The sequence below is a fragment of the Pseudophryne corroboree genome, chromosome 5, assembly GCF_028390025.1.
Source record: "Pseudophryne corroboree isolate aPseCor3 chromosome 5, aPseCor3.hap2, whole genome shotgun sequence".
Lineage (NCBI taxonomy): Eukaryota > Metazoa > Chordata > Amphibia > Anura > Myobatrachidae > Pseudophryne > Pseudophryne corroboree.
The window spans coordinates 440,143,790-440,215,878 of NC_086448.1; the positions used below are offsets into that span (position 1 = coordinate 440,143,790).

The 72,089-nt window shown below is 46.6% G+C and overlaps 1 long non-coding RNA gene and 1 other non-coding gene across 2 annotated transcripts; both read right to left on the reverse strand.

The window, feature by feature from the left end:
* Positions 1–28,489: 28,489 nt before the first annotated feature.
* Positions 28,490–28,623, reverse strand: LOC134931351 (U8 small nucleolar RNA). The gene has a single exon (XR_010179105.1). It is a non-coding gene; the product is annotated as a U8 small nucleolar RNA (small nucleolar RNA).
* A 25,598-nt stretch (positions 28,624–54,221) lies between these two features.
* LOC134929113 (uncharacterized) lies at positions 54,222–57,414 on the reverse strand. The gene is made up of 3 exons (XR_010178291.1): positions 57,335–57,414; positions 55,470–56,042; positions 54,222–54,340 (listed from the first exon to the last, which is right to left on the reverse strand). It is a non-coding gene; the product is annotated as an uncharacterized LOC134929113 (long non-coding RNA).
* Between the last annotated feature and the right edge of the window lie 14,675 nt (positions 57,415–72,089).

Here is a 72,089-nt window from a genome sequence, read left to right on the forward strand (position 1 = left end):
AATTATAAGCTGTGTGAGCTGAGCAGTCAGACAGATATATAATATATATAGATGATGCAGCACACTGGCCTGAGCCTGAGCAGTGCACACAGATATGGTATGTGACTGACTGAGTCACTGTGTGTATCGCTTTTTTCAGGCAGAGAACGGATATATTAAATAAACTGCACTGTGTGTCTGGTGGTCACTCACTATATAATATATTATGTACTCCTGGCTCCTGCTATAACCTATAACTGGCACTGCAGTAGTGCTCCCCAGTCTCCCCCACAATTATAAGCTGTGTGAGCTGAGCAGTCAGACAGATAATCAGATATATATAATATTATATATAGATAATAGATGATGCAGCACACTGGCCTGAGCCTGAGCAGTGCACACAGATATGGTATGTGACTGAGTCACTGTGTGCTGTGTATCGCTTTTTTCAGGCAGAGAACGGATTATAAATAAAACTGGTGGTCACTATCAGCAAAACTCTGCACTGTACTGAGTACTCCTAATGCTCCCCAAAATTAGTAAATCAAGTGTCTCTCTAATCTATTCTAAACGGAGAGGACGCCAGCCACGTCCTCTCCCTATCAATCTCAATGCACGTGTGAAAATGGCGGCGACGCGCGGCTCCTTATATAGAATCCGAGTCTCGCGATAGAATCCGAGCCTCGCGAGAATCCGACAGCGTCATGATGACGTTCGGGCGCGCTCGGGTTAACCGAGCAAGGCGGGAAGATCCGAGTCGCTCGGACCCGTGAAAAAAAACATGAAGTTCGTGCGGGTTCGGATTCAGAGAAACCGAACCCGCTCATCTCTAGTCAAAATACAAAAAAAATCAGCTCTTCGGTGTGGAATTATTTCAACACAAATGCGGACAACAGGTGTCAAGCCGTGTGTTGCCTTTGTCAAACTGTAATAAGTAGGGGTAAGGACGTTAACCACCTCGGAACATCCTCCCTTATATGTCACCTGCAGCGCATTCATCATAAGTCAGTGACAAGTTCAAAAACTTTGGATGACAGCGGAAGCAGTCCACTGACCACTAAATCCCTTCCTCTTGTAACCAAGCTCCTGCAAACCACACCACCAACTCCCTCAGTGTCAATTTCCTCCTTACCCAGGAAAGCCAATAGTCCTGCAGGCCATGTCACTGGCAAGTCTGACGAGTCCTCTCCTGCCTGGGATTCCTCCGAAGCATCCTTGAGTGTAACGCCTACTGCTGCTGGCGCTGCTGTTGTTGCTGCTGGGAGTCGATAGTCATCCCAGAGGGGAAGTCGGAAGACCACTTGTACTACTTCCAGTAAGCAATTGACTGTCCAACAGTCCTTTGCGAGGAAGATGAAATATCACAGCAGTCATCCTGCTGCAAAGCAGATAACTCAGGCCTTGGCAGCCTGGGTGGTGAGAAACGTGGTTCCGGTATCCGCCGTTAATTCAGAGGCAACTAGAGACTTGATTGAGGTACTGTGTCCCCGGTACCAAATACCATCTAGGTTCCATTTCTCTAGGCAGGCGATACCGAAAATGTACACAGACCTCAGAAAAAGAGTCACCAGTGTCCTAAAAAATGCAGTTGTACTCAATGTCCACTTAACCACGGACATGTGGACAAGTGGAGCAGGGCAGACTCAGGACTATATGACTGTGACAGCCCACTGGGTAGATGTATTGCCTCCCGCAGCAAGAACAGCAGCGGCGGCACCAGTAGCAGCATCTCGCAAACGCCAACTCGTTCCTAGGCAGGCTACGCTTTGTATCACCGCTTTCCAGAAGAGGCACACAGCTGACAACCTCTTACGGAAACTGAGGAAGATCATCGCAGAATGGCTTACCCCAATTGGACTCTCCTGGGGATTTGTGACATCGGACAACGCCAGCAATATTGTGCGTGCATTACATCTGTTCAAATTCCAGCACGTCCCATGTTTTGCACATACATTGAATTTGGTGGTGCAGAATTATTTAAAAAACGACAGGGGCGTGCAAGAGATGCTGTCGGTGGCCCGAAGAATTGCGGGCCACTTTCGGCATTCAGCCACCGCGTGCCGAAGACTGGAGCACCACCAAACATTCCTGAACCTGCCCTGCCATCATCTGAAGCAAGAGGTGGTAACGAGGTGGAATTCAACCCTCTATATGCTTCAGAGGATGGAGGAGCAGCAAAAGGCCATTCAAGCCTATACATCTGCCCACGATATAGGCAAAGGAGGGGGAATGCACCTGACTCAAGCGCAGTGGAGAATGATTTCAACGTTGTGCAAGGTTCTGCAACACTTTGAACTTGCCACACGTGAAGTCAGTTCAGACAGTGCCAGCCTGAGTCAGGTCATTCCCCTCATCAGGCTTTTGCAGAAGAAGCTGGAGACATTGAAGGAGGAGCTAAAACAGAGCGATTCCGCTAGGCATGTGGGACTTGTGGATGGAGCCCTTAATTCGCTTAACCAGGATTCACGGGTGGTCAATCTGTTGAAATCAGAGCACTGCATTTTGGCCACCGTGCTCGATCCTAGATTTAAAACCTACGTTGTATCTCTCTTTCCGGCAGACACAAGTCTGCAGAGGTTCAAAGACCTGCTGGTGAGAAAATTGTCAAGTCAAGCGGAACGTGACCCGTCAACATCTCCTCCTTCACATTCTCCCACAGCTGGGGGTGCGAGGAAAAGGCTAAGAATTCCGAGCCCACCTGCTGGCGGTGATGCAGGGCAGTCTGGAGCGAGTGCTGACATCTGGTCCGGACTGAATGACCTGCCAACGATTACTGACATGTCGTCTACTGTCACTATATATGATTCTCTCACCATTGAAAGAATGGTGGAGGATTATATGAGTGACCGCATCCAAGTAGGCATGTCAGACAGTCCGTACGTATACTGGCAGGAAAAAGAGGCAATTTGGAGGCCCTTGCTCAAACTGGCTTTATTCTACCTAAGTTGCCCTCCCTCTAGTGTGTACTCCGAAAGAGTGTTTAGTGCAGCCGCTCACCTTGTCAGCAATCGGCGTACGAGGTTACTTCCAGAAAATGTGGAGAAGAAGATGTTCATCAAAATGAATTATAATCAATTCCTCCGTGGAGACATTCACCAGCAGCAATTGCCTCCAGTAAGTACACAGGGACCTGAGATGGTGGATTCCAGTGGGGACGAATTAATAATCTGTGAGGAGGGGGATGTACACAGTGAAAGGGGTGAGGAATCGGAGGATGATGATGAGGTGGACATCTTGCCTCTGTAGAGCCAGTTTGTGCAAGGAGAGATTGATTGCTTCTTTTTTTGGTGGGGGCCTAAACCAACCAGTCGTTGCAGTCACAGTCGTGTGGCAGTTCCTGTCACTGAAATGATGGGTTCGTTAAAGTGTGCATGTCCTGTTTATACAACATAAGGGTGGGTGGGAGGGCCCAAGGACAATTCCATCTTGCACCTCTTTTTTCTTTCATTTTTCTTTGCATCATGTGCTGTTTGGGGACAATTTTTTTGAAGTGCCATCCTGCCTGACACTGCAGTGCCACTCCTAGATGGGCCAGGTGTTTGTGTCGGCCACTTGTGTCGCTTAGCTTAGTCACACAGCGACCTTGGTGCGCCTCTTTTTTTCTTTGCATCATGTGCTGTTTGGGGACAATTTTTTTGAAGTGCCATCCTGCCTGACACTGCAGTGCCACTCCTAGATGGGCCAGGTGTTTGTGTCGGCCACTTGTGTCGCTTAGCTTAGTTACACAGCGACCTTGGTGCGCCTCTTTTTTTCTTTGCACCATGTGCTGTTTGGGGACAATTTTTTTAATCTGCCATCCTGTCTGACACTGCAGTGCCACTCCTAGATGGGCCAGGTGTTTGTGTCGGACACTTGGGTCGCTTAGCTTAGTCACACAGCGACCTTGATGCGCCTCTTTTTTTCTTTGCATCATGTGCAGTTTGGGGACAATTTTTTTGAAGTGCCATCCTGCCTGACACTGCAGTGCCACTCCTAGATGGGCCAGGTGTTTGTGTCGGCCACTTGTGTCGCTTAGCTTAGTTACACAGCTACCTCATTGCGCCTCTTTTTTTCTTTGCATCATGTGCTGTTTGGGGACAATTTTTTTAATCTGCCATCCTGTCTGACACTGCAGTGCCACTCCTAGATGGGCCAGGTGTTTGTGTCGGCCACTTGGGTCGCTTAGCTTAGTCACACAGCGACCTTGGTGCGCCTCTTTTTTTCTTTGCATCATGTGCAGTTTGGGGACAATTTTTTTGAAGTGCCATCCTGCCTGACACTGCAGTGCCACTCCTAGATGGGCCAGGTGTTTGTGTCGGCCACTTGGGTCGCTTAGCTTAGTCACACAGCTACCTCATTGCGCCTCTTTTTTTCTTTGCATCATGTGCTGTTTGGGGACAATTTTTTTAATCTGCCATCCTGTCTGACACTGCAGTGCCACTCCTAGATGGGCCAGGTGTTTGTGTCGGACACTTGTGTTGCTTAGCTTAGTCACACAGCGACCTTGGTGCGCCTCTTTTTTTTCTTTGCATCATGTGCTGTTTGGGGACAATTTTTTTGAAGTGCCATCCTGCCTGACACTGCAGTGCCACTCCTAGATGGGCCAGGTGTTTGTGTCGGCCACTTGTGTCGCTTAGCTTAGCCATCCAGCGACCTCGGTGCAAATTTTAGGACTAAAAATAATATTGTGAGGTGTGAGGTGTTCAGAATAGACTGAAAATGAGTGTAAATTATGGTTATTGAGGTTAATAATACTATAGGATCAAAATTACCCCCAAATTCTATGATTTAAGCTGTTTTTTAGGGTTTTTTGTAAAAAAAAACTGAATCCAAAACACACCCGAATCCGACAAAATTTTTTCAGGGAGGTTTTTCCAAAACGCGTCCGAATCCAAAACACGGCCGCGGAACCGAATCCAAAACCAAAACACAAAACCCGAAAAATGTCCGGTGCACATCACTAATTACTACCCTTTCCCCCTTGTAACATTCACAGCACACCATTTCCCAATTCATCATTTAACCCTCCCACATCAAATATTTAGGAATTTTAATTACCTGTGATCCATGTAAAATCTACAAGACACTTCACTACACTACTCTCTAAAATTATTACTCAGCTAGACTATTGAAACAAGCTCCTCTTCTCTCTTCTTGGTAGGTGTCACGATCCGGGTGACTAAACACGCTTACCTACCATCCAAGTGCCTTCTGAGACTGTCCCTGCGCTCCAAGCCTGGATTCCATCTGCATTGTCTGCGTGTAACACGCTGCACAGCATCTCCACAGTCTCTCCTCAGCGATCCCGGCAGCGCTGCCATGACAGGTACTCAGCATGTTCCTTCTGTTCCAGCAGATGGCGTCTCCTGTTCTCCGTGGCCTCCGCCGTCATTATAAGTTTCCAAATGCTGTTTACAAACTGACTTTTCCTTCCAGAACCAAACATGGGAGCAGCCATGTTTGGCCTAGCCACATGAATCTCTACAGCCAATCCATTGTACACAGAATCCTCTCTCATTGCTCAGCCAATACATGCTTCCTAGTAGGTATAAATATCCTGGACCAAGGCCCCCTGTTGTCAGTGCTATGGTTGTCTAACCCAGTGTTGGATGTCTCTGCATTCCGTGGTTCTTCCTGCTTGCTGTCTCCAGGTATTCCAGCTCCTATGACCTTGCTCCACTTAAAGAGACCTGCACCAGTTTCCATCCTGCGGTGCTGCCTGACTCCAGCAGTGTTTCCACATTGCCTTCTGTTACCAGCAGTGTTCCATCACCATCTCTCAGCGGTGTGCTCACATCGTTTCCAGCTATCATTGGTGCTTCCACATTGAATTCGGTTACCAGCAGTGTTTCTACACCATCTCCAGTCGTCAGCGGGGTTCCTACATCGCTTCCACTTGCCTGCGGTGTTCCTACATCACTTCCATTCGTCAGCGGTGTACCACATCGAACCCCAGTTCACCATCGGTGCTCCAACATTGAACTTTATCACCGTTGGTGAGTTCCACTGCACCCTCCCTATCTGTGCCTGTTCTAACCAGCATCCTTGGCAGTCCTCCAGTTCTCAGCTTACCTTGGTGCTCCGTCACTGACTCCAGCTTCCAGCGAGTCATCTTCTGATCAGTATCAGTTCATCTCGTCAGTACAGTGGTTAGTTAGCTGTTATCTCTATGCACTTACCATCTGAGGAACTGTGCTGCTAGACTTATACTGTGAATACCAATTGCTGAACATTGATTCTTGCATCTGACTGCCGTTGTGATTAAGTGAACTGTGTGCTTAATAAAGAATGTAACTTTTACTACATTGTCGTCTTGGTCACGCCTTCAGGCGCCGGTACTAGGGTTCTCTGCAAGTCCAGGAATCCCATACTGCCACCCAGGTTTACGTACACACCAGCCCCTATGCCTGAGGCCTCCCAGGTCAGTCTCAGCCCTCAGGTGTGACAGAAGGTCTACAGTGCTGAAAGCATTATACAGGTTGAGTATCCCATATCCAAATATTCCGAAATACGGAATATTCCGAAATACGGATTTTTTTGAGTGAGAGTGAGATTGTGAAACCTTTGTTTTTTGATGGCTCAATGTACACAAACTTTGTTTAATACACAAAGTTATTAAAAATATTGTATTAAATGACCTTCAGGCTGTGTGTAAAAGGTGTATATGAAACATAAATGAATTGTGTGAATGTAGACACACTTTGTGTAATACACAAAGTTATAAAAAATATTGGCTAAAATGAGCTCCAGGCTGTGTGTATAAGGTGTATATGTAACATAAATGCATTCTGTGCTTAGATTTAGGTCCCATCACCATGATATCTCATTATGGTATGCAATTATTCCAAAATACGGAAAAATCCCATATCCAAAATACCTCTGGTCCCAAGCATTTTGGATAAGGGAGACTCAACCTGTATTACCAAAACTGTTTTACTGTTTACAAATGCTACCTTGTTCCATACATAGATCGGATCTCATGACTATGAAAAAAATTACGTCTTCCTTCCTATGGAATGGAAAAAGCCCATGATGGCCCTCTCAAATTGGTTAGATCAAAACCTAAGGGTGGTCTACGTATCCCTGATTTTGGTTTATAAGCATGGACGATTGATTTTTGATATATCTCAGATTGGTTGCTGGATCTATCTACTTAACACAGATTTGGCTCTAGATAAAAATGACATTTTAGTTTTTACACCATATTCCCTATGCGCACTTCTAAATACTCCCCTGAGCTTTATCCCTCCTTACATTACTAGAACATATCCTTTTTCGGGCAACATATGATGCATGACTCAAATTAACACAAAATTAGATAGTGACTACAAGACTACTCCATTCATCCCTATCTGGGGTAACCCTAACTTTCCTCCCTCATACACAACTCTACCTTCTTGACGTGGCGCCATAGGGGACTGGATCTGGCTACGAAACTTTTCGATCCAGGTGGATTAATATTCTCCTTTTCAGAGTTAAAAACCAGATATCATCTTACAAATAGTCACTTATTTATGTACTGTATTTACATGTCCGTCACTACCCTTATGAAATCAATAATCTCGCCTATCTCCCTTTTTATGGCTAAACTTTTTATAACTCACCATTACTTTCCCTCACTCACTCCTGGAATTTAGGCATCCAAGATGTCACGGACATGAACACTTTGTTAGGGCATTTCATATCTACCATGAAGATACTTCAGTCAGTTTATTTACAGGAGATTCACTTTAAATTACATGTCAAAATACTGACATGATAGGTCCACATGGACACCCTCGCATGGCTTGCTTGCTTTGGGCATGGTGCCTCGATGCACTCTGCACACTGGGGGTCATTCCGAGTTGATCGCAGCCGTGCTAAATTTTGCACAGCTACAATCATCTTCCCTGACATGTGGGGGGACGCCAAGCACAGGGCTAGTCCAGCCCGCATGTCAGTCCGCCCCCCCCCCCCTCGCACAAGTACAAAAGCATTGCACAGTGGCAATGCTTTTGTACTTGTGGAGTAAGTTGCGGCCAGCGCAGCTCCTGTGGCTGGCCGGGAGTTGATCGTCACTGCCCCTGGTCGCAGCGGCTGCATGTGACGTCGCATGGTCCGGCCACGCCTGCGTTGGCCAGACCGCGCCCCCATAACGGCGGCCAAACGCCACCATGCTGCCCCCTCCCGCCTCTGCCAGTAAATCAGGCAGAGGTGATCGTAGTGCAGCGCCGGCCTTCGCCCGTCTGGCATGCGCCGGCGCAGTGGCGCCAGCGCATGCGCAGTTCTGACCCGATCGCACCGCTGCGATAAACGGCAGCATGCGATCGGGTCAGAATGACCCCCTATGTCGGCATTGTGAACATGTCGGCATAATGAATGTCGGTATTTTGACCGTGTTGGTATTTTGACTGTCGGTCAATGGCTGTTGGGATTATGACAGTCGGTATTGTGTCCATTGGTAAATCAGCTGCTACCTGCTGAAACGCTAATAATACCCCTTAGTATGGAGTATTCATTTAGCAAGTCCGAAATGCCTATGTTAGAAATTTGCTGTATATGCATAGATACATGTACACATACATACATGTATACTTACCCCCTAGTATAATGGACTCGTGCCACCTTAGTCTCCACCCCCAGCATGGGACTGCTCTCTCCTTTGCTGTAGCATGGCGTGGTTTGGTGGCTGAAGTCAACATCTTCACTGTCTAGAACAGCGGTGGCCAACCCGTGGCTTCCAGTACCTGCTGCCCGACACAGTGTTTCTAACAGCACTGACCCGTGAGCCAATCAGAGCTCGCGGACCTGCAGCTAAGGCTCATGATTGGCTCACGGACCGGCGCCTAATTGAAGATAGACACCCACACCGCCACTGAAGGTTGAGGGACAGGAGAGGCACCACATGCAGTGCTCTCCTCCCTGCCCTCACACACAGCAGCAGCACAGTGAGCAGCACTGGGGGGGGGGGGGGCACTGTGGGGACATGTGTATCAGGCACTGGGGGCATATCTGGCACTGTGGGGACATGTGTATCTGGCACTGGGGGCAAATTTGGCATGTGGGGACATGTGTATCTGGCACTGGGGGCATATCTGGCACTGTGGGAACATGTGTATCTGGCACTGGGGCATATCTGGCACTGTGGGAACATGTGTGTCTGGCACTGAGGCATATCTGGCACTGTGGAGGCATTTGTATCTGGCACTGGGGCGGCATTTGTATCTGGCACTGGGGCATATCTGACACTGTGGAGGCATTTGTATCTGGCACTGTGGGGACATGTGTACTGGCACTGGGGCATATCTGGCACTGTGGAGACATGTGTATCAGGCACTGGGAGCATATCTGGTACTGTGGGGACATGTGTATCTGGCACTGGGGCATATCTGGCACTGTGAGGACATGTGTATCTGGCACTGGGGGGGATATATGTATCTGACACTGTGTGCACATGTGTATCTGGCACTGGGGGCATATATGTATTTGACACTGTGGGGCATATATGTACCTGGCACTGTGGGGCATATATATAGCTGGCATTGTGGGGACATGTGTATATGGCATTGGTGGGGAAATATATGTATTTGGCACTAAAGGGCATATATGTATTTGGCACTGTGGGGTATATATGTATTTGGCACTGCGGAGCATATATGTATCTGGCACTATGGGGACATGTGTATCTGGCACTGGGGACATATATGTATATGGCACTGTGGGGACATGTGTATCTGGAACTGGGGGTATATATGTATCTGGCACTGTGGGGGCATGTGTATCTGCCACTGTGGGGGCATGTGTATCTGGCAATGTGGGGGGCATGTGTATATGGCACTGTGGGCATATATGTATCTGGCACTGTGGGGACATATGTGTATCTGGCACGTGGGGGCATATATGTATCTGGTACTGTGGAGGCACCCATTTTTTGGCATTTTTATATGTATGTGGCACTGTACTGTGGCATTATATGTATTTGACACTGTACAACATGACTAAAAACGGCGTTATTACACAAGGTCATACTCCTACAAACGTCATACCAAAAGGTGTGCGCACAAAAATGGGGTGTGGCTTTGTGACAACTAGGCCATGCCCCCATTTTTGCACGCGCACCTTCAGCGCACGCATGATAGTGGCTCTTACCCTTGACTACAGATCTTTTCTGGCTCTTTGCCTCTGACTGGTTGGCCACCCCTGGTCTAGAAGGATGAAGCTGTCACTTGCCGTGGTGGGAAAATTGCGTTGGTACCAGTACAGTGGGGCAGATGTATTAACCTGGAGACAGCATAAGGAAGTGATAAACCAGGGATAAGTGCAAGGTAAATGCACCAGCCAATTAGCTCCTAACTGTTAATTTACATATTGGAGCTGATTGGCTGGTGCGTTTATCGCCTTGCACTTATCACTGGTTTATCACTTCCTTATGCCATCTGCAGGTTACTACATCTGCTCCATTGTTTGCAGCAAAGTGGGATTGATTTGGAAGCCTCCTAACATTGTTATTGCTGCAAGATACAACTTGTCGATTCTCAGCAAAGTGCTAAAACCATGCTAGAACCATGATCAGTGTCACAATAATAGGATTTTAAATACCTACCGGTAAATCCTTTTCTTGTAGTCCATAAGGGATATTGGGGACAGAATTAGTACGATGGGGATAGACGGGTCTAAAGGAGCCAGTGCACTTTAAATTTCTTCCACTGGGTGTGCTGGCTCCTCCTCTCCAAGCCTCCTCCTACAGCTCAGTTATAGGTAAAACAGTGCCCGAAGGAGAATGACATACTTGAGACAGAGAAGTATTCTTGAGACAGAGGAGTATTCTTGACACTTCTCGCATGCAGGCCCTGCTTTTTGTCCCTCCTTGTCGATTGATGTACGCCACCGCCATGGTGTTGTCCGACTGCACCTGGATCGCCTGATCCCATAGTAGAGGAGACGCCTGAAGCAGAGCATTGTGGATAGCCCATAGTTCCAGAATGTTGTTCGGAAGTAGGGCCTCTTGGGCAGACCACCTGCCCTGGAACTGTGCCCCTTGGATGACAGCTCCCCATCCTCTTAGACTTGCATCCGTCGTGAGGAGGATCCAATCCTGAATTCCAAAGCGTCGTACTTCCAGCAGGTTGGAAGACAGTAGCCACCACAGGAAAGAAATCCTGACCTGGGGTGACAACCGAATCATCTGGTATGAAACCTTCCGAATTGTATCGCCTAGTATGAGACCACCATCTTTCCCAACAATCGTATGCAAAGATAAATGGAGACTCGAGACGGTCGGAGCACCAAGCGAACCATTTTTTGAAGTGTTCTTACTTTTCCCTCTGGGAGAAACACTTTTTGTGCTACAGTATCCAGTATCTCAGAAACAGGAGTCGCTGAGCCAGTTCCAGGTGGGACTTCTGTAGATTGAGGATCCACCCGTGGTGAGACATAAGTTGGATAGTGCAATCAATAGGGAGCAAGAGAAGCTCCCTGGAGTTCGCTTTTATCAGGAGATCGTCCAGGTATGGAATCACATTGACTCCCTGGACCCTGAGTTGAAAATAGGATTTTAATACCTACCGGTAAATCCTTTTCTCTTAGTCCGTAGAGGATGCTGGGGTTCCAAAAGGACCATGGGGTATAGATGGGATCCGCAGGAGACATGGGCACACTATAAGACTTTGAATGGGTGTGAACTGGCTCCTCCCTCTATGCCCCTCCTCCAGACTTCAGTTAGAAAACTGTGCCCAGAGAGACGGACATTTAGAGGAAAGAATTTATTGTTTAAACACAGTGAGTGTCATACCAGCTCACACCTCGCACATGCCGCAGAACGTGGCATTCAATAGAACACCAGTTGACGGCATGGAAAAACCATACAGCAAAATGCTGACCAAAAACGTAACACAACTTGTGTGTATCATGACCGATAATCACATATCGCATGTCATGGCACGAATAACCGCAGCAACAGACTTGACTGCAAAGAAACACCACATGAGTGTAACGACAACCAAAAGCTGCAGATACAGTACGCACTGGGACGGGCGCCCAGCATCCTCTACGGACTAAGAGAAAAGGATTTACCGGTAGGTATTAAAATCCTATTTTCTCCTATGTCCTAGAGGATGCAGGGGTTCCAAAAGGACCATGGGGTTTATACCAAAGCTCCAGACCGGGCAGGAGAGTGCGGACAACTCTGCAGCACCGATTGAGCAAACCTGAGGTCCTCATCAGCCAGGGTATCAAACTTGTAGAACTTAGGAAAAGTGTTTGAACCCGACCAAGTAGCTGCTCGGCAAATTGAACCGCCGAGACTCCATGGGCATCCGCCCAAGAAGAGCGCACCTTCCCGGTAGAATGGGCCTTCACCAACTTCGGTAACGGCAATCCAGACGTAGAATGAGCCTGCCGAATCGTATCACAGATCCAGCGTGCAATAGTCTGCTTAGAAGCAGGAGCTTCAATCTTGTTGGGAGCATACAGGATAAACAGAGCCTCTGTTTCCCCAATCTGAGCCGTTCTGGCGACTCAAATATTCAAAGCTCTGACTGCCACAAGAGACTTCGAATCATGCAAGGCTTAAGTAGCTCCAGGCACCACAATAGGTTGGTTCCTGTAAAAATGCAGAAACCACTTTAGGCAGACATTGTTGCCAATTTCTCAATTCCGCTCTATCCACAAGGAAGATCAAAGAGGGCTCTTGTGAGGCAAAGCCGCCAATTCCGACACCCGCCTTGCGGACACCAATGCCAATAGCATGACCACTTTTCAAGAGAGAAATATTTACCTTACATAAAGGTTCCCAACCAGTGTGACATAAGAAACTGCTACACCACATTAAGGTCCCATGGGGCACAAATGGAGGTTGGAAGTGCAGCACTCCTTTCACGAAAGTCCGAACTTCTGTAAAGGTGGCCCATTCTTATTTTAAAAGAAAATTGATAAGGCCGAAACCTGCACTTTAATGGAGCCTAACCCTAGGCCTGCATTCACACCTGCATGTAAACAATTGAGAACACGACCCAGACGAAATTCTTTCGTAGGAGCCTTCTTGGATTCACACCAAGACACATACTTCCTCCAAATATGGTGGTAAATCTTCGCCGTTACTCCTTTACTAGCCTGAATCAATGTGGAAATGATTTCACCGGCAATACCCTTTCGGGCTAGGATATGGCGTTCAACCGCCAAGCTGTCAAACGCAGCCCCGGTAAATCTTGGTACACGCCCTGTCCTTGCTGTAACAGGACCACTCTTAGAGGAAGAGGCCAGGGATCTTCTCTGAGTAAGTCTTGAAGATCTGGATACCAAGCCCTCCTTGGCTAGACCGGAACAATGAGGATCGCCTGAATCTTTGTTTTTCTTATGGTTATCACTTTCGGAAAGAGTGAAAGTGGAGGGAACACATAGACCGACTGAAACACCCAAGGTGTCACGAGGGGGTCCACTGCTATAGCTTGAGTGTCCCTTGACCTGGAACAACATCCCCGAAGTTTCCTGTTGAGGCGAAAACGCCCTCACGTCTAATCGAGGAATTTCCCCAAAGACTTGTCATTTCTGTGAACTTCTTGATGAAGACCCCACTCTCCTGGATGAAGATCGTGCTGAGGAAGTTTATTTCTCCGTTGTCTTCACCCGGAACGACGACCTCTAATAGAGCGTTTACCTGCCTTTCCGCTCATCGGAAACTTTTGTGGCTTCCACCATTTCCGCTCTGCTCCTCATTCCGCCCTAGTGGCTTACTTACGCCACTGCTGTTTAGTCGTCCGACAGAATTAAGACGAGCAGAACACGAAGAAGATGTTCCGTTGTAAATAGCTCTTAATCCAAGAATGCTTATTGCAGGCAAGCTTTTCGGCTTGACCTTTCCCCTTGGAAATTCTTCCCTTGGAAAAACTGCTCCCCAGCCTCAGAGACTTGTATCCATGGACACCAGGATCTAATCCTGGATCCCGAACCATCGTCCCTGTAGGAGGTGAGAACTGTGACGCCACCACAGGAGAGATATCCTGGTCCTGTAACATAGGAATATTTACCGGTGCATGTGCAGGTAAGACCAGGACCATATGTCCAACTGGTCCCGCAAAACAACTCTGGCCTTTAACCTGCACACCGAATGGCCTTGTAGGCCGCAACCATCTTCCGCATCAATGAAAGGTATCGACGGGTTTACACTGTTGCAAACTTGATCCGACTCTGGATCATCAGATCTCTTTCCACAGGAAAACACAAACTCTTAACCGATCAGTATCTAAACTTATTCCCAACTCCGATCTCAGCGTCGTTGGGATCTACAGCGATTCTTTGTGACGACGATCTGTCAGAGAGAAACAACGAATTGTACCATTTGTTTCTTGACCTCGCCGCAGTCAGGAGAGCGTCCCAGGACAGAAAAATAATGGCTCTTACTATAAAAGGAAACCATCATACCACCATCACTCTGGTGAAATGGCAATGACAATCCTGAATAGCAAAAATAGGTAAGTTTAATGCGGATGACACCGCACTTAAAACCTCTTACTTCTTTTACAGGTCGGAAATCCCTGCCCTGAGAGATTCCAACTTGTAGTTCAACTTCTTAAGAAGAAATTTTTTTTTTTTGTGGATTGTTCTGACCGAGCTGTCCAGTCTCAGAAGCACGAAAAAACCTGAACAACAGCTTATTCCCCCTTTTTTTTTTTGACAGGGACAGCAGGACAGTGTCCTGATCCTGAACCAAGCCTTGCATGGCGTCGCCTACTACCTCCCCGTCCATAGGAGAATCGGTAAGATCTATTTTAAAAATCAGCGAGGGGAATCATCTGGAAACTCGAGTATGTCCCCCTATGGACTGTATTCTTAACTCACTGTCGCTCGTCCATCCATAATTGTATACCACCTACCTGTGGTGGTTTTTTTTTTCTATCTTCTTGATACTACTAGTAGCTTACTTTAGGAGTCTGCAGTGCTGCTGACAGTGTCCAGCAGGTCCGTCATTATATAATATATACCTGTCCGGCTGCAGTAGTGATATATATATATTTTTTATATCATTATCATGCAGTCTATATTAGCAGCAGACGCAGTACGGTAGTCCACGGCTGTAGCTACCTCTGTGTCGGCAGTCGCTCGTCCATCCATAAGTATACTAGTATCCATCCATCTCCATTGTTTACCTGAGGTGCCTTTTAGTTGTGCCTATTAAAATATGGAGAACAAAAATGTTGAGGTTCCAAAAATAGGGAAAGATCAAGATCGACTTCCACCTCGTGCTGAAGCTGCTGCCACTAGTCATGGCCAAGACGATGAAATGCCAGCAACGTCGTCTGCCAAGGCCGATGCCCAATGTCATAGTACAGAGCATGTAAAATCCAAAACACCAAATATCAGTAAAAAAAGGACTCAAAAATCTAAAATAAAATTGTCAGAGGAGAAGCGTAAACTTGCCAATATGCCATTTACCACACGGAGTGGCAAGGAACGGCTGAGGCCCTGGCCTATGTTCATGGCTAGTGGTTCAGCTTTACATGAGGATGGAAGCACTCAGCCTCTCGCTAGAAAAATGAAAAGACTCAAGCTGGCAAAAGCACAGCAAAGAACTGTGCGTTCTTCGAAATCACAAATCCACAAGGAGAGTCCAATTGTGTCGTTTGCGATGCCTGACCTTCCCAACACTGGACGTGAAGAGCATGCGCCTTCCACCATTTGCACGCCCCCTGCAAGTGCTGGAAGGAGCACCCGCAGTCCAGTTCCTGATAGTCAGATTGAAGATGTCAGTGTTGAAGTACACCAGGATGAGGAGGATATGGGTGTTGCTGGCGCTGGGGAGGAAATTGACCAGGGGGATTCTGATGGTGAGGTGGTTTGTTTAAGTCAGGCACCCGGGGAGACACCTGTTGTCCGTGGGAGGAATAGGGCCATTGACATGCCTGGTGAAAATACCAAAAAAATCAGCTCTTCGGTGTGGAAGTATTTCAACAGAAATGCAGACAACATTTGTCAAGCCGTGTGTTGCAAGAACAGCAGCGGCGGCACCAGTAGCAGCATCTCGCAAACGCCAACTCTGTCCTAGGCAGGCTACGCTTTGTATCACCGCTTTCCAGAATACGCACACAGCTAAAAACCTCTTACGGCAACTGAGGAAGATCATTGCAGAATGGCTTACCCCAATTGGACTCTCCTGTGGATTTGTGGCATCGGACAACGCCAGCAATATTGTGTGTGCATTAAATATGGGCAAATTCCAGCACGTCCCATGTTTTGCACATACCTTGAATTTGGTGGTGCAGAATTATTTAAAAAACGAGAGGGGCGTGCAAGAGATGCTGTCGGTGGCCAGAAGAATTGCGGGACACTTTCGGCGTACAGGCACCACGTACAGAAGACTGGAGCACCACCAAAAACGCCTGAACCTGCCCTGCCATCATCTGAAGCAAGAAGTGGTAACGAGGTGGAATTCAACCCTCTATATGCTTCAGAGGTTGGAGGAGCAGCAAAAGGCCATTCAAGCCTATACAACTGAGCACGATATAGGAGGTGGAATGCACCTGTCTCAAGCGCAGTGGAGAATGATTTCAACGTTGTGCAAGGTTCTGCAACCTTTTGAACTTGACACACGTGAAGTCAGTTCAGACACTGCCAGCCTGAGTCAGGTCATTCCCCTCATCAGGCTTTTGCAGAAGAAGCTGGAGACATTGAAGGAGGAGCTAACACAGAGCGATTCCGCTAGGCATGTGGGACTTGTGGATGGAGCCCTTATTTCGCTTAACAAGGATTCACGGGTGGTCAATCTGTTGAAATCAGAGCACTACATTTTGGCCACCGTGCTCGATCCTAGATTTAAAACCTACCTTGGATCTCTCTTTCCGGCAGACACAAGTCTGCTGGGGTTCAAAGAACTGCTGGTGACAAAATTGTCAAGTCAAGCGGAACGCGACCTGTCAACATCTCCTCCTTCACATTCTCCCGCAACTGTGGGTGCGAGGAAAAGGCTCAGAATTCCGAGCCCACCCGCTGGCGGTGATGCAGGGCAGTCTGGAGCGACTGCTGATGCTGACATCTGGTCCGGACTGAAGGACCTGACAACGATTACGACATGTCGTCTACTGTCACTGCATATGATTCTCTCCCCATTGAAAGAATGGTGGAGGATTATATGAGTGACCGCATCCAAGTAGGCACGTCAGACAGTCCGTACTTATACTGGCAGGAAAAAGAGGCAATTTGGAGGCCCTTGCACAAACTGGCTTTATTCTACCTAAGTTGCCCTCCCACAAGTGTGTACTCCGAAAGAGTGTTTAGTGCCGCCGCTCACCTTGTCAGCAATCGGCGTACGAGGTTACATCCAGAAAATGTGGAGAAGATGATGTTCATTAAAATGAATTATAATCAATTCCCCCGTGGAGACATTGACCAGCAGCAATTGCCTCCACAAAGTACACAGGGAGCTGAGATGGTGGATTCCAGTGGGGACAAATTGATAATCTGTGAGGAGGGGGATGTACACGGTGATATATCGGAGGATGATGATGAGGTGGACATCTTGCCTCTGTAGAGCCAGTTTGTGCAAGGAGAGATTAATTGCTTCTTTTTTGGTGGGGGTCCAAACCAACCCGTCATTTCAGTCACAGTCGTGTGGCAGACCCTGTCACTGAAATGATGGGTTGGTTAAAGTGTGCATGTCCTGTTTATACAACATAAGGGTGGGTGGGAGGGCCCAAGGACAATTCCATCTTGCACCTCTTTTTTCTTTCATTTTTCTTTGCGTCATGTGCTGTTTGGGGGGTGTTTTTGGAAGGGCCATCCTGCGTGACACTGCAGTGCCACTCCTAGATGGGCCAGGTGTTTGTGTCGGCCACTAGGGTCGCTTAGCTTACTCACACAGCTACCTCATTGCGCCTCTTTTTTTCTTTGCGTCATGTGCTGTTTGGGGAGTGTTTTTTGGAAGGGCCATCCTGCGTGACACTGCAGTGCCACTCCTAGATGGGCCAGGTGTTTGTGTCGACCACTAGGGTCGCTTAGCTTACTCACACAGCTACCTCATTGCGCCTCTTTTTTTCTTTGCGTCATGTGCTGTTTGGGGAGTGTTTTTTGGAAGGGCCATCCTGCGTGACACTGCAGTGACACTCCTAGATGGGCCAGGTGTTTGTGTCGGCCACTAGGGTCGCTTAGCTTACTCACACAGCTACCTCATTGCGCCTCTTTTTTTTCTTCTTTGCGTCATGTGCTGCTGTTTGGGGAGTGTTTTTTGGAAGGGCCATCCTGCGTGACACTGCAGTGCCACTCCTAGATGGGCCAGGTGTTTGTGTCGGCCACTAGGGTCGCTTAGCTTACTCACACAGCTACCTCATTGCGCCTCTTTTTTTCTTTGCGTCATGTGCTGTTTGGGGGGTGTTTTTTGGAAGGGCCATCCTGCGTGACACTGCAGTGCCACTCCTAGATGGGCCAGGTGTTTGTGTCGGCCACTTGGGTCGCTTAGCTTAGCCATCCAGCGACCTCGGTGCAAATTTTAGGACTAAAAATAATATTGTGAGGTGTGAGGTGTTCAGAATAGACTGAAAATGAGTGGAAATTATGGTTATTGAGGTTAATAATACTTTGGGATCAAAATGAACACCAAATTCTATGATTTAAGCTGTTTTTTAGGGTTTTTTGAAAAAAACACCCGAATCCAAAACACACCCGAATCCGACAAAAAAAATTCGGTGAGGTTTTGCCAAAACGCGTTCGAACCCAAAACACGGCCGCGGAACCGAACCCAAAACCAAAACACAAAACCCGAAAAATTTCCGGTGCTCATCACTAATATATACACCTACAGGTATAGGTTTTTTATATATATTTTTACACACAGTCATCATAGTTGGTGCCAACAGGGTCACCCACATACTTCTGTGTTCCCCAGACAGTGCTTACTTTGGCAAAGCTTACCACTACTGACATGCTGACACTTAATCTCATGAATCAAGTACCAGAGGGATACCCATATCTGTTTGCGGTAGATCACTCACACATGTCGACACACGTGTACTAAACACCCACCAGCATTGCTAACATGGGCAGATTTCTGACAGGGAAACCACAGAAAACTCTAACCAACTCTGTGTACACACGCACATTATATACATATATCTATAGTGCCTCATGGTGAACCTATAATTGCACTACATAACTGTGCGCCCCCCCTCATTTTACACTTTTAGGTGTTTTGGCGGGCTCAGCATCTCTGTGAGGAGAAAATGGCACTGTACAGAGTTGTGAGGGCTAAGCCACGCCCCCTTCTCGGCACGCTTCAGCCCCGCTATCTTTTTACAGTTTTATACTGGCGGGGGTCCGTATACAGTGCCTATGCACTGTATACATCTTTGCCAGGGTTAAACTGTGAGGTATATTGCTGCCCAGGGCGCCCCCCCTGCGCCCTGCACCCTTATAGTGGCGCTGGTGTGTGGGAGCAATGGCGCGCAGCGCGACCGCTGTGCGTTACCTCCGAGACTCTGAAGTCTTCTGTTCTTCTAATACTCACCCGGCTTCTTTCTTCTGGCTTTGTGAGGGGGGTGACGGTGCGGCTCCGGGAATGAGCAGCTAGGCAAACCAAGTGATCAGACCCTTTGGAGCTAATGGTGTCCAGTAGCCTAAGAAGCAGAGCCCTTGAACTCAGAAGAAGTAGGTCTGCTTCTCTCCCCTCACTCCCACGATGCAGGGAGCCTGTAGCCAGCAGGTCTCCCTGAAAATAAGAAACCTAACATAAAGTCTTTTCTGAGAAACTCAGGAGAGCTCCCCTAGTGTGTGTCCAGTCTCCTCTGGGCACAGAGTCTAACTGAAGTCTGGAGAAGGGGCATAGAGGGAGGAGCCAGTTCACACCCACTCAAAGTCTTATAGTGTGCCCATGTCTCCTGTGGATCCCGTCTATACCCCATGGTCCTTTTGGAACCCCAACATCCTCTAGGATGTAGGAGAAATATAATTTCTGCCATCACCTTTGTGTACATCCTCGGAGCTGTAGGCAGGCAGAAGGGTAACGCCTGAAACTGGTAGTGATCGTTCAGTAGGGCAAACCTCAGATAGGCCTGATGAGGAGGCCAAATTGAGATATGGAGGTATCCTTGATATCCAGGGACACTAGAAATTCCTGTTGTTCCAGGCCTGCGATTACCACTCTCAAAGATTCCATCTTAAATTTGAAAACCTTCAGGTGAACATTCAAGGACTTCAGGTTCAGAATGGGTCTCACAGACCCATCTACAAACAGACTGGAGTAGTAAACCTGTCCTGGTTGTAGCAGGGGCACCGGAACAATGACCTGGGACTGGACCAATTTGTCTATGGCCAGTAGCAGCATACCACGCATACTTAAGCCTGATTTGAAAAATCGTTGGGGAGGAGTACCGTCGAACTCCAGCTTGTAACCCTGAGAGATAAGGTCCCTTACCCAAGCATCTTGGCAGGAACTGTCCCAGATGTGGCTGAAGTGACGCAACCGAGCTCCCACCACGAGGTCCCCTCGGGGTGGGTGGGCACCGTCATGCTGAAGTCTTTGCAGAAGCCGAACGAGAGTTCAGGTCCTGAGATCCGGTGACAGCTGGTTTCTCAGATTTTCCCCAGGAGCCTCTAGCCGCGTTAGAGGCACCTCTGGCCGTAAATTGAAATCTGGGGGACCAAAAGGACTGAGTAGATGGTCCTTGGTATGAACGTCTAACAGGTGGAGCCCCTGAAGGGAGAAACGTGGATTTTCCAGCAGTAGCTTTGGAAATCCATGTGTCCAGTTCACCACCAAAGAGCCATTCACCTTTGAAGGGAAGAGATTCCACATTATGTTTCGTTTCAGCATCAGCAATCCACTGACACAACCATATGGCTCTGCGTGCAGACACAGTCATAGCCGTGGTTCTAGCATTGATATTGCCAATCTCTTTAAGGGAGTCACATAGAACCTTTGCCATGTCCTGAATATGATTCAGGAAGGTAACAGTATTATCCAAGGTCATATCACCCTAGAGACCTTCTTTAATCTGATAAGCCCAGGAATGAATTGCATGTGCCATCCAGCAACCTGCAATGACCGGCCTTTGAGGTACACTAGCAGCAGTGTAAATAGATTTCAGAGTTGTCTCAATTTTTTCATCTGCTGGGTCCTTTACCGTAAAGGAGCCTGGAGTAGGGAGTACCGCCTTTTTAGAAAGGCGAGAGACTGACACGTCTACTGCAGGAGACTCTTCCCAGAATTATCTGCCATCAGGGGATAAAGGGAATGTATGCAAAAAAACGTTTCGACACCTGATATTTTTTATCTGGATTCTTCCAGGCTATTTTAAATAAGTCATCCAATTTCTTGGAATCAGGAAATGTGACTGTCATTTTGTCTTGTGGGAGGAAAAATTACTGTCGAGTAGTAGCATCCTCCAGGGGGAGCTTTAACACATCCCTAATAGCCAATATGAGGGGTTCAATAACGGGTGGGGGTGGTATCCCCACTTACGGGGTCCACATCATCCCCATCATCCTGTATATCATTATCAGAATCTGATAGTAGTGCGGGTAAAGCACATTTATCTGCCCCCTTATTAGACAGGGGGGATGATTGGCAGTTAGACTAGCCACTGCTTGTTGCAGTTCCTGAGTCTTATTGGCATTTAAAGTGAGCTGAGATGACATATAAGACATCATAGTTTTGATAGCCCCCAATCAAGAGGGCTCTGGACTCTCTTCCACATTGATATCAGCATTCTGAGATGGCTGACTACACTGCTAACATGATATTGAGCTGGATGAACTAGGAGAGAATCTGGCATTACATACACTGCATAACTTCTGTTTTACCATTGTGATCAGAAAAACAGGTATAATACATATACAACACAGCCTAATAATATATATTACAAGCCTGCCCTATTGCATGTGAGGAGACACTGGAGAGAGGACCCTAGCACACCCAGCGCTGCACAGCCCCAGTGAGGCTGTCAGTGTTTTCTTTATGTGTAAACACAGTAAGACTGTTACTGATAAAATCCCTCAAGAGGATGTTATTGTGCACAAGAATAGCGGCTCCCCCCCCCCCCCCCCCTTCCCTACACCCGGTACCAGCGACCCAGGGACAGTTTGGAGGAGCTGTGGAGGTGGCTGCAGCTCTGCTATGCAGAGGAAGGCGCCAAAATGCAGCTGAACCCACTCTCATGTAGCTCCGCCCCCACCATGGCGCCGGAGCTACTTCTGTATAATTATACTGGCATGTCTCCCAATGTGTAAAAACCTCATATAAATGCTTGGTTTACCTTATATTAGCCAGTCGCACGCGGAGGCCATAGCGGGTCCCCCCCAGAAGAGATCCGCCAGCCACACCTGCGCTGTCAGCCGCACAGTAAAACGGAGGACCCCCCTAGCAGGGCCCCTGGTTGGTGCTCACCACGACAATCACCTTCAAGCAGCATTAGTGATGTGCGGCATACTGCAGCTGCGACAGCCAAGGCGCCATGCCCCGCTGAACAAACAGCCCCTCAGGACAGTGATCCTGCAGCGAGGAAGTGGCTCTGCACCTCAAGAGGCCAGTGACCGTCCTCCCCCTAACTCGCATGGAGCAGGTATGCTGTTGCCCAGACAGCATACCAAAATAAATACAAATTTTAAAGAAAATGAAGAAAAACTCTGGAGCTAGCAGAGTGTGCATCCTCTCCTGAAGGCACTTTTTTCTAAACTGAGCTGTAGGAGGAGGCATAGAGGGGAGGAGCCAGCACACCCAGTGGAAAAAATTTAAAGTGTACTGGCTCCTTTGGACCCGTCTATATCCATCCTACTAATTCTGTCCCCAATATCCTTTATGGATGCTAGAGAAATTCTATTGGTTCATACAGTATGTGAACATCAGACATGCTTAATCCGCAGCACATGCATTTAGGTGTGGTGTTCTAATGCTATCAAGTAACCCTACATACTGTATAGACCCAGCAACTTTGCTTTTGTCTGTCTATCTATCTATCTATCTATCTATCTATCTATCTATCTATCTATCTATCTATCTATCATCCCACACAGAGGCAAGATAAATGTTGGTGCCCCCTCCACCCAGATAGATATATAGATCGATATTCTCTGATCGAAATTAAGTTACCAAACAAATGTGACATAATTTTGATCACTCATTGTGTCGCATGGCAATCCTAATGTGCATGTCCTGGCTATCACTGCGTGCACTGTGTGTGTGTATGCACATATATATATATATATATATACACACACACACACATACACGTGTATATCTATATATACAGTATAAAAGACAAATACCCCTGACTCATCACAAAATCTTCTGAACCATAAGGACTAGGAACTTGAAATTTGAACAGTAGCTTGCTTTTGTGGCATAGGCACCCACAAAAGGGATTTTTCAATATTCCACCCACAAACGGACTAAAAGAGGTGAGATGATTATTGGGAATTCCCCCTCACAGAGGAGAGTTAAGACAGCCCACACAGTCGGGGCTATAAGGAATGAATGGTGCCGGCGATACCAAGTCGCGGAAGAGGGAGGACACAGTGCTCCGTTCTTGGACTTCCTTGCCAGTGGCAGTTGCAGAGCGGTCAATTATTCAAATAGGGGAGCCACATCAACTGCCACCTCTAAACACTGTTAAACTGTTACCGTTGCTAAGCGACCAGGATGCTGCACTTCCTCCATCAGATGGCGCTTCCGGGGCCCGCCCTGCGCCTAGCAACACTATCGAAGGGGGGACTGGGAGCCGCTGAGCGCCTAGCAACTGGGACGCCAGACGCAGGCAGCATTCCCGGTTGCTGGGTAACTAGTTGGGCTGTGTCTTGTGGACGTGCAGCAGAACAGCTGCCGTCCTTTCAGTAATATCTAATTACTGGGTTCTGATTGGTGCAGCACCATTTATATTCCCTTACTGGCCTCTCCCAAATCACTGGTGATAGTTCCTGCTTCAGTGTGAACCTGTCAGCTCGTAGGATATCCTGTCTGTCTGTGTTGTGCAGGTGACCTGGAGACCTTGCTCGATTCATTAGCTGACCAGATCCAGCCAGCCTTGTGTTCAGGTTTTTGTGGAGTTTCCACACAAACATTGCTTTGCCTGCATTTCTGTAGATAACATCTTTGAGCATTGTTGCTTTCACAGTTTATAAAGTTACTTATAACGTCTTTGAGCATTGTTGCTCAGTTTATTTAGTTGCTTATAACATCTTATGCATTCACAATCACTCGTATATTTAGTGTCATTGCTTTCAACACTGTGCAATTTGATACGTGTAATTTGTTTGTGTTTAGAACTGTCTTCTCAGTCTGTGCCTTGGTTCCTATGTTGGGATTTCACCGTCCGCGCCTACATAATCTGTTAATTCTCCTTCTGTATTCTCTCCCAATTGGTAGTCTCGCAGGTTTTAGTTAGCTTTCCCCTTACTTATTTGCAGTCTCGGTTGGTGTCTTGTTACCTCGTAAGACCTGAGAGCATCAGAGTCTAGGTCAGTGTTTACCAACCTCAGTCCTCAAGGCACACTAACAGTCCTGGTTTTAGTGAAATCCAGGCTTGAACACAGGTGACTAATTTGTACCTCAGTTATTTTGATTTAACCATCTGTGCTAAAGTCTGGATATCACTAAAACCTGCACTGTTGGTGTGCCTTGAGGACCGCGGTTGGGAATGCCTGGTCTAGGTGGACCTAATTCGCTCATTCAAAAGCGGCTGCTATAGAAGAAGACTAGCTCTGCAGGCACCAACTGACCACTGGGAGGAGTAACAGAGTCAGGGGTAGAGTAGGAGTTACTGCGATCATTCATACTAGCCGCAGCTTTACTCGTGAGTACTGGAACTCCCCAGTTGCCACCAACTCCTCTGAGTTCCAGGTGCTCAGTTTATAACAGTATCACCAGCCACAAACCGTAGCTCCGTGAGTCGTTTGTCTCTGGATAGATCTAGCACAAAATCCGGACCAGATTCTGGCGGGTCAGATCCAGGGTTTGACGCAGCAGCTACGGGATCTTACTCTTTGTGTGGACACTCAGGAGGAAACTTGTAGGACCCAGACTGTCTCGTAATCCTCTCCCAGGGAGTCTAAACTAAACCTCCCAGATAGGTTTTCTGGGGACCGTAAACAGTTTGTGAACTTCCTGGAAAGTTGCAAGCTGTATTTCAAGCTCAGGCCTTACTGTTCGGGTACAGAGACCCAGCGAGTAGGAATCATAATTTCCCTGTTACACGGTGACCCACAGTCTTGGGCCTTTGGCCTTTCAGCAGATCACCCTAGTCTGCTTTCCGTGGATTCCTTCTTTAAAGCCTTGGGTGTTCTCTATGATGACCCAAATCGGGCAGCATCCGCAGAGGCCCATTTTCGTTCTCTTAAGCAAGGGAGGGATCTCTGCTGAGGTGTATGGCACCGAATTTCGCCGATGGGCCAATGACTGTGGCTGGAATGACCCAGCACTTCGGAGTCAGTACCGGTTGGGATTAACAGAACAAATTGAGGATTTTCTCGTCCAATATCATTCCCCGGCCACCCCGGATGCACTCATGGGGGTATATTTACTAAGCTACTGATTTTGACCGATTTGGTGTTTTTTGTTCAAAGTGTCATCTCGGGAATTTACTAAACTCAAATCTCGGCAGTGATGAGGGCATTCGTATTTTTTTTACGGCTGTGTAGTAAAAATACGAATGAATACACCATCGGTCAAACGCGGCTGTTTAGGTATAGAACTCGGTCATTTACTATGCATTCGTATTTGAAATCTCTACCGTGAAAATGCATTTGCGGCCGTGAAAAAATACAAATCGAAAAAAAAAAGGCTAAAAAAAGTAGACCTGCTTTTGAGAAGCGTGTTTACATGTGTTTCCAATTATACATTACTCACACCTGAATTTTTTGGCCTTTAAAAGGGACCCCAGCACATTTTTAACAACTCTCACTCTGAAATGGCTGCTGCCGTGTGTAGTACTGATTTCTTGTTTGCTAGGGGATACCTGAGACTGCTCCATGAGGCTACAGTAAACCAGGGCCAGGAAACTGAACATGGTCAGCAGGTTGTACAGGTGCCGCGTAGGCTGCGCAGGCCTCGTTTTTTTAGGGGGCGTTTAAACTTGAACGCATTGGCCGATGACCTGGTTATACAGATGTTCCGGCTAAATAGAAACAACATTTTCCGCCTGTATGACCTTGTCAAACTGGACCTAGACCCTGAGACAGCACGCTCTCGCTCTGTCTCAGGCCTTCACAAACTCCTGGCTGTGTTGCACTTTATGGCTACTGGCAGCTTCCAGGCTGTGACTGGCGATGTAATTGGTATCTCACAGCCCACCTTTTCAAAATATTTAATTCAGGTGAGTTAAAACATACATACACGTCTATGTCTAAGTGGTGCTTCTGTTATGTAATATAACACAGTATTGTATTGATTACAGGTCATGACACTCACCTTATATTTTGTAATGTCCACTCAGGTTTTGGATGTCTTGGATCCCCACATAGATGCCTCTATCTGCTTTCCTACCCAGGAGTCGCAGTGGCATGCAGTCAGGGTAGCTTTCTATGAGCTTGCTGGCATGCCCAATGTGCTGGGTGCCATAGATTGCACACACGTTGAGCTGAGACCACCTAGGGGCAGGCAATATATTTATACCAATAGACATCTGGGCCAACCCACTAATGTCCAGGTGGTTTGTGATGCAAATCTAAAAATTATATGAGTGTTGTTGCGGGTTACCCTGGCGGCTGCCATGACTCCTTCATCCTCAGTCAGTCACCCCTCTTTGATAAGTTTGAGGGCGGACAAATGCCTGATGGCTGGCTGCTGGGTATGTTCCAAGTGTGTTGTGTGCATGTGTGGTAACTTCAACCTCCTCATTTTTTTATGTTATTTCATATAAACCACATGTCCTAATGTTGCCTATATCTGTCTTTCAGGTGATGGTGGTTATGGCTGCTACTCTTGGCTCCTTACTCCATTGTCCCAACCTGATTCTCCTGCTGAACACAATTATAATAATGCACATAAGTCCACGCGGAATGTGATAGAAAGATGTTTTGGGGTGCTGAAATCTAGGTTTCGGTGTCTGGATAAGTCTGCAAGGCTTTTGTTGTATAGTCCCTCAAAGGTGACTAGGATTGTGTTCTGCTGCTGTTTTCTTCATAACATGTGTTTGCGGCAACAACTGCCACATGTTGTTGATGAAGAAAACAGCAAGTAGGTGAGTTAGAAACATCTGGCGACAGTGTGAGTACAGATGTAGTGAGGCAGGTAAGGCAAGAAGTGATTCTGCGTTATTTTAACGGTAAGTATTATTTAATCATAAATAACCTTGCCTAACCACTATTATAAAATGTTTTATAGGTCTGAATTCTGTTTGTGTTGCGTTATTGTTTGTTATTTCTCATGTTGTTTACAGTTAGTCAATAAAATGTATAACTTACACTGTCACTCATTAGCAAATGAAACAATACACATATTGCGTGTGATTAATTTATTACCTTAAACACAGGCATTTTTAGTGAATCAATTAGAAAAATCAGGATTTTGGTACTTACCGATAAATCCCTTTCTCCGATTCCACAGGGGCCACTGGAGCGTAGTTACAATGCACTGAGACAGCAGCGGCCACCAAGAACTAGGAGGGCGGAGCTAACTCCCGCTCTGTTCGGCGGGCTTTCTCCGCTCCCCGGCCGATGCATGACGTGGCCGGGGAGCGGTGTGCGGCCGGGGAGCGGAGAGCCTGAGCCCGCCGAAAAGAGCGGGAGTTAGCTCCGCCCCCTCGTTCTTGATGGCCGCTGCTGTGCTTTCTCCCTGCATCCCCCGGCCGCCTGTATGCTGCAGCCGGGGAGCGGTTTCACTTATCAAATTAAAAACCACATTATCCCCCGGCTGCCTGTAAGTGTGTATGCTGCAGCCGGGGAGTGTAAATGTATCACCCGGCTGCCTGTATGCTGCAGCCGGGGAGTGAAGAGCGTTGAGCCCGCTTACAGAGCGGGCTGAAGCTCCGCCCCCCACATAATGGCGCCAATTTCAAATCAGTAAGTGCGCCTTTTGTGCACTCCAGCCTGGCTATGACTGGAGAGTATCGGAGAGCCTTGTATTAAAACACTGAATAATGTAAAAACATACATCAGTCTGGGGAGATTGTACTCACCGCTTCCTTCTGTCAGGCGTTTCGACCCAGCGGCCCCAACACGCGCCGCACGCAGCGGTGTCCGGCCGGAATCTTCTGTGGTGGAGCGGCCCCGACACGCGCCGCACGCAGCGGTGTCCGGCCACTGATACTCACCACTGCCATGCTGCCGGAATCTTCTGCTGGATGGAGTGGCCCCGACACGCGCCGCACGCAGCGGTGTCCGGCCAACTCAGGAGAGCTCAGTGTCTCCCTCAGCCGGGGCCCATCCCGAGCCGCACGCAGCTGCGATGGGACCCCGCCGGCAGCTCCTGTAACAATATTTCTGCAGCACACTGCACAGAAAAGCTACAAACCCCAGAGACAGGTGTGTTGCCTAGAGACAATGAGAGCTGGGAGCTGCCGCCGGGGGGAATAAGCTTCACCCCCCTTCCCCCCTCATATGGGGACTGTGGTGTTTTTAGTGATCATCAGTGAGCGATGGTATCAGAATGACACACACCCCGGTTGTCGGTCAGGGTGGTGCAGGGGAACTGTATAATCACATACTCAGCCTCCCCCATTCATCATGTCTGTTTCCCCATAAGGAGGAACAGGTAAGGATCAACCTCACTGATGATCTCGTCATGCAGCGGCCGGGGAGCGGAGAAAGCCCGCCGAACAGAGCGGGAGTTAGCTCCGCCCTCCTAGTTCTTGGTGGCCGCTGCTGTCTCAGTGCATTGTAACTACGCTCCAGTGGCCCCTAGTGGATGAAGGAGAAATATTATTTTTAAAGTAACATATTGTAGTTGTTGCTGCAGCCTTCATCATTTCTTTGTTTTTTGTTTGCTGGGTGCAGAGGATTGGGATGGTTCATTGGTCCTGGTTCTGCTGGATCGTCTAACTGGGGAGGTAACTGGGGTCTAGCTTGGTGTGGTTGTTCCTGAGCTTGAGCTTAGTTGGTGGGATGCCAACACATTTAGGCTTTGGCTCAGGTTGTTTAGGCTTGCAGTGAGTTGTGTATTTGCAGCAGTGTTGTTGGCAATGATTCGGGAGAGGTTTTCGTTTATTAGTTGGTTGTGTTAGATAATTTGTATGAGGGCTTGTTGCTGCCGCTGTTGGTCATCCATGATTCGTTGTAAATTTGCTTGCATTTGGCTGTTGTCTGCCCTCATCTGCTCTATAGAATTTGCAACTCTGCCAACTTGAACTATCAGTCTGCCTGAGTTCCGACTGAGTCTAGGAAGATGATGGGGCAGACTGGCAAGGTATTGGATGTGGGTGTTCAGACAGGCATAGTGTTGCGCCTGTTGTGTGGCCCAACTGGACCAAAACTCTGGGGCCATTTGTGGCTGGGGTGGTGTTGGGCTCAATTGGGGGCTGTGGGATGTTTGGGGTGGTTGGGTTATGTCCTGCGGCGTGGTTGGCTGATTTGGATCTATCGCTTGCAGGTGTAGTGTGTACGAATCCTGCAAGTCAGTTTCCTGCTGGGCATCCTCGGGCATGATGGGTGGTTCTGTATGGGGTTGAAGACAGCCACTATTTAGTCAATATTTTGCATTGGTCTTTTTATAGCTTTACGTCAACATGCATTACTTCTTAATATTCATGTTGGAAATGATAAATAGATTGTGGCCTAAACTTAACAATTTAGCTCACCTTTTTGTAGAAATATGTGGCTTCTAACGTTTCCCAACTCAGTTGAAAAATGTTTCAGGGAATTGTTGGACTCTGAGCCATAATTAATGTGCTAACACGAAGAACTCTAACAAATATAAATTACTACATTTACATATTGTGTATGAAGCTTCCTTTTGTAAAACACACACAATACAATAAATGTGTTGAGCAATACACTCATACATTGTTCAAGGCAGTCAGTGGTCTGGCCAAAACTTTAACAAATATAGTGCAAATAAATGAAATTTAATAATATGGTTGAAAATGTCTTAAGGTGGCCTATGTTTAGAACTGGTGATATTGGGCATGCAAAACAATTGGATTAGACTTAAATTTATGTAGCTGTTTCTAGCAAAAAAAAAAAAAATTGGTTGCTATGGCCAACATCACATCTGAAAATTCAATAAAATAACTAAAGTTACCCCCATGTGCTTGCTGTTGGTGATTATTACAAGGATGACTGTTTATTTGTAACACATTTTTTTCGGCTGTGCACAAACAGTGGGGCAGATGTATTAACCTGGAGAAGGCATAAGGAAGTGATAAACCAGTGATATGTGCAAGGTGATAAAGGCACCAGCCAAACAGCTCCAATATGTAAATTAACAGTTAGGATCTGTTTGGCTGGTGCCTTTATCACTTTGCACATATCACTGGTTTATCACTTCCTTATGCCTTCTCCAGGTTAATACATCTACCCCACTGTTTTTTAACGTTTTTACAATAAATTGTTATGTTTACTCACCAGACAGCTGAGGGGATTGTGGTTCCTCGCTTTGTGGACTGGCCAAAATGGCTTGTGGTGGCAGAGACGACACTGTAGAGATGCGCCGTTGTGGTGGTGAGGATGCTGCTGGAGATTCAGCCTCAAGCCGGCGTTTCTTGGTACCCATCTTATGGAGACTATCCGAGCCCTGTGATGGTCGTCTTAGTGGAGGGGTGTTTGATGAAGAAGAACCTATGTGATAAGATAAACATTAACATTCTGCTTTTCTATGTGTTTTCCGAATATGTGTATACACTAAATTCTTACCTGCATCGCCAGCATCTGCATCTCTTGGCAGTGTGGGTTGTGGCCTGGCTGTGCTGCGTCTCTTTCGTACTGTAGAAATATGAAGATTGTCCTTATGAACATTCTATTATGTTTATATGTTTATGCAAAATCCTTATTGTGATGTAAACATATGAGGAACCTGATGAGAAGTAAACAAAACTATGCTTATGCTTTTCTGCCTGACTTCATTGGGTGTATATACTTAAATTATGAAACAATTACACCAACCAATCCATACACAAAGGTGCAGAATTCACAATATTATACTACTTAAAACCCAACTGTGGTAGCTTAACACAACCAGAATATTGCTCTGTATTTCACATTTGTTTGCTGCTAACAACCAAACAGTACCCCCAAATATATGTGCAAAATTGTAAGCATCAAATTAAAATATGCATGAAAAAAACACATCAACCACACAAAGGACAACCCAGAAAACACACAATAACCATAAGTCCATTTAAAAAATACAAAAAAAATAAATTATGCAAAACACATGACTCACACTTCATTTAAAGACACCAACAACAATTTACTTTTTTTATAAAAAAAAAAACAGAAAAAGCCCAAGGCCACCTGCTAAATTGACAATACAAAGGATAAAAACATAACTATTTGTGATTAAAACTACATCACCAACACATTAGAAGAATGAACCAACTTACAATCACAATTAGCTAGAAGACATTTCAGAATATTAAGGACGAAGCACAGATGTTTTAATTATAAATAAACAAAAATTTTAAACTCACCATCCTGCCTTGGGCGATCCGAATCCCGGACATGAGTCGCACCAACCACTTCTGGCGGAATAAGAGTACGCACAGGCTCCTCCCAATCCCGATATGACGCTCGGAAGGGGTGGCCACCACCTGTTTGGCGTGCTGATTAAGCCTCCTTAGACATCTTAGCCTTGACACGGCGCTTGATGTCGTAGAATCGCTTACGACACGTGTCCTCGGTCCTCCTCACCACACCCTCACTATTAACTGCCGCAACGACCTTCCCCCACAGAACACTCTTCCTGCGTGAAGAAACCTTTGCAGCATCATGGCCAAACAGCTGTCGATGATGCCTCATCAGCTCCCGCACCAATGCCATATTCTCTGCGTAGCTGAATTTGACATTGCGGCCTGTCTTTGTAGTGGTGCGTGGCTGCGGAGCCACAGCACCATCACTGTCACTATCACTCGAGGCCGCAGCAGCAACCTCCCCCTCCACCTCACTAACCTCATCCACCTCACTCACCTCCTCCCTCTCACTCACCTCCTCCACCTCACTCACCTCCTCCCTCTCACTCACCTCCTCCACCACACTCACCTCTGACTGGGACATATTCAGGACAAACAACAAATAACACTGAGAAAAAAAAACAGTAAACACACTCCTCCACTACCACTACACACCACACACACATACACACTCACTCACAAACAATGACAATAGACGTTAAATAAAAAACAATGACAAAAAAGAAACAAACTTTTAAATAACTACACAACAAGTATGACAAGACTACTTACACACACAGTACAGCACTCAACACTCGCAAAGAACTTCCTCAAAACCGCCAAAAACTCCTATCAACTCCCCAACTCCAAACACACCTTCCTCTCACCTCTCCACTAGCTAAACCCACGAGGTGCGGACGGTTTGGGGCGGTTTTATAGTAATGAGCACAGACACTCCTCCATCACGAATCAAACCAATCACGGACGAGTGACAAAAACGAAACTTAGAAAAAAAACGCGGCCGGGAACGGAAAAACACTGCCGTAACCGAAAAATGACGCAGTCGGGAAAAAAAGAGAACACGGTCGCAAATCCACAAAATCGGCCGCATTCTACCTTGGAAAAACACGAATGACATCGACATCGAAAAATGGAAATAATCAAAACACGACAGCATAGTAAATGAGGCGTAATAAATTTAAAAAGTTGCAAAGTCACACATTCGATGTCATTCGTGTTTAAACTTTAATCTCATTCTGAAAAATACGAATTTTAGTAAATATACCCCATGGAGTTAGCCATCAAAGTAGATAGGCGGATTCGGGAACGAAGAATGGAGAAAGAGATTCCCACACCTACGTCTCGTTGGACGGTGTCAGAGGTTGTAGGGAATACAGAGGAACCCATGCAAACACACACAGTACAGCACTCAACAATCGCAAAGAACTTCCTCAAAACCGCCAAAAACTCCTATCAACTCACCAACTCCAAACACACCTTCCTCTCACCTCTCCACTAGCTAAACCCACGAGGTGCGGACGGTTTGGGGCGGTTTTATAGTAATGAGCACAGACACTCCTCCATCACGAATCAAACCAATCACGGACGAGTGACAAAAACGAAACTTAGAAAAAAAACGCGTCCGGGAACAGAAAAACACCGCCGTAACCAAAAAATGACGCAGTCGGAAAAAAAAGAGAACACGGCCGCAAATCCACAAAATCGGCCGCATTCTACCTTGGAAAAACACGAATGACATCGACATCGAAAAATGGAAATAATCAAAACACGACAGCATAGTAAATGAGGCGTAATAAATTAAAAAAGTTGCAAATTCACACATTCGATGTCATTCGTGTTTAAACTTTAATCTCATTCTGAAAAATATGAATTTTAGTAAATATACCCCATGGAGTTAGCCATCAAAGTAGATAGGCGGATTCGGGAACGAAGAATGGAGAAAGAGATTCCCACACCTACGTCTCGTTGGACGGTGCCAGAGGTTGCAGGGAATACAGAGGAACCCATGCAAATCGGAGCTTTCCGCTTAATGCCTCAAGAGAAGGCAAGACGTTGCACTCTTGGACTGTGTGTCTATTGCGGGAACAAGGGAAATCTGGCGAACACTTGTCCGCAGAAGGCGGAAAACTAGTAGACCAGAGAAATATTGGGAGAGTTTTTTAGGGTCTCTGTTCTATCTCCCCGAATAATTCTTTATTGTTACCTGTTAGGATTACAACCCATTCTGGTCCAAGTGCAGTAACTGCTATTGTTGACGGGGCTGCCGGAAATGTTATGGACTTGGAATTTGCTCTTGCCAGAGGAATTCCTATGGAGACTATTTGCTCACCAATTTCCATTTGTGGATTAGATGGCAGTCCTCTCCAAAACGGTCGGGTGACTCCAGCTCTTTTTTGTCAGAATGTTCCACTGTGAAAGTTGTATTTTTTTCCTGGTACATTGTCCCCTAACTCCAGTAGTTCTGGGCCTGCCTTGGCTAAAGACTCATAATTTAGTATTCAAATGGAGTACAGGAGATCTTGTTTCCTGGGGCACGGAATGTGCAACCAAATGCTTGACCATGCCGTTCCACTCAGCACGTCCCTGAAGGGTTGCCAACCCAGTACATATCTTTTATGGATGTTTTTTCCAAACAAGCTTAATCTCTGCCTCCTCACCGTCCTTATGATTGTGCAATCAATCTCATACCTGTAGCCAGACTCCCATAAGGCCACCTCTACGCTCTGTCTTTGCCTGAGACGAAAGCTATGGAGGAATATATCTGGGAGAGTTTAGAAAAAGGCTTCATCAGGCCTTCTAAATCACCGGTAGGAGCCAGATTTTTCTTTGTTGGTATTAAGGATGGCTCATTACGGCCATGCATAGACTACAGGGGACTGAATAAGATAACAATCAAAAATTCATACCCATTGCCTCTGATCTCCATCTTATTTGATCAGCTCAGAAGTGCTACAATTTTTTCAGAGATGAATTTACGAGGAGCATACAATCTCATTCGGATCCGACAGGGGGATGAGTGGAAAACCGCATTCAATACCCACTCAGGCCACTATGAGTACTTGGTTATGCCTTTTGGACTCTCCAACGCCCCTGCCGTGTTTCAGGATCTCATAAATGATGTACTTCGGGAATTCCTGGGAAGATTTGTGGTCGTCTATCTCGATGATATTTTGATCTACTTCGCCTCACTCAAAGAACACCGAGCTCTTTCTGTTGCTCCAATTGTGAGCCTGACCAAGAAAGGTGCAGATCCTGCTCATTGCCCACCACAGGCGGTAAAGGCCTTTGAGGACCTTAAAAAAGCATTCATTTCTGCTCCTGTTCTCCGGCATCCCGATCCAGATCAACCTTTCATTGTAGAAGTGGATATCTCCGAAGTAGGCATTGGAGCTATTCTGTCACAAGAGGATCCAGACAACCATAAGCTCCATCCCTGTGCCTTTTTCTCTTGAAAATATTCCCCTGCTGAAGTCAACTATTACGTAGGGAATCGAGAGCTCCTAGCAGTCAAATGTACTTTGTTAGAATGGAGGCACTGGCTGGAGGGAGAAAAGCATACAATAACCGTTTTCACAGACCACAAAAATTTAGTCTACCTTGAATCTGCTAAAAGATTGAATTCTTGGCAAGCCAGATGGGCACTGTTCTTTGCTAGGTTCAATTTTGTAATTACCTGTAGGCCCAGCTCTTAAAACATCTAAGCTGATGCTTTATCCCGAAGTTTTCTGTCTAGTCATAAAGTCTGTAAGCGTCCGGAGCTGATTCTTACCCCAGGATATATTATTGCTGGCCTAACCATGAATCTTGCCTAAGTCCAGTCAGCAGACATGCAGGCCCCATCTGAGACTCCTTCAGTACTCATGTTCATTCCAGAGAAACTCAGAACAGCTGTGCTATCTGAGTTCCATGACAATAAGACTTCAGGACATCCAGGGATTAATAAGACTTTGCATCTTCTCTCACGCTCTATATGGTGGACAACTATCAAGGCAGACATTCCAGATTTGTTAGGGATGTCATGTCTGTGCCAAAAACAAGTCTCCTCATGTTCTTACTTCTGGACAATTACTTTCTCTGTCTGTACCCTCCAAGCCATGGACCCATTTATCAATGTATTTTATTGTAGACTTACTAAGATTTCCAAATGCTTGGTCATCTGGGTAGTAGTTGACCGTTTCAGTAAAATGGCTCATTTAATTGCCCTGTCTAAACTGCCTAATGCTAAGGATCTTGCTTCATTGTTCATTCAACACATATTCCGTATTCAAGACATTGTCTCGGATAGAGGCTCTCAATTCATAGTCCATTTCTGGAGATCTTTCTGTGCGGAACTAGGGGTCAATATCAGTTTCTCGTCAGGGTATCACCCACAGTCCAATGGCCACACAGAATGGGTTAATCAATCATTGGAGCAATATCTACGACAGAGGTTCCCAACACGGTCTTCAAGGCACTCCAACGGTCCTGGTTTGAAATGTATCCATGCTTTGCCACAGGTGACTTAATTAGCACCTTAGTCAATTTGATTTAACCATCTGTGCTGAGCCATGGATATACCTAAAACCTGAACTGTTGGGGTGCCTTGAGGGCCACGTTTGGGAACCTCTGATCTACAATGTTATATTGCTAAATGCCAGGATGATTGGGTTGACCATCTACCCATTCTTCAACTTCCATGTCTCCTTTCCTCTGTGTTTCCGTGTATTCATCCTAAATGTAATACTTTGACTCCATCACAACAGTCTAGTTCTTTTTCTCCCATGTCTCGCCTTAGGAGGATTTAGAGGGAAGTACATCAAGCCTTAGAGGATGCGGCAGCCCGGTCTAAAAGATTTGCTGACAGATTTCGGAAACCTTGTTCTTTCAAAGTAGGAGACATGGTGTGGTTATCTGCCCGAAACAACAAGCTCCGCCAGACATCTCAGAAACTGAATCCCCGTTACATTGGACCTTTTCAAATCATCCAGAAAATCAATCCTGTTGCTTTCCGTCTGCAATTACCCAGATCTTTGCGAATCAATAATACCTTTCATTTATTTAACCGGGATTTGTTTCTAAGAAATTTAAAGTAAAAGGTTTCAGGAGACCTTCTTCAGTCATGATTCGGGGACATCAAGAGTCTATTGTTGAAAGAATCCTGGACTCCAAGTTTGTGCAGGGTCAAGTACATTATTTAGTTAATTGGAAAGGTTACGATCCTGAGGAGAGCTTGGGTGCCTGGGAAGTTCCTCCATGCTCCTGAACTAAAAAGATTCTTTAAGAAATATCCCCAGAAACCAGGTTCTAGGGGTTTCCTAACCTCTCTACAAGGGGGGGAGGGGTATTGTTATCAGCTGCAGCGCGGCTAATGGAGGAGGCAGGTCCCGGCTGTTGCCAAACGACCGGCATGCTGCACTTCCTTGGTCAGTCAGCGCTTCCGGGTCCTGTCCTGCGCCTAGCAATGCTACCGCAGGGGAAACTGGGAGCCAGCGAGCGCCTAGCAACCAGGACGCCAGACTCGGGCAGCGTTCCCGGTTGCTGGGTAACTAGTCGGGCTATGTCTTGTGGACGTGCAGCACAGCTGCATGTCCTTTCATTAATATCTAATTACTGAGTTCTGATTGGTGTAGCACCATTTATATTCGCTTCCTGGCCTCTCCCAAATCGTTGGTGATAGTTCCTGCTTCAGTGTGAACCTGTCAGCTCGTAGAATATCCTGTCTGTCTGCGTTGTGCAGGTGACCTGGAGACCTTGCTCAATTGATTGCCTGACCAGATCCAGCCCGCCTTGTGTTCAGTTTTTGTGGTTTCCACACAAACATTGCTTTTCCTGCATTTCTGTAGATAACATCTTTGAGCATTTTTGCTTTCGCAGTTTCCAAGTTACTTATAACATCTTTGAGCATTGTGTCTCTCAGTTTAGTTGCTTATAACATCTTAGAGCATTGTTGCTTTCATAGTTTATCTAGTGGCTGATTACATTTTATGCATTTTTGCATTCATAATCACTCGTATATTTAGTGTCATTGCTTTCAACACTTTGTGCAATTTAATTTGTGTAATTTGTGTTTAGAACTATCTCCTCAGTCTGTGCCTTGTTACCTCGTAAGACCTGAGGGCATCAGTGTCTGGGCAGACCTAATTCGACCATTCAAACGTGGTTGCTATAGAAGACTAGCTCTGCAGGCACCAACCGACTACTGGGAGGAGTAACAGTCATGGGTAGAGTAGGAGTTACTGCGGTCATTCATACTAGCTGCAGCTTCAGTCATGAGTAATGAAACTCACCAGTTGCCACCCACTCCCCTGAGTTCCAGGTACTCAGTTCATAACACAAACATCGCTGGGAGTGGCTCCCCTATTTGAATATTGGACTGCTCTGCAACTGCCACTGGCAAGGAAGTCTAACCTTAAGGTTCAGGAGATTCTGTGATGAGTCAGTGGTATTTGCCTTTTAAATATATAGATTTCAGATATATGTACTTAACCAACCTATTTCCAGTCAGGAGAGGATAGTGTCTCATTTATCACCTCTGATAACCTGTCACTAAAACTAAACATTGCCGAACCTCTGAGAGAGCAATAGAAGGAAAGAAGAGATATTTTGACTCTTAAATGCATTAAAAGAAAGCTTGATAGTCAGCAACTACTTATCTGCTGTGTACAGTAATGGGTATCGACAGCTCTCCCAGTGACCTTAAGTGTAGTGAAAAAACATTTACCTTGATACCTCAAAGGAGGAGCCCTAAGGAGATTGAGAAGCTAAGCAAGGAGACCTAGGGCTCTTTGGAATAGAGTCAGCCTATCCCTGCAAACCTTACATATTTACATACAGCGGGCGGAGCTTAGACTGTCATCCCAGCATTTACAGCACTGAGCAGGGCAGGAGATGGGATGGGGCAGAGAAGGAGGCAGATTCTTCTCAGCGCCAGCCTTTTGACAGCATCAATCTGGGGAAGGCCCGCCCAGAGGTGTGGCATAACAAAGATTGGCAGCGGCAGGTGGAGCATGCCCTGTTGTAAGTCTAATTGCTGATCTTCTGTGATAAACTAACCAGCTAACTAGGTATATCCCGATGCAGAGGTGCCGATTTATGTTTTTGCTGGTGGGTGCTCGTCAGGAGGCAGAAGCGGGACAGTCCCAAAAAACTCTTTCTGCGAGGTACACTGGGCTCCACAAGGAATGGACAATGGGATGTAGAATAGGATCTTGATCTGAGGCACTAACAGGCTCAAAGCTTTGACTGTTCCCAGAATGCACAGCACCGCCTCCTATATCACCCCGCCTCCCAGGACAGGAGCTCAGTTTTTAGTTAACCAGCCCAATGCAGTAGCAGGAAAAGAGACGACAACGGTTAGTAGCCACAACACCGCATTCTAACAACAGGAGACGTATCAGAGGCTAATGCCATACCAACCCAAAGAAGCTAAGTGCGTCAGGGTGGGCGCCTTGTGGAGCCCAGTGTACCTCGCAGAAAGAGTTTTAACAAAGGTAAGTTCTTACCATAAAACTCTTTTTCTGCTGCGTGGTACACTGGGCTCCACAAGGAATGGACAATGGGGATGTCCTAAAGCAGTTCCTTATGGGAGGGGACGCACTGTAGCGGGCACAAGAACCCGGCGTCCAAAGGAAGCATCCTGGGAAGCAGCAGTATCGAAGGCATAGAACCTTGTGAACGTGTTCCCTGAGGACCACGTAGCCGCCTTGCACAACTGGTCAAGGGTCGCACCACGTTGGGCCGCCCAAGAAGGTCCAACAGACCGAGTAGAATGGGCCATAATGTGAGCAGGAGCTGACAGACCAGCCCTCACATAAGCATGTGCAATCACCATTCTAATCCATCTGGCCAGAGTTTGCTTATGAGCAGGCCAGCCATGTTTGTGAAATCCAAACAAAACAAAGAGAGAATCAGATTTTCGAATAAAAGCAGTTCTCTTCACATAGATACGGAGAGCCCGTACCACATCCAAAGACCGCTCTTTGGGAGACAGATCAGGAGAAACAAGTGCCGGAACCACAATCTCCTGATTAAGGTGGAACGAAGAAACCACCTTAGGTAAATATCCGGGACGAGTCCTAAGAACCGCCCGGTCACGGTGAAAAATCAGATATGGGGAACTACAAGACAAGGCACCCAGATCCGACACTCTTCTAGCAGAGGCAATAGCCAGCAAAAACACCACCTTAAGGGAAAGCCACTTAAGGTCAGCTGAACTAAGAGGTTCAAATGGAGGCTCCTGCAACACCTCCAAAACCACCGACAAGTCCCAAGAAGCCACAGGCGGGACATTGGCCCTCATTCCGAGTTGTTCGCTCGCTAGCTGCTTTTAGCAGCATTGCACACGCTAAGCCGCTGCCCTCTGGGAGTGTATCTTAGCATAGCAGAATTTCGGACGAAAGATTAGCAGAATTGCGAATAGAAAATTCTTAGCAGTTTCTGAGTAGATCGAGACTTACTCCTACATTACGATCAGTTCAGTCAGTTTCGTTCCTGGTTTGACGTCACAAACACACCCAGCGTTCGGCCAGACACTCCCCCGTTTCTCCAGCCACTCCTGCGTTTTTCCCTGAAACCCTGCGTTTTTCCGCACGCTCCTAGAAAACGGTCAGTTTCTGCCCAGAAACACCCACTTCCTGTCAATCACTCACCGATCAGCAGAACGATGAAAAGCTTTGTTATGCCGTGAGTAAAATACCTAACTTTTGTGTAAAATAACTAAGCGCATGCGCTCTGCGAACCTTGCGCATGCACAGTAAGCGACTAATCGCAGTATAGCGAAAATTGGCAACGAGCGAACAACTCGGAATGACCCCCATAGGGAGGTTGGATACGCAACACACCCTGAGTGAAAGTATGAACATCAGGTAAAGTCGCAATTTTTCTCTGAAACCACACCGACAAGGCAGAAATATGAACCTTAAGGGAGGCTAGACGCAGGCCTAAATCTAGGCCTTGCTGCAGAAAAGCCAAAGTTTGGCTGTACTAAACTTGGAAGCGTGATAATTGTTAGATGCGCACCAAACAAAGTAGGAATGCCAGACCCTATGATAAATCCGAGCAGAAGCCGGTTTCCGGGCCCGCAACATAGTTTTAATGACCCCTTCAGAAAACCCCTTAGCCCTCAAGACGGAAGCTTTAAGAGCCACGCCGTCAAAGATAGCCGGGCTAGGTCCTGGTAGACACAAGGGCCCCGAACGAGGAGGTCTGGGCACTGTGGAAGTAGAATTGGACGCTCTGACGATAGGCCCTGCAGGTCTGAGAAACCAGTGCCGTCTGGGCCACGCTGGAGCTATGAGAAGTAGATTTCCATTTTCTTGCTTGAACTTCCGAATTACCCTGGGCAGGAGTGACACCGGAGGGAACACATACAGCAACCGAAACCTCCATGGCACCGCCAGCGCATCCACGAATGCTGCATGAGGATCCCTTGTCCTTGCTCCGAAGACCGGAACCTTGTGATTGTGTTGAGACGCCATCAGATCCACGTCTGGAAGGCCCCACTCTTCCACGAAGAGTTGAAACACTTCTGGATGGAGGCCCCACTTGCCGGCATGCACGTCCTGACGACTGAGAAAGTCAGCTTCCCAATTCAGGACTCCCGGAATAAATATTGCTGATATGGCCGGTAGATGGCGTTCTGCCCAACGTAGAATCCGTGAGACTTCCTTCATTGCCAAACGGCTTCGAGTGCCGCCTTGATGATTTATGTAAGCCACTGTGGTGGTGTTGTCTGACTGTACTTGAACAGGACAGTTCTGAATTAAATGCTGGGCCAGGTTCAACGCATTGAAGACCGCCCGCAATTCCAGAATGTTGATCGAGAGGAGAGATTCCTCCTTGGTCCACCGACCCTGAAGGGAGTGTTGCTCCAGCACCACGCCCCAACCTCTTAGACTGGCATCTGTCGTCAACAGGACCCAGTTGGATATCCAGAAGGGATGACCCCTGCACAATTGTTGGTCCGGAGCCACCAGTGTAGCGACAGACGGACCTCCGGAGTCAATGAGATCATGTGAGACCTGATCCGGTGAGGCAGGCCATCCCACTTGGCTAGAATCAGACTCTGGAGGGGGTGAGAATGGAATTGAACATACTCCACCATGTCGAATGCTGATACCATGAGGCCCAGCACTTGCGGACGAGAAAGGAAGCAACGAATCCTGCCCTGAATCTTCAGGACTTTCTCCTGAGACAAGAACAACCTCTGGTTGTGAGTGTCCAACAACGCTCCCAGGTGCACCATGCTCTGAGCAGGGACCAGGGAGGATTTCTTCCAGTTGATGAGCCACCCGTGGGCTTGTAGAAACCGGACCTTCATATCCAGATGACGCAGGAGAAGATCTGGGGAATTTGCCAGGATTAACAAGTCGTCCAGATACGGCAGTATCCTGACCCCTTGACGGCGGAGTACCACCGTCATCACCGCCATAACTTTTGTGAAGACTCGCGGAGCCGTTGTTAAACCAAAGGGAAACGCCCGAAACTGGTAATGTAGGTTGCCAATAGCGAACCTCAGGTATTGTTGATGTGACACTGCTATAGGAATATGCAGGTAAGCAACCTGTATGTCCAGGGAGACCATGTAGTCCCCAGGTTCCAAGGCCAGAACTATAGAGCGAAGAGTTTCCATACAGAACTTGGAGACCTTCACAAACCTGTTCAATGCCTTGAGGTTGAGAATGGGCCGAATGTGGTAAAAAATGAGATTTATGGTAAGAACATACCGTTGTTAAATCTCTTTCTGCAAGGTACACTGGGCTCCACAGGGAATGACATTGAGGTGTAGTGTAGGATCTTGATCCGAGGCACCAACAGGCTCAAAGCTTTGACCTTCTTCCCAAGATACATAGAGCCGCCTCCTCTATAACCCCGCCTCCGTGCACAGGAGCTCAGTTTTTGTTAACCAGTCCAATGCAGTAGCAGGCAAAAGAGACAACTGTTAGTAGCCACGTACACCACACTCTCACGACAGGGGAAAGTGTCAGCAGCTAATGCCATACCAACCCAAAGAAGCTAAGTGCGTCAGGGTGGGCGCCCTGTGGAGCCCAGTGTACCTCGCAGAAATAGATTTAACAACGGTAAGTTCTTACCATAAATCTCATTTACTGCTGCGGGGTACACTGGGCTCCACAGGGAATGACATTGGGGATGTCTTAAGCAGTTCCTTATGGGAGGGGACGCACCGTAGCGGGCACAAGAACCCGGCGTCCAAAGGAAGCATCCTGGGAGGCGGAAGTATTGAAGGCATAAAACCTTATGAACGTGTTCACTGACGACCACGTAGCCGCCTTGCACAATTGTTCTAGGGTCGCACCACGGCGGGCCGCCCAAGAAGGTCCAACGGACCGAGTAGAATGGGCCTTTATAGTAGCAGGAGCAAGAATGCATAAGCATGTGCAATCACCATTCTAATCCATCTGGCCCGCGTCTGCTTGTGAGCAGGCCAGTCACGTTTGTGAAAACCAAACAGAACAAAGAGAGAATCTGACCTCCGAATGGAGGCAGTTCTCTTCACATAAATACGGAGAGCCCGTACCACATCCAAAGTCCTTTCTTTGGAAGACAAGTCAGGAGAAATAAAGGCCGGAACCACAATCTTCTGATTAAGGTGGAAAGAAGACACCACCTTGGGTAAATACCCGGGACGTGTTCTAAGAACCGCCCGGTCACGGTGAAAAATCAGATATGGTAACCTACAGGACAAGGCACCCAAATCCGACAACCATCTAGCAGAGGCAATAGCCAGCAAAAACAAGGGAAAGCCACTTAAGGTCAGCAGAGTCAAGGGGCTCAAAGTGAGTCCCTTGCAACGCCTCCAGAACCACCGACAAGTCCCAAGGAGCCACAGGCGGGACATACGGAGGTTGAATCCGCAACACACCCTGAGTGAACGTATGAACATCAGGTAATGTCGCAATTTTTCTCTGGAACCAAGCCGACAAGGCAGAAATATGAACCTTGATGGAGGCAAGACGCAGGACCAAGTCCAGAAGCCGGTTTACGGGCCATCAACATGGTTTGAATGACCCCCTCAGAAAATCCTTTGGCCCTTAGGACGGAAGCTTCAAGAGCCACGCCGTCAAAGCCAATCGGGCTAAATCCTGATATACACAGGGGCCCTGAACGAGGAGATCTGGGCGCTGCGGAAGTAGAAGGGGACGCTCTATCGAGAGACCCTGAAGATCTGAGAACCAATGCCGTCTGGGCCACGCTGGAGTGATCAGAATTAGGATTCCTCCTTCTTGCTTGACCTTCCTTATTACTCTGGGCAGGAGTGACACCAGAGGGAACACGTATGGCAGCCGAAAGTTCCATGGAATTGCCAGTGCATCCACGAACGCTGCTTGAGGATCTCTTGTCCTTGCTCCGAAGACCGGAACCTTGTGATTGTGTCGAGATGCCATCAGGTCCACATATGGAAGGCCCCACTTGTCCATGAGGAGTTGAAACACTTCTGGATGGAGGCTCCACTCTCCGGCGTGTACGTCCTGATAACTGAGACAGTCCGCTTCCCAGTTTAGGACCCCCGGAATGAACACTGCCGATGTGGCTGGTAGATGGCGTTCCGCCCACTGACGAATCTGTGATACTTCCCTCATTGCCATGCGGCTTCAAGTGCCACCTTGATGATTGATGTATGCCACCGTGGTGGGTTTGTCCGACTGTACTTGAACAGGTCTGTTCTGAATTAAATGCTGGGCCAAGTTCAATGAGTTGAACACCGCCTGCAATTCCAAAATGTTTATCGGCAGGAGAGACTCCTCCCTGGTCCACCGGCCCTGAAGGGAGTGTTGCTCCAACACCGTGCCCCAACCCCTCAGACTGTCGTCCGTCGTCAGAAGGACCCAGTTGGAGATCCCCAGGCTCCAAGGCCATAACAATAGAGCGAAGAGTTGCCATGCGAAACTTGGATACCTTCACAAATTTGTTCAAGGACTTGAGGCTGAGAATGGGCCGGGAAGACCCATACAGTTTTGGGACTAGGAACAGCGGTGAATAGTACCCCTTGCCTCTCTGAGCAAGAGGCACCTGTACTACCACTCCTGTGTCCAGGAGGGACTGTATCACCGAATGAAGAGTCTTTGCATTCACCTGATCCGAAGGGACGTCTGTCAGGCAAAATCAATGAGGGGGACGATTCTTGAAGGATACGGCATAACCACGAGTGACGACTTCCCATACCCAGGCATCGGAAGTGGTCTTCAACTATTCCTGGGTAAACCCTAGAAGTCGGCCCCCACCCTGGGATCCCCCCGAGGGAGGCCCGCCCCGTCATGCGGCAGGATTGTCAGTTTTGGAAGCAGGATGACGGGCTGCCCAGGCCCATTTGGGTTTGGGCTTATTGGGTTTGGAAGTGCAAACCTGTTTTGGGTACGCCTGACCTTTTGCTTTCCCTGAACGACGAAAGGAAGTGCTCTTAGCCTTCGGCACCGAAGGAGCAGTACTAGGAAGACATGCTGTTTTAGCAGACGCTAAGTCAGCCACTATCTTGTCAAGGTTTTCTCCGAAAAGAATGTCTCCTTTGAAGGGGAGTGCCTCCAGGGTTTTCTTAGAGTCCATGGTGGTCATTCCGAGTTCTTCGCTCGCTAGCAGTTTTTAGCAGCCGTTCAAACGCTATGCTGCCGCCCACTGGGAGTGTATTTTAGCTTAGCAGAAGTGCGAACGAAGGGATCGCAGAGCAGCTACAAAATTATTTTGTGCAGTTTCTGAGTAGCTTCAAACCTACTCAGCGCTTGCGATCACTTCAGACCATTCAGTTCCTGATTTGACGTCACAAACACGCTCTGCGTTCGCCCAGCCACGCCTGCATTTTTCTGAACACTCCCTGAAAACGGTCAGTTGACACCCAGAAATGCCCTCTTCCTGTCAATCACTCTGCGGCTGCCTGTGCGACTGAAATGCATCGCTAGACCATGTGTAAAACTATATAGTTCGTTGTAATAGTACGCCGCGTGTGCGCATTGCGTCGCATACGCATGCGCAGAAGTGCCTTTTTTTGCCTCATCGCTGCACAGCGAACGAATGCAGCTAGCGATCAACTCGGAATGACCCCCCATGTGCACAGACCAGGACCGTAACCAGAGAATTTTGCGAGCCAAAATGAACGTAGTAGAGGACTTGGCTGCCAGAATACCGGCATCAGAAGCCGCCTCTTTAAAGTAATGAGACACTGTAACAATATACGACAGGCATTGTCTAGCACAGGGGTGGCCAACCAGTCAGGCAAAGAGCCAGAAAAGATACGTTGTAAAAGGCAACAGCCACTATCATGCAAGCGCCGCAGGCGCGCGACCAAAAATGGGGGCGTGGCCTAGTTTTTACAAAGCCACACCCCATTTTTGTGCGCGCACCTTTCGGTATGACATTTGTATGAGTATGACCTTGTGTCCTAACCCCGTTTTTAGTCATGTTGTACAGTGCCACATACATATAATGCCCCAGTACAGTGCCACATACATATAAAAATGCCAATAAATGAGTGCCTCCACAGTGCCAGATACATATACCCCCCTCCACAGTGCCAGATACACATATGTCCACACAGTGCCAGATAAATATAAGCTCCCAGTGCCAGATACACATGCCCCCACAGAACCAGATACACAAGCCCCCACAGTGCCAGCTATGCCCCCAGTGCCAGATACACATGTCCCCACAGTGCCAGCTATGCCCCCAGTGCCAGATACACATGCCCCCACAGTGCCAGATATGCCCCCAGTGCAGATACACATGCCCCCACAGTGCCAGCTATGACCCCAGCGCAGAGACTCATGCCCCCACAGTGCCAGCTATGTCCCCAGTGCAGAGACTCATGGCCCCACAGTGCCAGCTATGCCTCCAGCGCAGATACACATGCCCCCACAGTGCCAGCTATGGCCCCAGCGCAGATACACATGCCCCCACAGTGCCAGCTATGCCCCCAGCGCAGACACACATGCCCCCACAGTGCCAGTTATGCCCCCAGCACAGATACACTTGCCCCCACAGTGCCAGCTATGGCCACAGTGCATATACACGTCCCCACAGTGGCTCGCCCCCCCCCCCCCCCCCCCTTACAAGTGCTGCTCACCGTGCTGCTGCTCCTGCTGCTGTGAGGGGAGGCGAGGAGAGCGCGCGCCTCTCTTGTTCCTCTGACTCCGGTGGCAGTGTATATCTTCAATTCAGCGCCGGCCCGTGAGACAATCAGAGCTTGCGATCCGGCAGCCAATCAGGAGCCTTAGCTACCGGACCTTCAGCTCTGATTGGCTCATGGTCCAGCACCGAATTGAAGCTAGACATCGCCGCAGGAGTCAGGGCAGGAGAGGTGCGCGCTGCGCTCTCCTCCCCTCTCCTCACACACCGCTGAGAGTCCTTTGAAGTAGCGCAGCGGTGGCCGGGAGCTGAGGTAACTATCAGCCGCACCACTTGCGAATCAACTGGCGGGGGTGTTTCCCAATTTTTACTAAGCTCCGCAGCGAGGGGGTAGCGAGCCAGCATCTTCTTGTGAGGCGTGAACTTCTTTCCTGGATTTTCCCAGGACTCCTGACGTATGTCAACTAAATGGTCTATTCAATGAAGTATTCAAAATTCTTTAAAAGCTTCTCTCAGGGCTGCTGGAGCAGTCCCCCTGTTAAGTGCCTGCTTACTGCATGGCACCAACTACAAAACTGAGCTCCTGTGCACGGAGGCGGGCTTATAGAGGAGGCGGCGTTATGCATCTTGGGAAGAAGGTCAACGCTTTGAGCCTGTTGGTGCCTCGGATCAAAATCCTACTCTACACTCCAATGTCATTCCCTGTGGAGCCCAGTGTACCCCGCAGCAGAAATAGGATTTTAATTACCTACCGTTAAATCCTTTTCTCGTAGTCCATAGAGGATGCTGGGATTCCATTTAGTACCATGGGGTATAGACGGGTCCACTAGGAGCCATGTGCACTTTAAGAGTTTAATAGTGTGGGATGGCTCCTCCCTCTACGCCCCTCCTACCAGACTCAGTCTAGAAGCTGTACCCGAGACGGGCATACTTCGAGAGAAGGAAATACACAGATAGTGGTGAGATACACACCAGCTCACACATAACAAAAGCAAAGCCAAGCTAACCAAACTGAAATGATTCAGCAACGACTGAACCAGCAATACTTAACCAAGTAACAATGCAGGAAAATGAAGCACAGGGCGGGCGTCCAGCATCCTCTACGGACTACGAGAAAAGGATTTACTGGTAGGTAATTAAAATACTATTTTCTCTTACGTGCTAGAGGATGCTGGGGTTCAATTTAGTACCATGGGGATGTACCAAAGCTCCCAGAACGGGAGGGAGAGTGCTGAGATTCCTGCAGAACAGATTGACCAAACTTTAGGTCCTCAGAGGCCAAAGTATCGAACTTGTAGAACTTAGCAAACGTGTTCGACCCTGATCAGTGAGAAATTGTCCGTTTAGAAGCAGGACACCCAACCTTGCTAGGATCATACAGGACAAACAGAGCGTCCGACTGCTTGTGATGAGAAGTTCTCTTCACATATATTTTCTAAGCCCTCACAACATCCAAGGACTTGAGGTAATTGAGGAGTCAGTAGCTACTGGCACCACAATAGGTTGGTTGATATGAAATGCCGACACAACTTTTGGAAGAAATTGCTGACGCTTTCTGAGTTCAGCTCTATCTTCATGGAAAATCAAGTAGGGGCTCTTGCAGGACAACGCCCCCATTTCTGACACACAGATGCCAATGCCAACAGTGTGACCGCCTTCCAAGTAAGAAACTTGACGTCCACCTCCTGTAAAGGCTCGAACCAATCCGATTGCAGGAACTGCAGCACCACATTAAGATCCCAAGGTGCCGTAGGAGGCACAAAGGGTGGTTGGATGTGCAGAACCCCTTGCAAGAATGTCTGAACCTCAGGGAGAGCAGCCAATTGTTTCTGGAAGAAAATGGACAAGGCCAAAATCTGGATTGTTATGGAGCCCAGGCGTAGACCCACATCCACACCTGCTTGCAGAAAGAGGAGAAACCATCCTAGTTGAAACTCCACCGTAGGAAACTTCTTGTATTCACACCAAGACACATACTTTTTCCAAATCCAATGGTAACTTTACTCACTTCCTAGCATCAGAGTAGGAATGACCTTGTTTGGAATGCCCTTCCGAGCTAAGATCTGGCGTTCAACCTCCATGCCGTCAAACGTAGCCGAGGTATGTCTTGATAGGTGAACGGCCCCTGTTGTAGAAGGTCCTCGCGAAAAGGACGAGTACTCGGATCCTCCAGCAGTAATTACAGAAGATCTGTGTACCAAGCCCTCCTTGGCCAGTCCGAAGCAATGAGGATCGCCTGAACTCTTGTTCTTTTTAAAAGTTTGAGAATCCTTGGGATGAGTGGAATTGGAGGGAACACATACACTGACTGGAACACCCATGGTGTCCACCGCCACTGCTTGCTAGTCTCTCAACCTGGAACAGTACCTCCGAAGTTTCTTGTTGAGGCGGGAGGCCATCATGTCTATTTGAGGTACACCCCATCGACTTGTTACCTCTGCGAATACCTCCGGGGGGAGGCCCCAGTCTCCTGGATGGAGATCATGTCTGCTGAGGAAGTCCGCTTCCCAGTTGTCCACTCCCGAAATGAAGATTGCTGACAGCGCCACCGCGTGCTATTCTGCTCAGGGGATTATTCTTGTTACCTCTGACATCGCCGCTCTGCTCTTTGTTCTGCCCTGTCGGTTTATGTAGGATACTGCCGTTACATTGTCCGACTGAACCTGAATGGCCTGATCTTGCAGAAGATGTGCCGCTTGTATAAGGCCGTTGTATATGGCCCTTAGTTCCAGAATGTTTATCGGAAGGATGGATTCCAGACTTGACCACTTTCCTTGGAAGTTTTCCCCTTGGGTGACTGCTCCTCAACCTCTGAGACTTTCATCCGTGGTTAGAAGGATCCAATTCTGAATCTTGAACCTGCGGCCCTCGAGAAGGTGAGAAGCTTGCAGCCACCAAAGGAGTGAAATTCTGGCTTTCGGCGACAGGCGTATCCGCTGGTGCATGTGAAGATGAGATCCCGACCAATTGTCCAGGAGATCCAGTTGGAAGGACCTTGCATGAAATCTTCCGTACCGTAGAGCCTCGTATGAGTCTACCATCTTCCCCAGAAGGCGAATGCACTGATGAACCGATACCCGAGGTGGCTTCAGGACATCCCGGACCATTGTTTGTATCACCAACGCTTTTTCCTCTGGAAGAAATATACTCTGCACCTCCGTGTCAAGGATCATTTCCAGAAAGGACAACCTCCTGGTTGGTTCCAAATGTGATTTTAGGATATTCAGGATCCAACCATGTTCCTTGAGAAGCTGGGTCGTGAGAGCTATTGACTGAAACAGCTTCTTCTTGGACGATGCCTTTATCAGCAGATCGTCCAGATACGGAATTATGTTCACCCCCTGCCTGTGGAGGAGAACCATCATTTCCGCCATCACCTTGGTGAAAACCCTTGGTGCTGTTGAGAGGCCGAATGGTAGGGCCTGGAACTGAAAATGACAGTCCAACAGAGCGAATCGGAGATAAGCTTGATGCGGCAGCCAAATCGGAATGTGGAGGTACGCATCCTTGATATCCAGGGATACCAGTAAATTCCCCCTCTTCCAGACCTGATATCACTGCCCTTAGAGACTTCATTTTGAACTTGAACTCCCTCAGAAAGGGGTTTAGTGATTTTAAGTTCAGAATGGGCCTGACCGAACCATCCACTTTCGGTACCATGAAAAGGTTCGAATAGTAACCTGTGTTCTGCATTTGATGGGGGACTGGTACAATGACCTGTGCCTCCACCAACTTCTGGATGGCTCCCTGTAGGGTAGCCCTGTCTGCCGGCAAAGCTGGCAAGCTCGATGTGAAGAAACGATGAGGAGGGAGATCCCGAAATTCCAGCCGGTACCACTGGGACACAATATTTAGTACCCAGGGGTCCAGGCCGGACGACAACCAGACGTGACTGAAATGTATGAGTCTCGCCCCCACCGGCCGTACTTCCAGGCTGCGCTGTCCACTGTCATGCAGAAGACTTTGGCGCACCTGGAGCAGGCTTCTGTTCTTGGGAACCTGCCGTAGCAGGTTTCTTGGACTTTGGTCGGCCCCCTCTAAAGAAGGTGTTGGCCGGTTTGGACTTTCTTGGTTTAGAAACCCAAAAGGACTGAGATTCATGTGAAGAAAAAGGTTTCTTCGTAGCAGGAGCTGCTGAGGGAAGAAAAGGGGACTTACCCGCTGTAGCCGTGGAGATCCACGCATCCAATGCTTCCCCAAAGAGAGTCTGACCTGTGTAGGGTAGGGTCTCCACACCTCTCCTGGATTCTGCATCGGCAGACCACTGGCGCAGCCACAGTTCTCGACGAGTTGAGACGGACATGGAAGAAATTCCTGCAGCCATTGAACCCAGGTCTTTCATGGATTCCACCATAAAACCTGCAGAATCCTGAATGTTATGGAGAAACAATTCAATGTCACTCTTATCTAACGTATCCAAATCCTCAAGTAACGTGCCTGACCACTTTACTATAGCTTTGGAAATCCATGCACAGGCAATAGTAGGACGGAGTATCGCCCCTGAAGCCGTGTATATGGATTTTAGGGTAGTATCAATCTTGCGATCAGCTGGCTCCCTTAAGGCGGTTGATCCTGGAACAGGCAAAACCATCTTTTTTTGAGAGTCTGGATACAGACGCGTCCATTATGGGTGGGTTTTCCCATTTCTTTCTATCCTCCTCAGGGAAGGGGAAGCAACCAGAACCCTCCTAGGGATCTGGAACTTTTTCTCTGGATTTTCCCATGCTTTTTCAAATATAGCATTTAATTCTTTGGACGCAGGGAAGGTTAGCGAGGCTATCTTATTGTCAGTGAAGTAAGCCTAAACTGTTCAGGTGTTGTGTCAGTAATATTCAACACATCTCTAATAGCCTCTATCATCAACTGCACCCCTTTTGCAAGAGATGCGGCCCCCCTAAGCACGTCCCCATCACCGTCTGCCATGTCAGAGTCGGTATCCGTGTCATCTTGCATGATCTGGGAAAGAGCACATTTGTGGGAACCCACAGAGGGGGGCTTGAGGTAACAGAACCAGACCAAACTGCCAGAGAATTCTGTAAAACCTGAGTTGCAGATTCATTCTGAGCAACCCTAGCAGAAATCTGAGAAATCATAGATTCGATAGAGGATAACCACTATGGCTCCCTTGCTGGTATCTGCGCTACAACAGTCCAATCCTGATTACATGGAATGAGATCATCCTGAGAGGACACGTCCACAGCTGCATATGACACAGAGTCCCTGGACATAGCTGACTGAAGACCCCAAACACCACACACACACAGTAGGTTAGACAGAGTTTCCCCCCTGAGAATGGCAAGAGAGACACAGAGATCAGAGCCAACCCACTGACAGCGCTGTTATTTTTATATATATATATATATATATATATATATATAAAGGACACCCCTAATCAGCGCTTACTGTGTACTGTAATAGTTGCACAGATCTAATTCATTGCCTCCCCCCCTCCTACAACCCCCTGGTACCGCACAGAATAGCTGGAATTGCTTGGAGGGACAGCTCTGTCAGCGTCTGTGTACAGGAACTACAGGCAGGAAAATGGCGCTGAACGCTGCTGGGTCCGCTCTGAGGAGAAGCTCCGCCCCTTGAAGATGGCGCATCTTCCCGCACAAAATCTTTATACGGAGAGGTAATTGAACAATAAATAACACTGGATCACTCCCCCAATTTATTATTATGGGATGTCTACTGCACTGATCATTCACTTCCAGTATTAACATTACGGCTATTACCATCTATTGCTTTCCAACAAACAGCTGGACTTTATTTCCTTTTGTGGACTTCCATATAGAGAACCGACACAATTTGGCGTCTGTTTAAACGGATAAACTTAGTCAAGGTGTGCCTTTTTATATCCAACAATTTTATGTCATCTTTTACTGCTATTTTATGCTTTTTCATTAATAAATCAATTTATATACATACATCGGTTCTCCTAAAATTGTACTGTCCTTTCCCTGATACTTTGCGCAGCTGATTTTGTCTGTTTCTAAAATCTTTATACTGGCCTGAGGACTGCGTCGCATGGTGGGGGATTTCCGTCCCCTGTTGAGCTTCTCTATATGGAGGATTGTGGCGCTAGCCTGGGGATTCAGTCTCACGTTAGCGTCTGTGACCAGTGTAGGGTATTAAGACGCTGGCTCAGGACGCCCCTCAAAGCGCCAACACTGTATGCCGCTGAGCCTTCCCGGAGCAGAGGCCACTCAGAGCTGCGCTCCTACCCTTATGCCGCCATATCTCGCCTCTTCTGATCTTCTGGCTCTGTAAGGTGGTGGCGGCATGCTGCCGGGGTGAGCGATCCCCTGTGGAGGGGAACGTTCGATCCCCTCAGGAGCCCAGGACCCTACTCCCCCCCTTAGTCCCTCGAAGCAGGGAGGCTGTTGCCAGCAGCCTCCCTGTAAAATAATAAACTCTAAAATAAACTTTTTCTAAAGAAGCTCTGTAGAGCTCCCATAGCTGTGACCGGCTCCTCCTGGCACATTTTCTAAACTGGGTCTGGTAGGAGGGGCATAGAGGGAGGAGCCATCCCACACTCTCAAAGTGCCAATGGCTCCTAGTGGACCCGTCTATACCCCATGGTACTAATGTGGACCCCAGCATCCTCTAGGACATAAGAGAAATAACAAATAGTATATCCTGTGAAACACTATCTATATATGACCCTGACGCACTTAGCCCTCCTCAGGGTTGTCAAAGTCGAAAAATATTGCAGTACACACATCACGTACAAACTACACACAGATTGCCTCCGTGCGTGTACTTGTTCTGCTGTGCGTGCGCATATTCGCAATTTGCGTATGGTCGCTCCCGCGGTCCTGCGCATTAGCGCGTGGTATGAGTATTTACGGTAGAGTTTGTGAACGCATGGAAAAGCCATCAAAACACATTACATATTTAATCCAAATAGTGCACAATGGGGGTAATTCCAAGTTGATCGCAGCAGGATTTTTCATAGCAACTGGGCAAAACCATGGCCCTCATTCCGAGTTGATCGCTAAGTTTTTCGGACGCACAACATATTCGCAAAGTTGCGTTAATGTAGTAATTTTGCGAACTTCCGCCCTCAACGTATTTTTGCAAATTCGCACGCAGTATTACACAAAGTGGGCGTACGCCAAATGACATCGCAGTAATGCAAAACCATCGCAGCATTGCGAAATCATCGCAATAACACATACTTAATCGTAAAAATACTAAGTTTGAGTATATTTACAAAGTTTGGCGTAAAAGTGCACACTTTTAAGGTAAAACGCACAAAAATGTTTTTTTGGACTATTAAGTGCAATTACACCTTTCCTTTTAAAGACCACAAGCCCTTTTCAATTACGAACCCAATTAGTGTTTTGATTGTTAATGTTCAAAAACAATTAAGTCTGTGAACAAAACCAGATTAACACTTTGTTGCCATAATTGCCCATCAACATGTCAAAGTGTAAATTTTTTTTTTTTTTTCTTCACTTTTTTAATTTTTAAAGGTGTTGTTTGTGAATGAAGGTGTTTACATGTTTCTTAACACAATATTATCCTTTTTTTTTGGGTAAAAATGTAACGTTAGATGTGTGTAATTTTTTTGTCATAAAAATTCTACCTGCAAATCTGCTGATCCTTTTTTGCATTAAGAAACACAACACCCGGTTAACTTTAAACAACTTTTTTTTTATTTTTTTTTGTTTTTTTTTGTTTTTTTGGTAAATCAAATATTCTAAATTATGCAAATTTTTCCAAATGGTCCACACAATCCAGCATTGCTTGCAGGTGTTGGCGCATGGTGTTTAGAATCCCTGCAAAACTTGTGGGATCTCCAACTGCAACATCTGAAATTAAGATGCAACACAAACATTAATAACTTAATTACATTACTTATTAGCCAAGCAAGGCGCAAAGCACACTTAAATGCTGGCATGTACAAACTGCTGGACTCCAGCTGTTGTGAAACTACATATACCAGCATGCCTTTACACAGTTTTGTGGTCAGGGAATGGCAAAGCTGTGTGAGGGCATGCTGGGATGTGTAGTTTCTCAACAGTTGGAGTGCCGCAGTTTGGACAGGTCTGCTTTAATGGCAAAGTTACTACATCCTGGCTGTTTTATGGTACAATCATTAGCAGAACACACAAGCCTGCTCAGCCTTTTTTTCAGATTTTAAAGTGTTCCAGACCATGTGTTACATTTACTACTATGTGAGTTATATTTAAGATGGAACGTTGCCCATAGCAATCAAGCCAAAATATGATTATTATATTGTAGAAGTGGCTCCCAATTTTTTAAGTATAATCTTATTGGTTGCTATGTCCGACATCCCATGTTAAAGATAACTACCATCTTCGTCAATGTGACACCATGTTGGCATTCATTCCCATTTGTTGTTTATTTTTTTTTATTTTTTTAGGGGGTTGGTCCTGCATCATCACACTGCATAAACACATCTTCAGCAGCCCAACATATCATAGCATTCCCACACTCCCTGAAAGCTGCCCTTACTAAATAAGTGGAAACATGTTTGACTCGAACAATTATTAATTTTGAGAATGTAACTTTCACACAAAAAAACAGTGTGTCATTAGGCTGCATAACAAAGTGAAGCATGTGATTTGTAAGTGTAAATATTCAGACTACACAGGCCCAAGTGTAAAAGGCAAACAACATACTAAAATCCACTCAGGTCTAACTGTTTCACTGAAAAAGTAACACATATAAACCCTGTTGTCCTGGCAACCCTGGCTACCTAATGAGTGTCAACCTAGAGTGGACACACAAAACATTGCACACATACACACTGTACATATAATGACACTCACAAATATGTAAAGGCAACATGTACACCATGATGAAATGTTTAAATATTTTTCCAGGGTCCAAGAATTCAAACAGTACAACACTGCATGTTTTGGCATTGTAAGTGTAAGTGGGTAATCTTATTGTATAAAATTTAAATAAACTTACTTTCCTCGGAAACATCCAGACTCCCGGAATGTTCTGCAGGGGCTTCCTCTGCCCATTCACTTGGTGGGGATGTTGCCTGGATGGGGGAAGGCGGCTGGATGGGGGAAGGAGGAGGGATTGGGGAAGGAGGAGGGATTGGGGAAGGAGGAGGGATTGGGGCAGGAGGCTGGATGGGGGAAGGAGGCTGGATTAGTGCCGCAATTTCAGAGGGGGGGTCTGATTGAGAGGGCGAGGGGGGCGGAGAGAAATTTAAAGCAATAGAGGGTGAGGGGGGTTCAGATGGGGATGTCGAAGTGGAAGGAGAAGGGGTATGGGAAGGAGGAGAAGGGGTCCCAGAAAGAGATGGAGAGGTGTGGTGAGAAGGGGAATGGAAAGTGGAGTGGGCCAGGGAAGCTGAGGGGGACTGGGAAGCTGAGGGGGACTGTGAAGATGAGGGGGACTGGAAAGCTGAGGGGGAGTGTGAAGGGGAGGGGGAGTGAGAAGGGGAGGGGGAGTGAGAAGGGGAGGGGGAGTGAGAAGGGGAGGGGGAGTGGGAAGGGGAAGGGGGTGGGGAGTTGTGCCGTTGTTGTTGTCCTAGAATGAAAATATTGTCCACATTTTTTAATCATGCAAAATTACATAGTATTGATTTTTAAATATAAATGTTATGTTACATGTTTTTTTTTTTTAAATTTAAAATAGAAATTCAAACATGTTAAGATCCTCTTCATGTTGGCCATAGCAAACAAAATGAAGCCAAACTTAAACTTTGAAGCTCATTCCTTAATCTAGTCCATTGAGTCATAGTGATTTGTCTAGGCAACATCACCAGATTACTATTCAAGGGCCCTTATTATATAGCCAGCACTTATCAAGTATTTTGGACCAGTTTCCTGGCTGCTTCTTATTTCTTGGAAACATGCACTTGTTTCGTGTCACTTTACTACAGTCAGTACTGTTTCCCCTAACCACACACACTGACCTAATTTCCTAAAAAGGAGACTGAAGGTTGCAATTAGCCTACCACTTACTGTAAAATGTAGGTAATTCAAAGGGGATTACAGCTGGAATTTAGTTTGCAATTGTCCAAAAGCATGTGCTCTGCAGGGGTTGCATATATAACATGTGCAGAGAGAGTTAGATTTGGTGGACTTTTTCAATTATGGGCATGGAAAATACAGGCAGTTTAATTTAAACACAGCAAATTATTGAGATGCTTTAACCCACCCCACCCAAATCTTACTCACTCTGCACATGTTACATATGCTTCCCCTGCAGTGCACATGGTTTTGCACAATGGTTTACAAAAAACCTTTTGTTCAAAATTGGGAAGATCAAGCATTATCACATTTTAAGCAAAAAATCTTATGTAATGTAACTTACTTCGGGTATGGAGAGCACGGATTTGCTGGCGGATCTCCGCCAACAAATCTGGAGTCCGCCTGCGGAGATCACTCCATCGCCTCTCGAGCTGGATGATTGTCCGCCTGCTGCGGACGCGAGTCCGCAGCAGGCGGCGGACCTCCGCGTAGGCCTCGCGCTTCACCCGATTGGGGATGAAGCGCCCAACGCGGCCTACGCGGCGGTCCATCACCGCTACCAGCACGCGGAGCTCCCGCCTGGAGAACGGTGCTGCACGCATCATGGCAATGGCGTTTTCCTTATTTGGGCATATATTTATAGTGTCTGTTAGCATGTGATTGGCCAAAAATATGTAATTTCTAATAACTTTATTGATCTTTGCAATGCTGTGAAGAGCAGAGTGTTATTTTGCCCGAGCGGAAATTCGCATTAGCAGAAGCGAAAATGTTTGTTAGAAACAATTAGAATAAACACACAGAGACACAGACTTTACTGAAAATTACTAAACATATCTGTGTACTCACCACAGGTCGTGTGATCATTCAGCTGGACAGTCACAAAGTGTCAAACATTGAGGATCATTTGTTTGTGTGTTTGTTTACATAATCAGGATTTGAGGATATAAAATAAATAAGGACACTATTTATTATCATTACAGTATTTAAATTATTACATAAACATTGTCAGCTTAACGTGTTTTTGTTTTTTGTGTTTAAAAAGAAAAAACCATTCCAACACAACAACAGCATTACCCAATCACTTTACAAGAACATACTAAATGCAATCATGTTTAAAAATACATAAGCATACTGGGTTGTATTATTTGTGCAAATATAAATGTTAAAAACACTATACCTGAAATGTTCTGCTACAATTCTTGCCCTCACTTGGCTCCCCCTCCGTGTCACACTCCCCCCACCGAAGCGTGGCACAACCCCTGGCTCCTCATCAGGCAATTCCTCTGCCTGAGGAAGCTCGACACTACTCCTTACCGCGATATTATGGAGTATTGCGCACAGGACCACTATTTTACTTGCCATCTCCGGCGAATACATGATGTCGCCACCCGTGCGGTGGAGCACACGAAAGCGCCCTTTCAGGACACCAATTGTGCGCTCCACCAGCTGCCTAGTGGCAGTAAGCGCGGAGTTAAATGCCATCTGTGGTCCTGGCCTGGGATTACGGTAAGGAGTCATGAGCCAGGGGGTGCAAGGATATCCACGGTCTCCTGTTGGAATAAAAGCAAAATTTTAGATCACAAATTTCATATATTTTTGTAAGTTTGTAACTAAAATATTTGAGCAACAACTCACCCAATAACCACATGTCTGGTCGTTGACTTGATCTTAATCTCTGCCATATCCCTGATTGTCTAATGACATACGCATCATGGGAACTTCCTGTAAACTTTGCGTTCAGGGAAAGGATCTGGAGGGATGGCCCACAAACAACCATTACATTCAGAGAATGAAACAGTTTCCTGTTTCTATAAATTTCTTCATTATGTCTTGGTGGCTGAATAGCAACATGTGTGCCATCCACAACCCCAATAACATGTGGGAAGCGACTACCACCTTCCGCAAATTGCCGCTTCACCACATCTAGGGCACCAACATCCAAAGGCATAGCAATAAATTGCTTAACACGCTTGATGAAAGCCTGGCAGACACGTCGCAGGACCTTACTGAACTGGCCCTGCGACATGCCAACCAGGTCTCCAACAACATGCTGGAATGATCCTGTGGCCAAAAAATGTAACACTGCAAGGAATTGTGTCAATGGTGGTATTGCTGTAGGATACCGAATTTCAGACTCCAGATCACTCTCTATTATGGAGAGAGTGTCTAGGATTAGATGTGGTGGCAGCCGGTATCTACGCACCACCACATCATCTGGCATCCCAAAAAGTATGACACGGGTTCTGAAAATTGGTGGCCTAGCACGCCTCCGTTGCCTTGGTTGATGAGGAGCCGGCTGTGGTTGTGGGGCTGGCGGTTGGGGTGGGAGTGCTGGCGTGGGTTGGGGAGGTAGGGCTTCTGCCGCAATATGTATTGACATCACACACTTTTTGGAGAGAATGTTAAGAAATGTAAAAAAAAAAAAAAACAAAGTTTTCCAAAATTTTACACAATAACTGTTTTTACAATTGTGGTGTCAACTTACTGCAGGAGCGTACATTTTTTCTGTGTTGAATTCATGTCCAAAATGCAAAAATAAAAAGCAAATAAAACTAAATTTAATATTTGGATATAAAAAACATATATTAATGCAAAAAAACTTTATAAAAAAAAAAAACCAAAAAAAAAAGAAATTTAGTACCTAGTCCAGGAAAGACAAACACTACTTTGCAGATCAATCCTGGAAAACCCAAACACTTTGTTTAGCAAACTTTACAAAAAAAAAAAAAAAATTTAACAAACACAAACAAGCACCAACACAGGCCAAGGACACTTACCTGCTCCTAAAGAAATAAAGTCTTGTTTTTGTGGACCACACCCAAAAATGAAGACAAAATTGGTTTTTCTCACCAAAAAAAAAACTCCTACAAGAGAACACAAATGACAGTCAAAAACAGCATACAGACACTTCCAACAAACAAGCTCCAACACAGGCCAAGGACACTTACCTGCTCCTAAAGAAATAAAGTCTTGTTTTTGTGGACCACACCCAAAAATGAAGACAAAATTGGTTTTTCTCACCAAAAAAAAAACTCCTACAAGAGAACACAAATGACAGTCAAAAACAGCATACAGACACTTCCAACAAACAAGCTCCAACACAGGCCAAGGACACTTACCTGCTCCTAAAGAAATAAAGTCTTGTTTTTGTGGACCACACCCAAAAATGAAGACAAAATTGGTTTTTCTCACCAAAAAGTAAATTCCTACAAGAGAACACTAATGACAGTCAAAACAAAGAAGCACGGGAATATTTTCACAAATGGACTTGCAAAATATATATGTGTTATAAAAATTAAAATATTAAAATGTATTAAAAAAACTTGTCAACACAAAAAAAAAAAAAAAAAAAAAAAACAGAATACTCACAAACGAAAATACCCACAAAAAATGCCACTGTCTATATTCAAAACGCAAAGAAAAGGACAAAGGTATGCTTGACAATTACTCACTCTGCCAATTCCACTATCACCTTCCCGCACAAGCCAACAACTCAAACGCCAAACTACCAACACTTACAGCATGCACAGTAGGCCCTTAAATAAGCAGTGCAATCATTCAACAGAATAACAGTGTACACCTGTGTGAATTAACGAGTCGCACGTAGGTATATAAGCGCACACACCTCGGCGTACACACGTCATCACAAACATGGCTTCTCGTGAGCAAATCGCAGCAGAGATAGACCGCATTGCAGAGCAGCAGATGGCATTGCAGAAACAACGGATAGAGTGTCAAAGGCGCTTGTTAGAATACGCCTCTGCGGAGGTTAATGCAGGACCTAGTACTCTGCAAATTTCTGCTTCTGAACCTCAACAATTGAGTGTGGATACCCTGCCACACACACATAGTGAGCAAACTGAGGGAGAATTGACTTTAGCCACACAAACACAGCAGACAGAAGCTGCTAGTGAGGAGGAAGATGGAGATGACCAACCTGAAGAAACCTCACAGGCTACCTCCAGACGGAAAAAAAGACAGCCTGCATTCACTAAGAGGGAGTTGCGTGTCTTGGTCACGCAGGCCATGTCCAAAATACATAGGGGCCCCAAAAACATGGGGGCTGCTTCCAAAGAACGCATCTGGAGAGACATCACAAAATCTGTGAATGAAGTTGGCTCTGTCGTCAGAACATCACAGGAAGTGAGACGACGGTAAGTGCATCTTGACAATCCTTTTTCTGTGCTAAGTTGCTTAAAAAATGTAGTTACATGTCATGTTATGTCTAGCAAACACAAGCAGAACATGTGTGCTATATATTTACTTTGAACAATAAGAAGACTCAACTTTTTCCCTCTTTCACAATATTTATGTAGGTGGGCCGACTTCAAATCCCGCCTGAAGGCAAAGAGGGCTGCGGAGTGGAATGCCTCAAGGGCAACAGGGGGGGGACCACCTGTCGCTGTGGAGTTTACTGACTTGGAGGAGATGGCGATGGCCTGTGTGAGTTATGAGGAGGGCCAAGGGGTGTCTCATATGGACACGGACCTGCCTGAGATTCTGACGGGACATGACTTGGAAGGTAAGTTTACACATGTATTTGTCTGAAATTTGAACTGTATTAATAATCTTAAACTAATTTTGACTCCAACTTTTCCCCCACACATTCTTCTATTTGCTTGCCACAAAACACAGCACAGGGGGGTGAACAGTTTGAGTCACAGGCCGGTTATGTGGTTGAGGCTGAGGTGGAGGGACCTAGTGGGTCTGCCAGTGTGGGCCAACAAAACCCACCTATGCAGGTTCCTACTGGCCCCCCCACCCAACCCTCTGCTATCCCGGAGATCCTGCTTGAAATTGCTAGGTATGGTGAGAGCCTAAACACATTTCAAGACGGGGTCATCCGGGAGGTAAGCCAGATAACTGTCCGGCTCACTGAGATCCGAACCTGTGTTGAGCAAGGTGTTGCTCAACTCTGCCAAAGTCTGGCAGAGATCAGGCAGGCCCAAGAACAACTGGCCTCCTCAAACCAAAGCCTTGCAACTAACATCTTGCAAGGGCTCCAGGCCATCGCTGTCTCCCTTGCCCACAGTGGCAGAGAGCCAACCACATCGGCTCCCTCCCCTGCCCCTGCCCAGGAAGAACAGGACACTGGGCAGGCCCAACGAAGGTCACTCCGCAGACCAAGCAAAGAAGATCAGCCTCAGGCGGGGCGAAAAAGAAGAAAGTGATGTCTCTCCAGATGGGCAGCACCCATGTTTTTGTAGTTGCCTCTATGTTATTTTGGACTTGGCTTGTGTGGCCAGAATGGATCACTCCCTCTTAGTGAAATGTCTTTTTTTCTGTTTGGAGGAATTGTAGCCTGTGAGTTTCTTTTAAAAAACAACAGAGCCATCTTCCTCTCACTAGTGTGCTGTGTATTGTTGTGTTTGTGTGGTGGATACTAATTATTTCTCAGTTTGTGTCACATTTTTGTGTGGCAGGGTGTGAAATATGTTGAATTTATGAATTTATAAGATACTTTTGTCAGAAGCAGAAATTTGCAGAGTACTGAGTTCTGCAATATAATTTTTGTCAGTGCCATCTGCTTGGTGCTTGGTCTATCTCTGCCTGTGAGACTCATGTGGAGCCATGTTTAAATGTTGGATCATATTATTTCTGAAATAAAAAATATAAATTCAAAATGTGTGCAATTTCTTGAAGGTAATGCATTAGCAAAATCTTACTTACAAAAAGATTATGTCAACATATAGACACTTGGTGACCAATCTGCTAATTCTCCTTCAAATTTAAAAAAAAAAAAAAAAAAAAGGTATGTTTTGCACCACACTTTAATGTCCATATTAATAAAACAGACACGACAACTTGATAAAATATCTTTGGACAACATGACATCATTGAAAACATTGACAGATGTTAAAAACATATATTATTGTGACTTTTAAAAATAAATCATAGTGTATGCGGCATTATGTGGGTGTTGGTTAATTGATCAGAATGTTGCAGAATTATATAACTTTAAATAAAAATGTAACTTGTTTGTATTTAGTAGTCTAACACACATTCAAACATTTCTGCACAATGCTTACACACCAAGTTAAACACAAATAACAACCTTATTTAACAGTGTGTGAGATTAATATGTGAGTAGAATAAACATGTAATGTGTGTTCAGTCAATTGCTGGTTGGTAACTTTCATGGGCTCAGTAATTAACAAGTAATTGAACATCAGATGAATGTGCTCTCCAATTAACTGCTAATTACTGCATACACACTTGTACCAGTACTTCGCAAATGTAGAGTAACTGCAGACCTACTCTGCTGCTGCGTGAATGTTGCTACGGTTTCCTATGTTAGTTTTAACAGCGACAAAGTTTATGTGCGAAAAACACGCCCATTGCAAGTTGCATACTCCCACACAGTACGCCCACTTTCACGCCCATGTCGGAGCATTGCGAAGTCTCGCCTCCGCCACGCCCACGCCACTCCTTGTTTTCGTTTGGCAGTTACGGCTTTTTTTGTCCAAAGTAATTTTGCACAGTTGTCGTACGTATGTCTTCGCGCATGCGTAATCACGCATTTGCGCATGCGCAGATACTTACATTTCGGACATTTGCGATGCGATGACTCTTAGCGATCAACTCGGAATGAGGGCCCATGTGCACTGCAGGGGAGGCAGATATAACATGTGCAGAAAGAGTTAGATTTGGGTGGGTTATATTGTTTCTGTGCAGGGTAAATACTGGCTGCTTTATTTTTACACTGCAAATTAGATTGCAGATTGAACACACCACACCCAAATCTAACTCTTTCTGCACAAGAACAAGGGTACAAACCTCTCTACCTAACTGGAGAGGTATCTCGGTGGCTGCATTGAGAGAGTCCGCTATCGAGCACTCAAGACTCTAAAAGTTATCTATCTAGATGACCGAGGACCAGACTGGGTAGCGCGGTAAAATCCAAACAAGTATGTACCATTGACTGTAGCCATTATTCTTTTGTATTGTATTGCTTTGTTATTGTAACCCCCTTTCAGTAATAATATGTTGTGGTGTCGGAACCCGGCATTTTAAATACAATCTGGTGTCGTGTTTTCCTTTCCCTGCTAAGGTTTAAAGTGTAATACTATTGCATGCATAGCTGTTAAGGGTTCACGGTGTATCTTTGGGTGTGTACGCGCTGAGGGTACTTTGACAGCCAGTGCGGCATTTGTACGCAAAGTCCGTACACGGTACGGGACTCTGTACGCTAATGGTGTAATAAGTACGTAGGTTGAGGATTAAGTATAGCGGTCGCAGCGGCTTTATTTAAAGTGTATGAAATGTCTTTTTAAAGTGTTGCTTTTAGTCCTGTATGTAAATCAGCGCTTACAATTAGGGGCTCATCCGATTTCCACATACTCACAGCTTAACAGGTCATAGCAGACTTAATCTAGCAGCAAAGGGCGGACAGAAAGTATCCTACGTAGCCTTTTCTTGGTCAATGGATACACTGAATACCCTACTTGTGTGCTGATTAGATGACGTCTGCTCTGTATGGTGTGCAGAGGTGCTGGTAGAACCCGTAAAACACAGCAAAAAAGCTATTTAAAAATCTGTGAAATTTTTCTTGGCGCCAAATAGCGTACACAAAAGACACCCATACTTTGCATACCCTCTCACATTGTTGCCATAAGACTCAGATTGCTAGATTCATTTAGATCTGTGTGAAACCGGATTCATTTGTGGCTATATAGTTAAAAAATTAAAATAACAGTGTTTAAGGAAGTAAGTGTAAAGACACAAACGCAGTTCTGGCCTGGTTGTAAAGGTTAATACAGAAAAAAACGGTGTTGTGTTAAGTGAGCGATTATTGGCCCTCATTCCGAGTTGTTCGCTCGCAAGCTGCTTTTAGCAGCATTGCACACGCTAAGCCGCCGCCTACTGGGAGTGAATCTTAGCTTCTCAAAATTGCGAACGAAAGATTCGCAATATTGCGAAAAGACTTCTCTGTGCAGTTTCTGAGTAGCTCGAGACTTACTCTTCCAGTGCGATCAGTTCAGTGCTTGTCGCCTCCAAAACCACCGACAAGTCCCAAGGAGCCACAGGCGGGACATTGGCCCTCATTCCGAGTTGTTCGCTCGCTAGCTGCTTTTAGCAGCATTGCACACGCTAAGCCGCCGCCCTCTGGGAGTGTATCTTAGCATGGCAGAATTTCGGACGAAAGATTAGCAGAATTGCGAATAGAAAATTCTTAGCAGTTTCTGAGTAGATCGAGACTTACTCCTACATTGCGATCAGTTCAGTCAGTTTCGTTCCTGGTTTGACGTCACAAACACACCCAGCGTTCGCCCAGACACTCCTCCGTTTCTCCAGCCACTCCCGCATTTTCCCCAGAAACGGTAGCGTTTTTTCAAACACTCCCATAAAACGGCCAGTTTCCGCCCAGAAACACCCACTTCCTGTCAATCACACTCCGATCTCCAGAACGAAGAAAAAACCTCGTAATGCCGTGAGTAAAATACCTAACTGCATAGCAAATTTACTTGGCGCAGTCGCAGTGCGAACATTGCGCATGCGCAATTAGCGGAAAATCGCTGCGATGCGAAGAAAATTACTGAGCGAACAACTCGGAATGACCACCATAGTTAGTATTGCTCACATTTATAGAAGTTGTGGGATTTGTTTTATTGCGGACGTAGGGTTTTGTACACGTGTCTCGGACAAAGTACAGGACTGCGCACACAGCGTAAGAGACATGCACGGTCGCGTGTTTACGCAAAGTGCGTAAGAGTGCGGGCGCTAAGTACAAATTACACAATAGTGTCATTTAGTTCAAAGGTGGGACAGTAGCCATGCTACAATAGCACAAAACTACTCGGTTTCTAAAGCAGATTAGTATAAAACTTTTGTTTAAACTGTATTGCCTCTGGGGTTAAAGCTGCCTATCTGAATGAATGAAAAAAATTTGTACAGAAAAACTAAAGTGTATTTGAGTGAGCGAACGTAGGAGTGAGTGGATTCGAACCCCGGAATGCGGCATCCCATCGTTCGGTACACCAAGTGAGTGGAGGCTTGGTGGCGTGAGGCGGCTGTCTCACGTTAGTATAAGATTTAACACGTAGGTCGAGAGACTTACACAGGAGCATGGTAGGGAATTGTGACCCATAAAGTTTTTTGATACGCTCCGGCTGAGGTTTCGCAGCTTGTGATTCGATTCCAATGGTCGTACGGCAGATAAGTAACAAGTACCTATACGCTGTGCGATTGGACCACGCGTTTGTGGGTGCGATTTATAGCGCAACTTTATATCCCTTTTACAAGCTTTTTGCGTAAAATCGCGGGTTCATTAGCGCTGTATACAGCATACGCAAGCGTGATTTGTGTATAAAAAAAGTGCATAGGGAGTTTTCGCTGGTCTCTCTCAGGAAAATCTCCAACGACAGATACTTTACTGGAAAGGGTAAGTTATTCCCAAAAACTTCCAGTAAAATAAAGGTCAATAGGGGCCCTAAGTTGGGTACATTGCCTTCGCTATCAACAGTGTATAGTAGTACTGGCCAGCGTGGGCGAGAGTGGGTGAAAGCGCTCGGAGAACTTTCACCATCACCTTATATTGAGTATTTTGGTGTTTGTGGGAAAAGGCCCACAATTATGGGAGCCAGTTGCTCAAGTGAGGGACGTTTAGCCAGGGTTCAGGCTGAAGAGCCGCGGCCCAAGGGGTCAGCGAGGTTTATTATGTGTGGGAAACATGGTCCACACACTGAAGTTTATTGTGACGAATGGGTACGTATGACTTACAAAGATAGGGTACCATTCCCTAAGGTGGGCAGCTTTGAACCGGAGGTATTGCAGAACTTAAGGATAAGGATATGTCTGATAAAATCCAGAAAACAAACGATTAGACATACAGATTGTTTACATTTATGGCAGCAAGAGGGAGAGATGCAAAGGGAATTAGCTCGCGCAGCAGGTTCCAAACCTAGCGGGAAAACAATGGCGACCGCACCACCACCACCATATATTGTTGGGGAGAAAGTGGCTACAAGCAATGGTGCATTAGTACAAGATAGGAATGTGATTGATAAATGTACTAACGCTAACCCTTGCCAGCTGTATCCCATTTTAAATTTTCCCCAGGATTGTGAGCAGGAAGATAAGCCCAGCACGATATCGGCACTCTCTCTAGCAGCCACCATACAAGATACTCAAGTGGGCACGGCCCAACCATCAAGAGTTGTAGCGAGGCCCACTAGCGGAGGGATAAGTGAGGTCGTGTCCACAGGTAAGTATGGTACCATACATTATGCAGAAACTATTGCTCCCCACATTGTAGAATCAAACCAGAAGGATGTAATTGAATTAAATCCTGTCAGGGTAATTACAGTCCCCAATGGGAAAACTGACAATCAGGGAGTAACTCCCATCAGGAACATTGCCATGCATTGTCCCTGGTGCCGGGCAGAGTTAAGGTCAATTATGTCTGAATTTCCCGATCCCAGGAAAGATCTAGTCAGATGCCAGAGATTCATTAAGGAGTTAGGTAACGCCCATGAGCCTACAAATAAAGATTGGCGAATAGTGCTACGAGTGTGTTTACCCTCAAATATTGACATCACGAAATTTATAGCAGACAGTAAGTTAGATGCAGAAGTACCTCTCACTGATGAATACAATCAGGAGAACGTAAAACAAATCAATCTTCAACTAGGAGTGTATTTCCCTACTGTTGTCAAATGGAATAAAATTTTCTCCATAAGACAAAAGGTAGGTGAAACGGCATCCGAATATTTCCATCAGGCACTGCAGGAAATGTCTAGATACACTGGGATCGAGGACATAACAGATAATGCACATCACAGGGAGGTAGCTGTTACTGTATTAATGGACGGGTTAAAGGAGGCATTAAGAACAAGGGTACAAACCTCTACCTAACTGGAGAGGTATCTCGGTGGCTGCATTGAGAGAGTCCGCTATCGAGCACGACCGGAACATCAGTAAGCACAGGGAGTCTCAGGGGGATAAGCTGATGACAATGAGTATAAATGCTCTTACAACAAAACCACATCAGCCAAAACCCCAGACCCCTGATGGTAAGCCACGTGTAGTAACATGTTATAATTGTCAGAAGGTAGGACATTACTCGAGGGAATGTAGGAGTAAAGGTACACATAACGTATACCGACCCCCTAGACCAGAATACGAACCACACTACAATTCCCATAATGGACCACCTAGGAGAAATTACGAGCCACATGCAGGGGAAACAAGGAGGTACCCACCAAGGAGAGATTGGCAGACCTCCGAAAATTCTCAGCTACACCCCTCACATATTGTAGCTGCCAATGCGCTGCGGGAGGGTACCAATACACAATAGGGGTTGGGCCACACCTGTAGTCTGCAGCCAGTGAAATTGATTAGTAGTGAACTTGAGGTCACGGTTGATGTAGCTGGTGTACCATTACCATTTCTTGTAGATACAGGGGCGGCCAGGTCAGTGTTGAATTCCACATCAGGTATAAAGACCACGGGAAAAATGATTCGGGCAATGGGAGTAACAGGAACGGTGCAACAATACCCTTTGAGTAGACCTGCAGAGATTACGATAGGGCCCTTGCAAACCAAACCAAACATTCTTTTCTGCTGGCTGCATCGGCTCCGACTAATCTACTCGGCAGAGATTTATTGTGTAAAATGCGGTGTGTCATATATTGTACTCCTGAGGGTGTCTTCTTCGATATACCTGAGAACCACGCTCAAGAAGTACAAGATATATTAGACACCCCTCAAAGGCTAATGTCGCATTCTACTGTTATAGACAAGTGTCCATCAAAGGTAGAGGAAATGATCTCACAAATACCGGGTTCCCTTTGGACCAAAGATGGACAAGACACTGGATTGATGGCGAATGTAGCTCCAGTAGTAGTACAAGTAAAAGATGGTAGGATAGCTCCAAAAATCCCTCAGTATCCTCTGAAGCCAGAGGTAGAGTTAGGAGTGTACCCTGTCATAGAGCGGCTGCTACAGCAGGGCATCCTAGTCAGGACGTCCAGCACCGCCAATAGTCCCATCTTCCCTGTGAAAAAGAGTGGGGGGAGGGGTTACAGACTAGTGCAGGATCTAAGGGGGATAAACAAGATAGTTGAGAGCCAATTCCCCGTAGTGCCAAATCCAGCTGTCATCCTCATGCAAATTCCCTCTACTGCAAAATTCTTCACTGTCATTGACCTCTGCTCTGCTTTCTTTTCTGTCCCTCTACACCCTGACAGCCAGTACCTTTTTGCCTTTACATACAGGGGAGTACAGTGCACCTGGACTCGCCTCCCCCAAGGTTTCATTGACAGCCCAAGTATTTTCTCCCAGGCTTTGCATGACTGTTTACAATCCTTTCAACCTGAGAGCGGATCAGTACTAATACAGTATGTCGATGACTTATTGTTGTGTTCTGACTCACTCGAATCGTCCTTGAAAGACACGAAACAGCTTCTGTTTCATCTTTCCCAAACGGGACACAAGGTTTCAAAGGATAAGTTGCACTTATGCCGGACCAGGGTCAAATATTTGGGACATTGCTTGACTCAAGGACTTAGACACCTCACTGCTGATAGAATACAGGCGATTCGCGATATGACTCTGCCACAAACGCAGCAACAAATCCGCACTTTCCTTGGAATGTGTGGGTACTGTCGAAACTGGATCCCAGGTTTCTCTATACTGGCTTTACCTTTGCAAGAAATGGTCTCTTCGAACAAACCAGAACGGATCTCGCACACAGATGAGTCCGAACTGGCATTTGAGAGACTCAAACAGTACCTATCACAGGCACCTGCATTAGGTATGCCAGATTATGAGAAGCCCTTTGAATTGTACGGTACAGAAAGTGCAGGGTGCGCGGCAGGGGTTTTAACTCAGAGACATGGTGATGCCAGCAGACCGGTAGCTTACTCCAGTGCACAGTTGGACACTGTAGCGCGGTCTCTCCCCACTTGCTTGCGAAGTGTTGCAGCGATAGCTTTCCTGGCAAGTAAAAGCGAGGACGTAGTGTTAGGACATGACCTGAACATTCATACACCTCATGCAGTATCAGCCTTACTGAACTCAGCCCAAACCAGACATGTCTCATCTGCTCGGTTTACAAAGTGGGAATTATCACTGATGGCCCCGGTAAACATCACCATTAAGAGATGCAGCTCACTAAATCCTGCAACTTACTTGCCAAGTGTGCTTGGACAGGCACAAAGGGTGGAGGATGAGAATGTTGGTGCAGGAGGATTTAGTGCAGATACTGATACGCATGATTGTATGGAATACGTGAATCAGACTTTCACAGCGAGACCTGACATCAGTGACAACCCACTGGAAGGAGTAGACTTTACCTTCTACACTGACGGTAGTTGCCACAGACAGACAGAATCGGGAGACTTGTGCACTGGATATGCAGTTGTAGATGACGAAGGTATCATAGAAGCTGAACCCCTGGGCCCACCGCACTCAGCACAAGTTGCTGAGTTGGTTGCCCTAACCAGAGCGTGTGACTTGGCCAAGGGTAAGTCAGCTAATATATACACAGATTCTAGGTACGCCTTTGGAGTAGTGCATGATTTCGGGGCCCTATGGCACCTCAGAAATTTCATGACGGCAGCTGGCACACCTGTAGCGCATGCGTCCCACATCAAAAGGCTTTTGACAGCAATACAGGAACCAGACAGAGTGTAAAGCACACACTTACAACCAAGACCCAATTTCACTTGGTAACAGCCGGGCAGATGAAGCTGCTAAATCAGCAGCAAGCACCCCAATACAAACAAACATCACATCACTGATGACATTTAACATGATCAACACACAACAATTAATTGAAATGCAGAATTTGTGTTCCCTACAGGAAAAGGCAGTCTGGAGGGCAAAGGGGTATGGCCAGGAGTCCTCAGGACTGTGGACAGGTGGACACGGTAAGCTGGTGGTCCCCAGAGAATATCTTCCAAGCCTAGCGGAGGCGGCACATGGTCTGACTCATCTGGGCAAAGAGGGTATGTGCAAATTGGTAAGGCCTACTGGTGTGCGCCAGGATTCTCTTCTCATGCAGGTAAAAGAGCAATGACATGCTTTACTTGCTTGAGGAAGAATATTGGAAAGACAATACCAACAGAGCCATCCCATATCCCTCCTACAGACGGACCTTTTCAGGTAATACAAATCAATTTCATACAGTTACCACCCTGTAGGAATTTGAAATATGTGTTAGTTTGCATTGATGTATTTTCCAACTGGGTAGAAGCGTTCCCTGCTGCCACAAATACTGATACGTTCACTGCAAAGAAAATTGTGCAGGAATTTGTGTGTAGATATGGTATCCCTAGAATAATTGAAAGTGACAGGGGTACCCATTTTACAGGTGAAGTCTTTCAGGTCATGTGCAAACTGATGGGAATTAATAGCAAGCTGCATACTCCGTACCGTCCACAGGCAAGTGCAAAGGTAGAGTGAACAGCACTATTAAGAACAAGCTGAGCAACTTAATGGCTGAAACTGGATTGTTGTGGCCAGAAGCTTTGCCACTAGTGTTGTACAGCATCAGAACCACTCCCAGGTCTCCCCTTAACTTATCACCCTTTGAAATTCTTTTTGGTCGACAACCTCATGTAATGATAGACCCCCAGGATGATTTGAAATGTAATAATGAAGTGACTGTGAAATATTTGGTTGGGATGAGCCAGCAGCTGAGAAATCAACAAAGAAATTTAAAGCTGGTGATCCCTGACCTACCAAACAGTTATTGTCATGACATTGAGCCTGGGGATTATGTGATGATTCGAAATTTCTCACGCTCAGGTTGCCTCATAGACAGGTGGGAAGGACCATACCAAGTCTTGTTAACCAGCACAACAGCATTGAAGGTTGCCGAAAGAGAGACTTGGGTCCACTCGTCCCACTGCAAGAAGGTCGCTGACCCGGAGAGAACTCGTGACAGAGAGCAGAGTGTAGAGAATCTCGTATCACTGGAGTGTTTGTTCCGGGAAAGTTGAGAGGCAGGACTGTTGAAGGGCATCTGAGCACAGAGAGTAACAAGATCTAGAACGGTTGTCGCACCATTTTTTTTTCCACCTCCCCCTGTATTTTCCTTTCTTATCTCCTTTTTATTTTCCTCCTTTCCCCTAACGAAATGGATCGATCACCAGAGACTGCGTTTCGGGTTGTTAGTAATTCTAGTTTTGATCAGGACACTTTGTTTTGGTGAGGGTCCCAGAGAGGTCGAGCAGGGATCTGGAATGGGTTCTGATGGCGAGTATGAATTTGTAGGATCTCAGGAGCAGCACATCACTCTAGTAAAGGCTGGCATCAGTAAGCGCTCTGGTAGTCATGGAGCTCGGAGGCACTGTGAAGGGATATTGTCTGCTGAACTTGTACGCCAAATAGCCAACAGTGGGAGGTATTTCGGTATAGGTATACTCGTGGAAGCAAGACCATGTGGGTTGGAAAAGTATCGTCAGAGTATTGTGCTCATATCATCCAGCCCGATACTTGTACTAAGCAGATGGGAGAACTAGGGATTGGTTTCTTTACTTGGAAAATTTGTAATATGGTTATGTTATATTTTGTCCCCTATGTTCTCCCAGGGTGTGGTATTGAAAGTCGACAGTAACTAGGTCGACAATGTCTAGGTCGACCACTATTGGTCGAC